Source organism: Quercus lobata, chromosome 8 (assembly GCF_001633185.2).
Source record: "Quercus lobata isolate SW786 chromosome 8, ValleyOak3.0 Primary Assembly, whole genome shotgun sequence".
Taxonomy (NCBI): Eukaryota; Viridiplantae; Streptophyta; class Magnoliopsida; order Fagales; family Fagaceae; genus Quercus; species Quercus lobata.
Genome location: NC_044911.1, coordinates 39579963 through 39637602, shown reverse-complemented (window position 1 = coordinate 39637602; position 57640 = coordinate 39579963). Strand labels below are relative to the sequence as shown.

Here is a 57640-nt window from a genome sequence, read left to right as displayed (position 1 = left end):
ATTGCAATAGTGTTTTAGATAGAGTTGGGCTTAGAAGCCATAATTGCACAAAGCCGTTAACCAAATTATTACAGTAGTGTTTTAGATAGACACAAAATCACAATTGTTTTTATCAACTTTTTCTATATATCTCTATCAATTTTTTAAATAAATACAAAACTTAGTTGTTGATATCTTTTATTTTTTCCTTCACATTTTTTGCTAACATTGCACATATATAAGACTTCCTCCTCTCAATTTTTCTTTGTAACTTTGAGTTTATGTGTTGTTATATATATATATATATATATATATATATATATATTTTTTTTTTTTCTTTTCTTTTCTTTTCGATGCTTCAATTATAATTGTTCCTCATTTACGTCATTTTTTATTTGGCCTTTATTATATTTGGGTTGGTTTAACCTTCCTGGGTAGTTAAGCAGTCTGGTTTAATCTTTCAATCTCTTTTTTCTTTATGTGAAAAACGGTATTGCTTTATATCTTTTTTTGGGGTAATAGGATTTGAACCCATGTTCCTAAGGCTGCACTTGTTCTAGATAGATTTGCTAGAGATGTACACGTATTGCTAGAAAATGAACTTATATAATAAAGTTTTATCTAAATTAATTTATTGTTAAACTTATCCTTAGTCAAGAGCTTTGTAGCTTAATATTTTAATAAAATATTAATTTAATAAGTTGCAACTTGAGGGAAAAAAAAGTGTGCGTTGTGTGGGATTTACATTTAGAAAATTTTTATAATAGACTTTTAGTTTGAATAGAATTTAAATTTGTTTTAAATTATTATTAAATCAGGCAACTTGAGGGAAAAAAACGTGGGTTGTATGGGATTTAAATTTATAAAATTTTGATAATATGCTTTTAGTTTGAATAAAATTTAAATTTGTTTTAAATTATTGTTAAATTTTATCCCTTAATTAAAACGTGAGTTGTTTTTATTTATTTATTATATATATGTATATAATTAATTTACTAATTAGTGAGAGTAACCACTTAACCCAACCACAATTTCTATACCCAACTAAAAAAATCAAAAAAGTGGGTTGTGTAGGATTTAAGTTTAGAAATTTTTGATAAATAGAATTTTAGTCTAAATAAAATTTAAATTTGTTTTAAATTATTGTTAAATCTTATCCCTTAGCTCTCATTTGAGAGGAGAGAATGGAATGAAATAGAAATGAATAAAAAGAATAATTTTAGAATATTATTTCCTTCCCTTACTTGGGAGCTTTAATAGAGGGAATGGAAAGTCCATTCCATTGTTTGGGAATTTAAGTGGGAGGGAATGGAATAGATAGGAGGAAACACTCATTCTTTTCTATTTCCTTAAAACCTCAAATTTTCATTCTCTCCGAAATTGGGAGAAATAGGAGGGAATAAAATTAGATTTAATGATTTTTTTACTAAAACTCTCAAAATACCCCTATATATTCAATCCTTTATTTTAAAATAGAGGTCTAATAGTAATATTGTCATAAAATAAGTCTATTTCATTCCCTCTATGTTACTCCCAAACAAGATTACTTACATTTCATTCATTTTTATTCATTTCCATTCCTTTATTTTAAAACACCCAATCAAAGATATTTAATTCCATTTCATTCATTTCCCTTGCTTAAACACATTCCATTCCATTTTTTTTTATTCCCTTATGATCATTCAATTTCATTCCCTTATGAACTTCCAAACGAATAAGCAAAACGTGGGTTTTTATTTTATTTTATATAAAATTAATTTACTAGTTAGTGAAAGTAGCCACTTAGCCCAATTACGGCTTCTAAACCCAACTTTTATTATACTTGAGGAATAAACAAAAACAAAAACAAAATCGTGGGTTGTATGGGATTTAGGTTTAGAAAATTTTGACAATAATAAAATTTTAGTTTGACTATAATTTAAAAAATTTAAATTATTGTTAAATCTTATCCCCAAGTCAAAATGTGGGGTTTTTTTTTTTTTTTTTTTTGCCTTCTATAAAATTAATTTATTAATTAGTGAGAGTAGTCACTTGGTGCAACCATAGCTTCTAAGCCCAAGTTTTATTATATAGTATATGATATCAAGATAAATTAAAGAGAAATTTTAGGGTACACACTTTTTTTTTTGTAGTTGCTAAGATTAGGGTACACACTTTAAACAAGTAAATTAGTAACTTTTTTTATTAGGTTAAGATAATTGTACATTATTTTTTATTATTATAAAACAATGTCAAAAATCGTATATAAGAATGAAAATATCTTATTCATAATATAAACATATTTACTATTATATATATATATATATATGTAAGGACGCGATTCGTAACGAACCGTAGCGGCGTGGGGTTCGCACGTAAAAAGGCCCAAAACAATATCATTTGTAGAGCGTGGGTTTAAAAGGTTAGGTCTTGATCGCCAGGCGGTGGGTTTTTCGTGGTATTCGTGCGTGTCTAGGTTATCTTCACCCATGGAGTCTTTCTCCTGGAGGTGGGCTGGGAGGCTCTGGTTTTTGACCATTTTTCCCAGCCCCTTCTTTAGGTTACTTATTTTTCCTTTTATCTTTGCCTGCGTTCATTGTCCTCCGTCCACGTATAGGGTCAATCTTTCCAAGATTGATACTTGTCCCATCAGCCCATATTCAAAGTCGTTGGGGGTGATTGTAAAAGCCAAAGAATGCGGCTCTGTCAGGTTCAGAGCATTGAATGGCAGTAAGGGCAGCTTTCCCTGGATATTTTAGATCTTTCTTCCAAGTTTCAGTCCTATACCGTTTTTACCCCTCTTTCAGGGGGGACTTTGGGTCTGCCGAGGACTGAACTACCCTCGGCGGTATCCAAAGGCTATCTTGTCGAGTTTGGGCCATAGCCCTCTTTGGCTTGGGCCTTTGGATTCTCCCCGGGTAGATGGGCCTGGCCCATAAATCGTTTGGGCCCCACAATAGCCCCTCAAAACCCAGCTGTCCAACCTCTTGGTTGGAAATGGGGGTTTTGGTAATGTCGAGCTTTTATGATGGCTTCTTTAATTCGGCCCTTCATTAATGCTGGCGGCTTTCCGTCTGTCCAAGAAATATACTGATCTACGAGGCGTTTTTTGATTTTACTCCTGACGCGTTCTCGTCGTTTGATTATTCAAAACACGCTTTTAATGACTTCCCTTTACGAGACTCATTTACATTCGACGGTTCGTCTGACGAGGCGGAGAAATGGAACGGACACACCCTCGTTTTCAGATTCTTTTGGAAACCTGAACGAATTCAATGCCTTCCGTTTTGCCCTTCCTATAAGAAGACAAGTAGGAGGCTATCACTTTCGTGCAGAGACCCTTTTATTTTTCTGAGATTTGAAACCCTTTGCCTCCCTAAGCGTTTTACTTAACCCAGTAGTTATACACTAAATCACAGTACATTCACCATAACAAATAATGAAGAAACCACACCCCTCCTCAAAGCGTCATGTTCTAGTAAAGCTCGAAATGGCTCGGTCAAGGTAAGGATGGCGGAGGCTTAAGATTCGTCTTACCTTCCTTTCAGCCAAAATCCGAAGCAGGGACTCGTCACGTCAAACTTTCGACGTGACTGAGTCGAGAACACCCATCATCAGTACCAACCGCGCTCTCATGAGCATACCTAATATGGCTCCAGTGTGTTGGGAGTCAGGATCGAGGCAGGGACCAAGTGCCCCTGCTTCTTCCTCTCTTCGTTCACTGGCGCCCCCTTTTGCCTCCCTTTCTTAGTCTTCCCAGCACCAGTCTCATCCTGGTGCTTTTCTTTCTCCCTCTTTTGCTCATTTTTCTTTCCTTTCATCTCTTCTCTCTTCTTCTCCTCCTTCTTTACTCATGTCCTCCATCTTCTTCATTCATCTCCTCCATCTTCTTCTTCCTTCTCCTTCAAATCTTCTTTCCTCCTTCATCTTTTTCCAAAGAAGGTTCTTCTTTCGATATGAGCAATTCTATGAATAACGGTAATTGCCCGAAACAATGCCGAGATTAGAACTGGATGCTCTATGCGGTGTAGGAAGTAATCGTTCGAAGACATATCGCCCGCAAAAATGAACAGCCCCCTTAGGCTACCGAATAGTGGAGTGCCCCACCATCATTCTAACACTTTTATTGGCCTTAACATTTTACAGTATCTGAGTCGGGGACTCTTCCCATCCGAGCAGTTATAAAACTCGTAATTTTTCTTTTTTGTACTTGGTTTCCCCATAGGCTTGGGTCCGAGGACCATGCAATGCCTTGGTTCTGTCCAAAACTTGTAATTTTTCTTTTTTGTACTTGGTTTCCCCATAGGCTTGGGTCCGAGGACCATGCAATGCCTTGGTTCTGTCCAAAATTTGTAATTTTTCTTTTTTGTACTTGGTTTCCCCATAGGCTTGGGTCCGAGGACCATGCAATGCCTTGGTTCTGTCCAAAACTTGTAATTTTTCTTTTTTGTACTTGGTTTCCCCATAGGCTTGGGTCCGAGGACCATGCAATGCCTTGGTTCTGTCCAAAACTTGTAATTTTTCTTTTTTGTACTTGGTTTCCCCATAGGCTTGGGTCCGAGGACCATGCAATGCCTTGATTTTGTCCAAAACTTGTAATTTTTCTTTTTTGTACTTGGTTTCCCCATAGGCTTGGGTCCGAGGACCATGCAATGCCTTGGTTCTGTCCAAAACTTGTAATTTTTCTTTTTTGTACTTGGTTTCCCCATAGGCTTGGGTCCGAGGACCATACAATGCCTTGGTTCTGTCCCTGGGCCCCCATGCAGAACGGGCCTGGGCCGCGAGTTTACTGGGCCCACAAACCAAGGGGTATTTCCGTAGTCTTTGGTCACGCGATATTTTTTGGCGTCCCAGTGTTCGAGGTGCGCCTTCACGAGACTCCTTTAATCTCATGGTTGCAGATGGCGTGGGAAATCGAGCCGGAGACATTTTGTCTGTAGCGTTCCTTGGGACGCTGCGTGAATTAAATGCCACCACCTGATCTTTTTAAATAAATAGAGAGAAAGTTGCCTTACCTGCGAGCAAATCCTTCAGTTTCTTCCCTTAGAGTATCATGTTTGAGGCGAGGGTTGGGGAAAAGGAACTCTATCCGCCACGGAGGCGCCGTGTCCTCCTTTTAGTCAAAATCCGAAGTAGGTTCTGTTCATGCCAGAATTTTGGTGTGTCAGAAGAAAGATTTTCCGCCATCAGCGCCTTTGCCTTGTTGCAGGCAAATTTTTGGTGAAGGCTCCTCAACTTCCGGCTCCCTGCACCTTTCCTTCAGCGGTGTGAGGCTCAAGTTGGGTTCTTTTGCTGCCTGAGTTACGGGCGTGCAAAAACATTGAGGAGGAATAAGGTCTCGAAGAAGTAGCCAACCTCTCCTCTGTGCTACCTCCTCGGCTTTATCTTCATTTTCTCGTATTTTTCTTTACTTACGTAGTTAGCTTTAATGTAAGCTTGTTTCAGCTTTTCATTGTACACTGTACTGTTCCTTTGTCTTAATAAAAGATGTGTTTATTTCTTTATACATACTTTTTCTTCTCTGCAACAACTATTTGGTGCATGAATATTAAATGTAAGCTTGCCCTTAATGATATTCCGAGCAGAAAAATGCCTTAACACAGATTCCTACTGGTTTAAACTCACAAATATTATCAAGTATAACAAAGGTAGTCCTCAATAAATTAAATTCTTGGAACTAACCGGGATAACCGTCGAGTGCTGCGCGATGCATGCCAGACCACTATCCGAGAGCGATAAACTCTAAATAATTCGTCCGAGAGGGTAGCCGGGTAGCGAGGGACTTTGATTGTGCTTTTGGGTAATATATTGCACCGTATCGTATCAATCCCTTTGGTACTGGGGATCCGAAGGTAAACCGGGGAATCCGTGCAATTAAGGGATTAACCCAACTGTTAACGAGGAGTTCTCTTCGGATGGATTTTGAGGTTTATGTGTCATGGTTTTTTTTTTTAAATAGTTGGTTTCCCCATAGGCTTGAGTCCGAGGACTATGCAATGCCTTGGTTCTGTCCAAAACTTAGTTTTCCTCATCCAGGTAGTTGGTTTTCCCATAGGCTTGAGTCCGAGGACTATGCAATGCCTTGGTTCTGTCCAAAACCTAGTTTTCCTCATCCAAGTAGTTGGTTTCCCCAGAGGTGGAGGCTGTGGGTTTCCCCATTGAGTCCGCTGCAATGCCTTGGTTCTGTCCAAAACCTAGTTTTCCTCATCCAGGTAGTTGGTTTCCCCAGAGGCTTGAGTCCGAGGACTATGCAATGCCTTGGTTCTGTCCAAAACCTAGTTTTCCTCATCCAGGTAGTTGGTTTCCCCATAGGCTTGAGTCCGAGGACTATGCAATGCCTTGGTTCTGTCCAAAACCTAGTTTTCCTCATCCAAGTAGTTGGTTTCCCCATAGGCTTGAGAGAGACTATGCAATGCCTTGGTTCTGTCCAAAAACCTAGTTTTCCATCCAGGTGTTGGTTTCCTCAGAGGCTTTGAGTCCGTGGACCATGCAATGCCTTGGTTCTATCCAAAACCTAGTTTTTCTCATCCAGGTAGTTGGTTTCCCCAGAGGCTTGAGTCCGAGGACTATGCAATGCCTTGGTTCTGTCCAAAACCTAGTTTTCCTCATCCAGGTAGTTGGTTTCCCCAGAGGCTTGAGTCCGTGGACCATGCAATGCCTTGGTTCTGTCCAAAACCTAGTTTTCCTCATCCAGGTAGTTGGTTTCCCCAGAGGCTTGAGTCCGTGGACCATGCAATGCCTTGGTTCTATCCAAAACCTAATTTTCCTCATCCAGGTAGTTGGTTTCCCCAGAGGCTTGAGTCCGAGGACTATGCAATGCCTTGGTTCTGTCCAAAACCTAGTTTTCTCTTCGTGTGGGATCTTGGCTTTAGGGGAGTTAGCTCCTCAGCCAAGCCTCTAGAGTTTATCCATACGATTAACGCTACCAAGTGCCTAGTTTGCTCTTTACGGGGGACCTTGGCTTTAAGGGAGTTAGCTCCTCAGCCAAGCTCCTAGTCAAGAAACGTAGACCCTAGCAGAACTTTATACTAGAACTCTATAACCAACGGTTAGAAATAACAAAGAAACTCTATCGACCCACCGCCTATGCCAACACACAAGCCTTCCCCACAGACGGCGCCAATTGTAAGGACGCGATTCGTAACGAACCGTAGTGATGTGGGGTTCGCACGTAAAAAGACCCAAAACAATATCATTTGTAGAGCGTGGGTTTAAAAGGCTAGGCCTTGATCGCCAGGCGGTGGGTTTTTCGTGGTATTCGTGCGTGTCTAGGTTATCTTCACCCATGGAGTCTTTCTCTTGGAGGTGGGCTGGGAGGCTCTGGTTTTTGGCCATTTTTCCCAGCCCCTTCTTTAGGTTACTTATTTTTCCTTTTATCTTTGCCTGCGTTCATTGTCCTCCGTCCACGTATAGGGTCAATCTTTCCAAGATTGATACTTGTCCCATCAGCCCATATTCAAAGTCGTTGGGGGTGATTGTAAAAGCCAAAGAATGCGGCTCTGTCAGGTTCAGAGCATTGAATGGCAGTAAGGGCAGCTTTCCCTGGATATTTTAGATCTTTCTTCCAAGTTTCAGTCCTATACCGTTTTTACCCCTCTTTCAGGGGGGACTTTGGGTCTGCCGAGGACTGAACTGCCCTCGGCGGTATCCAAAGGCTATCTTGTCGAGCTTGGGCCATAGCCCTCCTTGGCTTGGGCCTTCGGATTCTCCCCGGCAGTATCCATAGGCTATCTTGTCGAGCTTGGGCCATAGCCCTCCTTGGCTTGGGCCTTCGGATTCTCCCCGGCAGTATCCATAGGCTATCTTGTCGAGCTTGGGCCATAGCCCTCCTTGACTTGGGCTTTTGGATTCTCCCCGGGTAGATAGGCCTGGCCCATAAATCGTTTGGGCCCCACAATATAAAAAGTAACAACTTATTAAAAGAGTGCAATAAATATGTTTTTTTAGAATGCATAAGATGATTTAGTATCTTTTTTTCGTATTTTATTTTTTGCCAATATCATGAAACAAAGTGTGTAAGGTATGCTCTAAACTCACATGGATTTGAATTTGTCATTATTTTTGCAAATTTAGTATATGTTAGGTGACTGTTTATTGATAATAGTGGGCATGAATGCCTAAAAGTGTCGTACGTTTGATTCTATATTTAGAATAAGTTTTGATTAATTTACAATATATATTTCATACTTAATTAAGTTATATATGATTCTTAATTAAATTGTGCACGGGTATAATACTAGTTTCAAATAATTGAGTGATGTTAAATATGCTATAGTTTTTACCCCCACAATACTTGTATTATAAAATATATATATATATATATATATATATATATGTATATAAAACCTAAATTAAGCCACTTGAAGCAATATATATAGTATGTAATGTGAAAATTGTAATATATTAAAATAAAAAAATATTATATATTCTTAATTAACTAAATATTAATTTTTTAAAAATCTTATGGATTTTTTTTTTTTTTTTGCCATTACAATTTTAGTTGGAGTAGAATTTTAAATATCTTGAAACTTAGACAGATTTTTATATAAATTAAATCATCATAAAAATTAAGAAATAAAAAGATATATATAATTTTAGTTGGAGTAAAATTTTTAATTTCTTGAAGCTTAAGTAATAGAGTTTTTATTTTTTATTTTAATTATCATAAGAAATAAAGTTTTAACTTTAAGCTAAATTAAACTATCACGAGATGATTAAGAAGATAAATTAATTCAATAATTATGAGGGTGTAAAAATTTGTCATAGGGAGAAGATAATCACTAGGCACAATCATGATTTCTAAGACCCCAAATTTTATTATATAAAATATAATAAGAATATGATATATATATATATATATATATGTGTGTGTGTGTGTGTGTGTGTGTGTGTGTGTGTGTGTGTGTGTGTGTATTGAAAGCCATAAATTGTGCTAAACTATATTAGTTTAAATCTATTATAATGTATACAATTATTTTTTAATAAATAATTAAGCACTAAACAAATTTTGATAAACTAAAATTTGATATTTTATATAAAAAAGAGCAAATTTTAAGTAAGTGGTTAAATGTTAAATTCTTTTATAAAAAGTATGCAATTTGTCTTCTTCTTTTTTTAATCCAACTTTATATATTTAATTTCGAAATTGTGCCCGAGTCTTGATCAAAGCTTCCATAAACCCACCTTTCGAAATTGCGCAATATCTATTTCACATATCAATTATCTATTCACACAAATGCCACAGAGCAAAATAAATTATGGGAAATAGATATAAATAAAATTAGGCAATTCTTTGGTAGTCCTGGAATAGTATTTCAGGCTTTCAAATAAGGGGTGGATCTTATACGTAGGACTCACCATGGGGTCCACCTCCTATGTGAGAGCTTGGAGTACCACTCCGAGACTATTTAAGTTTTTCTCGGTGGAATTGGTAGGGAATAAGTGCATGCCAAATTGATGTGTGTGTACTTTGTGTGTATTAGTCATTATGGCGACGTCATTTTGCATTACATCAAGCTTAATTCAAACCCCCTCTTCTTGCGAAAATGGAAGACTCAACGAAGAAAGAGGGCCCTACATGTGTTGACCACCCTGACTTGATAATCACAAGAATTTAGATTCAACAAAATAAAAGTAATATTACATTCACAATATTTTCACAATAATTTCACAACAAATCCTAAGTGATAAGCTGTTACAAATTCTAATTAGACTTAATATTGATATTTCTTTTTAACCCACCAATAATGAATTGTCATATAAGATTTGTTGTAAAAATATTGTAAATGTAGCATCACTCCAAAAAAATATTTTGACCCCTCAAAAATAATCTTTAACCCCTTAAACAAAAAAGGGCTTAAATAATAATAATAAAAATTAGCTCAAATAACAACAAAAATAATCCAAACAAATACATGATTAGACCAAACAACAAGTGAATGAATTATTCAACAAAGAGAATATTAAAAAAAAAAAAAGTGCCTAATTATTCAAATTTGCAATTTGTTCAATCCATTACATAAAAATAATTTTTAATTTCATTTTTCCTTCAAACTGTACTAAGAGAAATATTGTAGTCATAAGTTCTTCTTGGCAATGCTGATAATTATGCTCTTTTTGGCTTTCCAGTTGCAATAATTTTGCTCTTCTTAACAATTTGGCTCGCAATTATAGCAAATATCATTTCTCTCTCTCTCTCTCTCTCACACACACACACACACACACACACACTCATTTTTCTTCTCTCTATTATCATTTCAACTCTCTCACAGTTTATGTAAGAAATAGAGACTTTACAGCAGAATATAAACAGAACCAGCCTCCATGCAGACCAGCTATTCAAGCACGTTCTAAATTCCAGTTTGTACAACCCACATGCAAAAACGTTTCTCTAATGATGTTGCACACTACTAGAGTGATGCAAATATAATCCACAACCTAAGAGCCTCACAACACTCTTTAAGCATTAAGAATGCAGAATTCACTCTCTATTCAATGAGTACCACTCTTGGTGTTTATATACACACCACTTCATTAATATTGAGTGGGATCATAGGCTTAGTGGGGTAGAGTAACGGTTCAAACCATTACTTCATAACTCCTGAATTTTACAATTATCCTAAGGTATATAGAGGGACATGCCCACTTTGGATGTCTTTCCATAGTCTTTTTAATTTCTAACATCTCCTACTCATCCACTGTGGGTATGGCGCTATTATCCATCTCTCAAAGTGTTTCTCAGTGTGTTCATACTGGCAAATAGGTTGTGTGACCACCGAGCATACTTGCAAAAATATTTAGGAGCACTATACTAAATCTTATACTGAGACCAGCATAGCAACATCCTTTAAGTGTCTTGTTATGCCCTAGACATATGTTAACACATCAAATCAAGCATCTCTAACCCCTCTTGAGTTTAATACTCAGACTTATGCTTGATCCATCATAACTATCTAGATGTAGTCACGATTATTTCGCTACCAAAAACGCTATAATCTGTCGACAATGAGTACAAATATAAGGATGTGTTACAAAATAGTCTTCCCTTTGCACTCATTTCCTTTTACTTTGGTCCAATTGCTTTCCCAACAATGTCCCTTTAGACTAAATCCATCATGGCCATAGGTAACATGCCAAAGTAGTAGACATCAAAACCTCAGCTTCATGACATAGTCAAAAGTAACAAAGGCATAAGTAGGATCTTAATGAAAGATCCATGGGACTCACACGGTGAAAAAGCAGAGATTTATTTTCTCACCTCAACTTTTGGTCAAGCAAGCACATGTACTATGAAATACAAGCTACGGTGGAGTTCTCTTAAGTAAGAGCGTATATCTTAACTCAATACATCATACAAATCTTAGTCTAGTCGCTACTCAAGTGCCTAACTCGAGTCCTTTATTAGCTTGCCACCTCAGGCATCAAATTAAGGTCTTGCATCTGGCTAACAACAGGCTACATGGATCATGGGCTATCCATGTACGGTCTAATTAAGATAAATATATCATAGACCTTATCTTAATTCCAACTAAGGCGACATCTATTTGTGTCAACCATCTATATATGCTACATAAGCATTAAATGACACAATATCTCATCTCTGCTCGATACTCAAGCGCCAGAGGCGATTGCTCATATGAGTGAGCCGACCTAAGCCTGTCGACATACCTTTCATACCACAGAACTCATCATATGGTATATGCATGTGTAAACGTACATATTATTAACTGAATAACATCATATGCATTAAAACAAATATCCCAAAAGAGTACAATAATTGGTAACTAAAAACAACATATCATCATATTCGATGTAGCCCTATACTCCTAACATGAGCTCGAAAGACATCCCTCCCAATAGGCTTTATTAGAGGATCGGCAATCATGCGGCTTGTAGAAATGTGTTTTAGAACCACTTCATTGTGAGTAATCATGTCTTGAATGTAGTGATATCATATATCAACGTATTTGGTTTTACCATGATACTTAGAGTCCATAGCATAAGCAAGTGCTGCCATGCTATCGCAATGTACCATAATGGGATCAGAGGCATCCTTGACGACCTCAAGATTCTGAAAGAAACTCCTCAACCAAACTACTTCTTGAACAGCTACTGAACATGCTACATACTCAACTTCCATAGTTGATAATGTTATATAGGGTTGTTTCTTGCTACTCCAAGTGATGGCGACATTATTTAGCAAGAAAGCATATCCAGATGTAGATTTGTGTCCATCTAGGTCACTACCCAATTAGCATCACTATAGCCAATCATACGTAAATTTGAACCCTACTAACAAAGGACATAGTCCGCTGTCCCTTTAAGATACCTTAATATTCTTTTGATAGCTTTCCAATGATCAAGTCCTGGATTAGACTAAAATCTGATAACCAATCCAACAAAATAACATATATCAGGCTAAGTACACATCATTGCATGCATTAAGCTTCCGACTACATTAGCATAGGGAACACGAGCTATCTTTTCTTTTTCATCTTGAGTCTTAGGACACATATCCAAGCTTAAGCTCTCATTTTTGGTGACTAAAGTATCTATGAGTTTGCAATTATGCATTTGGAAACACCCAAGAACTTTCTTAATGTAGGTTTGTTGTGATAAACCTAAATGTTTCTTTGAGCGACCCTTGGGGATTTTAACTCCCAGAATATAATTTGCCTCACCCATGTCCCTCATCTCAAAGTTAGAGGACAACCACCCTTTTGTGGTGATAATCATCTCCATGTCATTACCAGCCAATAATATGTCATCGACATACAATGACAAAATAATGAAACTTCCCTTGGATCATCTTATGTAGACATAGTGATCTTTTTTGATCATCATAAACCCATTTGATAGAATGGTTCGATGAATCTCAGATACCACTATCTAGATGATTGCTTTAAACCATATATGGATCGCTTGAGTTTGTCTTTTGTACTCTTGACCTTTGGTCACAAAGCCAATAGGTTGATCCATATAGATTTCCTCATCCAGTTCTCCATTGAGAAAAGTTGTCTTAACACCCATTTGGTATAATTCCAAATTCAAGTTTGCAACAATGGCCAAAATGAGTCGAACAGAGGCAAAACTTACAACTGGAGAAAAAGTTTCCTCGTAGTCAACACCCTACTTTTGAGTGTATCATTTTGCCACTAATCGAGCTTTATACCTTTCTATTGACCCATCCGCCTTGCATTTACTTTTAAGAACCCATTTGTTCCTAATTGCTTTTCGCCCTGATGGTAGGTTTACCAGATCCCAAACCTGATTAGTCCTCATAGACTTCATTTCGTCATTCATTGCTTTCATCCACTCATCACTAACAAAAGATGAGAGAGCCTTTTGCACAAGTCTTGGCTCATCATCATCTTGTGAAGCAATCATGAAAGTTTCCCCCTCAATCTCAAAACAATAACGAGGAACATTACCACGATTGCTTCTACGTGGCTGAGGTTGTTGTGGATCATCTTGTAGTGGTGTGCTCCCATTGTCTCTAGGATTTTTTGGAATTTTTTCCTTGTTCTCTACTAGTCTACTTGGGGTGCCTTCCTCTTGATCCATCATTTTGATAAAGAGTCGAGTTCTTTTCAACCTCACATTTGTTAGGGAATTCACTTTCAATAAAATCAACATCACATGACTCCAATTCAGTCACACTTCTATCAGGTTGTTCACCTATCAACATATAGCCTTTTGGAATGCTCAGAATATCTTATAAAGATACACTTCTTTCTTCTAGGCCGTAACTTCCCATATTTATGAGAAGTATTGTGAACATAATTTGTTGAACCCTATGGCCGCAAGGTATTCAAGTCAAGTTTCTTGCCGGTCCATAGTTCATAAGGTGTGGTAGATACTAATTTAGAGGGCACTTGGATAAGTTTATAGGTTGCAGTAAAAAATGCATCCCCCCAATACAAAATTAGTAGATTTACTTGCGCCATCATTGACCTAACTATCTCTAGTAGTGTTCGATTTCTCATTTCTGCCACACCATTTTGTTGCGGTGTATAAGGAATCGTTAACTGCCTTGTAATTCCCTTTTCATCACAAAGCTCCTTATATTGCTCAAATAGATATTCATGCCCACAATCAGTTTTGAAAGCCTTAATACTCTTGTCTAATTGATTCTCAACCAATCTTATGTATCATCTAAAGCAATCTAAAGCCTCAAACTTATGAGAAATCAAATAGACATAACCGTAACATGTATAGTCATTTATAAATGTGATGAAGTGAAAACCTCCATGCCTTGCCCTCACATTCATTGGACCACATATATCAAAGTGGATTAGTTGCAATGGAAAAGATGCCCTTGTAGCTTTTCCAAACAGCTTTCTTTTTTACTTTCCCACTAAACAATGTTCACAAGTAGATAAAGTGACCTTAGCGAGATTGCCTATAAGGCCTTCTCTAGCTAACCTAGTCATCCTCTCTTGCCCTTTATGGCCAAGCCGATTATGCCATAAAATTGAATTATCTGAAGTAAAAAAAAAAAATGAACTATCATTATTATAATATTCAATATCCAAAATTAAAAAAAAAAAAAAAAAACATTTGAAATAAAAACCATGGCCATAATAAATTGTTCCCAAATGCAATAAAACATAATTATTCTAAAAAATAAACCAAAAACTAAGTCTTAACAAAGTAACTACGGCAAGTAAGTTCCTCTGGATCTCTGAAGCATACAATATGTCGTGGAGTAACAGAGTGTGACCACCTCGTAACTCTAGCTTGTAGGTACCAATTCCAAGTACCTCCACACTAGCTCCGTTTCCTACCTTGATGTCTCTACTCTCAACAGGAATCCGATGGTACTCCACAAATCCTACTCTATCTCTCACTACATGTTTTGTTGCTACTGAGTCTATAGTCCACATAGGAGCAGAATTAGCAACAAAGACATGACTAGTTACAAAAACATGGTGAGATGTAGGAATAGGTGTTTCCAGTTGATTTGAGCTCTTGAATCATGGAGGACATCGCCCCAAGATGCTGCTTCATTGTATGTTCAGAACGCATCTTATATGAATCAAATTTCATTGTTAAGCTAGTCAATCTAATGCCTGATGTCCCTCCATATCTTAGCTTAAGAGCTTTCCACATGTCTTGCGTAGTTGTATACTACTCAAATTCACCAATCAGATCATTGTGCATGCTGCTCAACATTGTAAAGCGCACACACAGATTTTTCTTGCACCAACTTTCATAGGCAGCAAAATCACATTGGTGTTTCTCAGTACTTCCCTCATTTCATTACAAAATTTCACAAATGGGACATTACACATGCATTTAAAAAATTTTGATGTTCGATCTAAAATAAACTTACATAACCAACACACATCGCAAAATCAAAAAATTCACTAAACTTCTTAATCATCTCTTGCGCCACTAGTGTTTATTACTAAGCTTGATTTTAACATATCTATGCAAAATTATGTATGGGAGTTGATGCAACTCAACCATACTCCCACTATTCCATATTTCAATTCTAAACATATTTACAAAAAAAAAAAAATATGTTTTGAAAATAATTCACCAATATCATCAATTAACTAGTAAGTCAAACATGCTATCACAGTTTAAACTCATGAGTACAAATCATATAGGCATGTCATTATTTCATTAAGAAATATTTATTGGTTTGTTACATTAAATATAATATTTAACGTTGTGTAAATATTTTTTTAATACCATACTAAGAAATAATAACGGAATTAAATAATTTAAAATAATTAAAATAATTCCATATCATTGAAGCATATACCTTTTAGGTTTCATGAGAAATAAAAGCTAGGCTTGTATAGTACGTTTCACCTAAAGAACTCATTTATCAATAGGCTTAATATGTATAAAATAGAAAAATCTCACAGCAGACAAGGATCCTAAACGTGGCACATGGACCCACTATACAGTGCATGCTAATAGTAGCAGAGTAAATACAAACAATATTTAGGAAATAAACTATTGTGGGACCCCATTTTTGTTTTTTATTTGCTATCACTCTAGCCCTTTTGGTGAGTGAAAGACATGTGATGTGCCTATGAGAGTGGTGTTTGCTAAAAGATTAAAACAGGTTGTCTTCAACCTTCTTCCTTTTGACTTCTTTTAGCAAAAACGAGTTTTAGACTGAAACTTTAAAGGTTTATATCTTTTTCATTTCAAATCTGTTTTTGATGTACCATATACCGATTTAAAGCTTATAACATATAGATTCATAATATGTAATCATATTTTGAAAGTATAAATCATATAAGAGCAGTTTCGTCTTTAAAGTTTCGGTGTTCTAATTTTTGTCGAACTATTTCTCATGGCACACTTATAGATTTGCTATGAAACTTAAGGCAGATATTAATACATGTAATATAAATATATATATATATATATATATATATATATATATTAATTTCAAGGCACAAAATGCTCAGAATAAAAAATTGCCATAAAAGATCATGTGAGGTGCATAAAATTTCATAGCATATTACAAAAGCATAAAACGCATTCGAAACTAATCATATATGCCTATGACATCAAGAACAACCTATAAACGCTCTAATACCAATGTAAGAAATAGAGACTTTGTAGTGGAATATAAACAATCGATTTTTTTATATACCTCTCTTGGCCTAAACCGAAGATTTACACAGGAGTTTTGAGATTGTTCTACATTGTCTAGAATTAGCCTTCACACAGACTAGCTATTCAAGCACGTTCTAAATTCCAGTTTGTATAACCCATGTGTAAAAGCGTTTCTCCGACAGTATTGCACACTACCAGAGTGATGCAAATATAACCCACAACCTAAAAGCCTCACAACACTATTTAAACACTATGAAAAATGCAAAATTCATTCACTGTTCAATGGGTACCACTCTTGGTGTTTATATACACACCACTTCATTAATATTGAATGGGAGAATGGGCTTAGTGGGGTAGAGTAACGGTTCAAACCATTACTCCATAACTCTTGAATGTTACAATTATCCTGAGGTATATAGAGGGATATGCCCACTTTGAATATCCTTCCATATTCTTTTCAGTTTCTAATAGTTTATTACTCTCATCTCAACATTTTCAATTCCTATTTTGTCTTTTTTTTTTGCTCTTTGCTAGTGGAAAGAAATTGTAATACTTCATGTATTTGCATTTTTTTTGTGCGTTGATATATTTAACGCTTTATTAAATTTTGAATAATTTAAGTTTCTTAATGATCACCCTAAAAGAAATTCCTAAAGCCGCCATTGGAAGAAAGGGATGGGGATGGTGACTTCACTTGCGATGTTATTCCTAGTAGAGGACGCCTAGAAGGCTATGAAGCGGTTATAGGAAAAGCTTGTGAAGAAGCATAGCAAGCTTGACCATAGTAGAATTGTGTGAAATAATGCACACATAATGCGATGTTGTCAATGATGAAACCTCAAACTTCTCGAATATTTGTCAGTGTGTACATTTTCTGAAAAATGTGTACATTGATTGTATAGAATTGTATGCATTATTTCACAATTTGTGTACATTGAATACACAAAATTATGTAGAATTATGTGCATTCTTTAAAAAACTGTGTGCATTGAATGTATATAATTGTGTACAATATTTGAAATTTTGTGTACTTTGAATGTACAAAATTATGTACATTGAATATATATAATTGTACATATTCTTAGAAAAATGTTTACATCGATTGTACAGAATTGGTGCATTATTTCACAATTTGTGTTGTTAAATACACAAAATTGTGTACATTCTTTGAAAAATTGAACATTGTATAGAATTGTGTACATTATTTGAAAATTTGTGTATGTTGAATACAAATTTGTGTACATTTTTCTAAAAACTACGTATGTAGAATATAAATAATTGTGTACATTATTTGAATTTTTTTTTTAATTTTTATGTTAAATGTACATAAATGAGTACAATACTTGAAAATTTGTGTACTTTGAATTTATATAATTAGGTACATTATTTGAGAAATTGTATATATTGAATATACAAAATTGAGTGCATTCTTTGAAAAATTGCGTATGTTGAATATACATAATTAATGTGTACATTCTTTGAAAAATTATGTACATTGAATGTATAGAAATAAATACATTCCTTGAAAAAATGCATGTGTTGAATGTACAAAATTATGTATATTCTTTAAAAAATTGTCGTATATTGAATATATAGAATTGTGTATATTTTTTTAAAATTTGTGTACGTTAAATGTACAAAATTTTCTACATACATTAAATATACAAAATTGTATTCATTATTTGAAAAATTTTGTATGTTGAATATGCAAAATTGTGAACAATATTTAAAAAAAAAATATATATGTTAAATATACAAAATTGTAATTGTAAGGACTCAATTTGTAACGATCCCAAAATGGTATTGTGTTCGTACATTAAAGGCCCAAATAATAAAATTTGTAGAGCGTGGGCTGAAAGGCTAGACCTTGGTCACCAGACAGTGGTCGGTCATGGTGTTCATGGTGGACGCACAGAGGTGAACCAAGTTTGTCCATGGACCTTGTCCATTGAACTTAATGTTCTTATTATTCTTTTCACTTTTTGGGCACCATCTTCTTTTTGGCGCATGAATCCTTACATTATATAGCCCTTCTTAGTTGATCCTGACCTTCCATCTGTCAATCAGGCAGGTAACTACTCGAGTGCCTGTCCCATCAATCGCCTCCCTCCACTTTCTGTTAGTTGTAATAACCGAAACCACACTATTCAGGGGGTCTTTTCCCATCAATGTGGTTAGGACGTTTGTTGGCGCATTCAATGCGGAGGTGACGTCTTTTCCTTGAACCACTCCCACACTGTACCCCCGTGCGAGTCCCATTCTACTCGCCTTTTCTTCTGGGAGCGCTTTGGATACTGCCTTTTGATGACGTGTCGTTCTTCCCCTTTTAGGCCTCGGGACGCCGAGGATAGGGTCATCCTCGGCTACACCTCTAGGCCATTTAGACTTTCGCTACTTGTCCTCGGCAACTACTCTCCTCGGCACGGGCCTTGAGCCCTAATGGAAAGTGGGCCGGGACCACAAATTCTCTGGCCCCACAGAAAACAATCTTTGAAAAATTGTGTATGTTGAATATAAAGAATTTACTTTTTTTGAACAAATTTTGTACCTAGGTATATTTTGAAAGGCATAAAATTGTGCCTTTTTTTAAGAGAGTTTCAATCCATGGCTAACTAGAACCACGCATAAAATTATGCTAAACTATATTAGTTTAAACCTATTATAATATATATATATATATATATATAAATATATATCTGACTTTTGGTTGACCTTTCCATAATTTTCTATATTAGCATTTTTTATTTATATTTTTTAATTTGATTTAATTCAAAAAAAGAAGAAGAAAGACTCATGTAAAAAATAAAAAATAAAAAAAACTTTAAGATTAAGAAAAAGAGAGAGAGAGAGAGAGACTCCTGTTAGGACTCTCTCTTATATATATATAAAGCAATGCGGCTTTGCCTTAGATGAGAGATCTCTTGGTAGTGCGATGACTTTTTGTTTTTGGTTTGTGTGTGTTGCAAATACGTTTGGTAGTCTTCTCTTTGATTTATGCTCTATGGAAATTTGTATTTGGTTTTGGTTTGTTAGTTTGAGTCACAAATAAATATGTCTTTGAAGGTATTGATTAGCAATGTAAATTTCTTTTTGTTTTAGGTGCAACCCTTAATCTTTGAATTTGTGAGGGAGAGCTATTTTGGTTTGGGTACTTTTTAGGTTTGGGATTTTTTTTTTTTTTTTTCCTGTATAGTCTCTTGCATTGATTTTGATTTTTGGAGTGCCTTCAAAACAAAAGGTATGTAACGTTTTCTTATTAGGTTTAAAATTAACATATATGAGAGATATTTTGGTCAATTATAAAAAGTTTGAGGAAACATAAAAGGAAAAAGAACTAAAGAACGGACAATCTGATAAAAAAAATAGTGATTGTATTAGGCAAAGGCTTTTGGTTATTGCTGTTTTTATTTTTGGAATTCTTTACGTTCATATGTGTGTATGTATTGGGTTTAATAGAATTGGAATTATCTTTGAAACTTTGGTTTTGATTTAATAATGAAAGAAGAAGTATGTTCCAATATTTGAAGTCTTCTGTATATGTGTTGTTGTAGTTTAAACTTGGTATTTGAATTGTTAAATTGTTAATTCACAGTTTCATCATTCATCTATTAATCATGAATAATAATATTGTTATTTGCAACCATCATGATATGGTATCAATGATGTGATCATTTCGAATGCTTTCCTTTAGAGTTTAGATAGAGTCTATTTTATGATTAAAAAAAAATTACAATTAAAAGACTTTTGAAATTAATTTTTTTTTTTTAAATTATTGGATAGGTTGGATCTTAAATTACTTCTATTAAACTCCATCCTTTATAGCATCATTAAAAAGAAAACTCATATAGATATGTATTAGGATATTATTTGGAACTATCATATTGGACTAACATATTACACATGGTACGAAACTAATTGTAACATCCTATGCTATAAAATAAAAATTGGGCCTATGGTTATCTTCACTTTTAGGTAAAATAAAAACTCTATTAACTAAGTTTTAAGAAATTTAAAATTCTATTTCAAAAAATTTCCATAACATTAGATTTTATTTTAATTATTTTAATCATCTATCATAATAATTTTATATTGTAAAATAATAAAATTTATACATTACATACAATCATTATTTCAGTTACCTTCTAAATGATGGAGGATATGATAATGCAATTTGTAGATCTATTATCAATATAACATAAATTAGATTGGTGGTGGACAGTAGATTTAATTGTAGTTGAGTATTGTGTGAAGTCATCACTATAGAATAATAATAAAAAGAATTTTTCTAAGTCATTATATTGAATAATAAATTACTTTTTTTACTCAAAAAATTACTTATTTTCATTCATTTTCAAGTTATAAATTTTTTATAAGTAAAGTTATAGGCCTTTAAGTAAAATAAATATTTTTAATTTTTATTTAACTATCTCGTTTATCGTGTCAGTTAGCTACTAGTGTACAATATTTTTTAATAATAAAATAATTAAGCACTAAAAAAAAATTGATAAATTTTTTTTGATATTTTATAAACAAAAAATACAAATTTTAATTAAACTAGTTAAATATAAAATTCTTTTATACAAATTATGTAATTTGACTTTTTTTTTTTTTTGGTGGTAAAATCCAGCTTTATATATGTAATTCCGAAACTGTGCCTGAGTCCTGAGCAATCAAACCCACCTTTACTGTGACATTGTTTTGCGCTACATCAAGCTTCAATTCACACAAAAAAGCTAGCGAAAATGGAAGAGTTTGCGAAGAAAGGGACGGGGACAGTGACTTCACTAGCGGAGATGTTCCCAGCAGAGGATGCCCAGAAGGCCGTGAAGCGCGTGCAGGAAAAGCTCGTGGAGATACAAAACGAACTCCACCGCGTACGACGTTTCATCTCCGACAACTCTAATCTCATCAGCCTCGTCCAGAAACTCCCCGAACAACTCCACCACAACATCATCGTAAACACACTCCTTTTACCTTTTCTTCTTTTTTTATCACCAATGGTTAATATTTTTGAAACTTTGTCCGTATTTATGTATTTGCATAGGTTCCGTTTGGAAAAGCTGCGTTTTTTCCGGGGCGTTTGATACACACGAATGAAATTATGGTGCTTTTAGGAGAAGGGTACTATGCAGAGAGAACATCGAAACAGACTGTGGAGATTTTGAAAAGGAGAGGAAAGGTTTTGGAGTCCCAAGTTGGGTCCCTTAAGGCAATCATGCGGGACCTTAAAGCCGAGACTTCCTTTTTCGATTCTACGGCTTCCGAAGCTGCGGTACGCCTCTCTGTCTCTCTCACTGTTTATAAGTTATTGGAAATATGAATGATTTTTATGAGGCATGAAAATTGAATTCATTTTGAGTAGTCAGTGAGTGTGTAGTGTGAGCTTTCGTTGTTTTAGTGGATTGAATTAGTTTACAAGATAGGACCTTGCAATGTTTTGTAAGATTTTTTATAAGTTTAGAGTGCTCAAAATATGTATTGATTTTGCTTATCATGATGCAAATTGTGAAAGTGTAAGTTGCCGTCAAGGATATATAATAATGTGGATGTTAGACATATGGGGATAGTGAATGCAATTGTTTTCAAATTCAGCATATAGTAAGATACAAATAGCAAAAAAGTCAATTTTTTTAGATCGATAAAGCCCTGGCTTATGTGCTTTCTTGATATCCAAGGCGATCACTAGGTTTCAAGTCCTTTCAATCAACCAAAAAAGTTGTAGGAAGACTGAAGTTGGGTAACTTGGGTTGTTCCTTAGAGAGTGTGTTTTAACTTCCAATATACTCAACTTCCCTAAATGGAAGTTTTGTAGGGTAATTTAAAGGTATGAAAGGGCTGAGACAGGGAGACCCCCTGTCTCCATATCTCTTTTTTATCACAATGGAAATATACTATAGGTTGTTGCAAAGAGCTTCTGTGGAGAGCAAGGAGTTCAAGTTTCATCCAAGATGTCCATATATCCACCCTACTCACTTGTTTTTTGCTGATGATCTTATGATTTTTTTGAAACTATCAGTCAGGACTTATCTGGGTTGTCTGCTAACTCTAGTATGAGTGAAGTGTTCTTTGCTGGAACTGCTGAGTTTATTACAGATCAGACCTTGTCTATTCTTAGCTTCAAGGAAGGAAGGCTTCTGGGTAGATATTTTAGGTTGCCACAGATTTCTGGGTGGTTGAACGCTAGAGACTGTCAGCCTTTGATGGAGAGAATTACTGCCATAATTTAATCTTTGACATCTTAGAAGCTATCATTTGTAGGGAGTTTTGGGACCTAAAAGGATTTATGATTGGAATAGGACTGCTGTTTTAATACATGTATGAAATTTGTTTGCCCAAATTGGATACATTATCTGCTGAGGGGTAGGAGCTTATGGTCAATTAAATTACAGCAGGGGAGTTCATGGGGTCGGAGAATGATGATGAAGCTAAGGGATCATACTTGACCCTTGATAAAACATGGAGTAGGAAAGCGAGAAATTTTTTTTCTGTGGGGGGACAATTGGCATCCAGATGTGGTGTTGCTGCTGAAATATGGTCGTAGAGTAGTTTGTGATGCTGGGAGTTCATTGTGGCAAGGGTTTCTGATGTCTGGAAAGATGGTCAATGGAATTTGACACCTTCAAGGTCTGGAGACCTGGTTGCCATTCTAGCTGGCCTGTTTCAAGTCAGATTGCAGTAAGAAGGTTCTGTCAGGTGTTTACTTTCACTTTCAGAACAGTTTACTTGCAACTCCACTTGGAATGCAATTAGGGACAAGCAGCAGGAAGTGGATTGGTACAAGTTGGAGTGGTTTCTGCTACAATTCCAAACATTACTCAATATATTATGTTTAACAATTAACGAAGACTCTCCACTCATGAGAGATTAGTGAAGTGAGATTATAAGAATGATATAACATGAGTATACTGTAGAGGTTCCTTGGAGAGTAGAGACCCCTTGTTTTTTAAGTGTCCTTCCACCAAAAGAATTGGCAGCAGATTCTCAATCTATGTCTGGTAGGCAAGCAGATTTGTTCATGGTCCAATATCAGGTTTCCAATATCTGAGGGGCAGTAGCATAATAGTCCAGCAAAATTATGTTGCATCACATTTGATGGAGATGATAAGGTGATAGACGACAATGGATGGAAGTACCAACTTGATAGAAATGCTAAAGTTTAAGTACTAAAATGATAAAAGACTTTGGGGACAAGAATGACAATTCACCAAAACTTAAAAGGTTGGAATTTGGTTTTTGGCCTCTTTTATGACACTTTGTGATTGAATGTTAATAAATAAATTATGCCTTGTCTCTGACAATATAGAGACTTAAGCTGTTATGTTTGCTTCCTTTAAAGAACGTTTTCTATCATTTCCTGATGTGATATTTGTATTTATAATCTTTTATTTGGCTCTACATACACATTTACCTGTTTGTATTCTCATTCATACTTACAACAGGAAGGTCTTCTAGAGATAACAGAAGATTATATGGAGGAAAATTCTACTGAAAGGGAATCTGAATCAGGCAGGTTCTTGCCTCTTGTTGTCTTCTGTCAGTAGCTTGGTTCTGAAACTTGAAATGTAGTTGAGTTATAATTATAGAAGTACTGGATGGTTTAATTACAATTTTGGTAATTTCAAATTTATTGTTTTTTTTTTTCTCGTTTCTGTGTGTGTGTGTGTGTGTGTCTGGCAATCAATTTGTATCAATATTCATCAAAGCACTAATATTAGTTTGTATGAGTAGAAGAGGTGGCATATGCTACTAAGGGAAACAGAACTAAGCCATTTCTCCTTCTCATATGAGTAAAAATAATTATATTTAACAATTAACAAACTTCTTTTCTAGAAAATTGCTGAATGTCACAGTTAATCTTTTCCAGGCCCTCCAGAGATCTTAGTTGCCATTTGCCAACGATTATAAATGCATGTAATATTGTATATGCTCTAGAATTTAGCTTTTTCATTGAATTTATATTAGTTACATCAGCTAGTATAGAATTGAGCCAGTCCATAATTTTCTGGCCCAACCCTGTTTATAATTTTATTGGAATGATTACCATCCTGATGCCTATCAGTGCTTAAGACATGAATGTTATTTTCAGGTCCACCAAAGGAAGATGCTCCTAGCTCTTCTGAAGCAGACAAAGCAAAAGTTTCAGTTGAAGATGAAGAATATGCTCGCATTATGTCAAGGTTGGATGAACTTGAGAAAGAAGAACTTGAAGCTGAATGTGGCAATGAGACTGCTGAAGAAAATGAACAAGTTGCAGTTGATGATGAAGAATATGCTCGTTTGATGTCCAGGTTGGATGAACTTGAAGAAGAAGAACTTGAAGCTGAAGATGAGAAAATTAAAGATGATTTTAATAAGTTATCAGATCAGAAATCTCTTGATACCAATCTCAGACATTCAGAGGTAATGCTTTGGATTACATTGTAAGATTTTGGCTAGAAATATTGAAAAATGATTTCCAATAAAATTGGATTTTGTAATAAACAATTAGTTGCAATCACTTTTCAAATAGGGGTATCAGTCAAGAGAACTGTTGGAGCAGACGAAAGATAAAAAGTCTGCCTCTGAAGAGTTTCTAAGTAAGTGTGATCCTCAAAAAGATTTGACCGATCAGCTAAATGTGAGTAGCATCTTCATACTCTTCTTTCTTGGTGTTATTGTTTATTAACTTATATCGGCTACTGAAATTATATTTTTTTGAGTCACTGATTTTTTAACAATTAATGCAGTGTATGGGTTTGGCAGTGCAATCTGTACCCGAAGGTTAGTCTTTAACCATTTCTTTTGTATGGTTTCTTTTCTTTTCTTAAATATTATATTAGTTTCTACATCTTTGATACACTACTAATCATCCCTTACAACTTCAGCTCGGTTTTATATGCCAGAGACCGATGATCCACCTTCACTACCCACCCCCACTCCCACCCCCTTTTGTTCTTATGTTATCATAATTTGACAGGAGAGTTCTGACTAATTGTGATAACAAGTCTCTATTATACCCTTCATAGTCATAACACACTGTACAGTGTCAAGTAAAATTTATGAGCTGGTCACTTTGGCCAATTGCTGTAATTTCATATTCACAATTTCTGCTGAGATTGATTTTTGTATCATATCTATTCAGATGAAAAATCACATGGTAAAAGTTTGCCACACAATGTGATAAAATCCAGTCCTCCTGAGAAGGCCTTGATGCTCCCTGAAGTGAAGGAGAATGTTCAACCAGCGCCTTTATCAAGAAGTGAGGTATCTATAGCTTCTAAACTCTGCTGCACTCTTGCTGCTTCCTTCTCTGGTGTTGTTGCCTTATTTGATTATCTTTCCAAACAACATGCAAGTAAAGATTATATTTGGAGAATGTAAAACATGTGGATTGCCGTCGTAGGAGACTTAGGGTCTATTTGGGATCAGCTTATTTAGCTGAAACTGAAATTTTTTTGCTGAAAGCGTAAAAAATAAGGTTAAAAGCTAATTGAGTAGTTCAATGAGACCCATGAATAGTACAAAAAAAATGCAATGGGATCCATAAATAGTACAAAAAAAAAGCTAAAAAATCAAATAAGCTGAAGCTTGTAGCTCATCCCAAACGGGCTCTTAATGGTAGAATGAGGAGGTTTAAGTAGCAGTTAGTTTAAAAAGAGAGTTATACAAGCCTACCTAGATGTAAAGACAATGCCACTTATGAAAATTATCAAGTGGTGAATAGGGAAGCAAAAAGGTCTGTTTAAGAGGCTAAATTTAAGGGGATGAAGGAGGGAGAAAAGAATATTTATAAACTTGCTAGGACAAGAGAAATGAAAACAAGAGAGGTACCAAACAGATTACAAGACAAGAGAAATGAAAAAAAAAAAAAAAAATTATAAAGTTGCTAAAATTTCTGAATGTTGCTTTAAACTCTAATTTTTTTTTTTTTTTAGTTAAAGTTATTTATCACAAAAGCTGTAAACTAATGCTCTACAGCTAAAGCTTAACTTTTTCTGTCAATAACAAATGGACACATACTTTTACCGGATGAAACTAGACATGGAGTCTATGTCAAGTTGGAATCATGGAGGGAGGCTTTAGAATCTAAAGGCTTTAGGTTAAGTAGGTCTAAAACACAGTTGAAATCATGGAGGGAGGCTTTAGAATCTAAAGGCTTTAGGTTAAGAAGGTCTAAAACACAGTAATGGAATGTAAGTTTAGTAACAGGAGAAATAAAGATAGAGTTGAATAACTTGATGGTTAAGAGAGATCAAAGAGTGAGTGCTTTTGATATCTTGGATCAATAATTCTTAAGGATGGTAAAATGGAAGAGAAATTATAAGAGAAGAGTTAGGTGGTTAAAGTGGAGAAGCACATTAGGAGTATTGTGTGATTGTAGAATATCTATAATGTTAAAGGGAAAGTTTTCCAAGATTGTTATAAGGCCAACTATGTTATATAGTACTTTGAATGGTGAGTTCTTAAGAAATAGCATGTTCATAAAATGAGTGAAGCTGAAATGAGAATATTAAAATGGATAAGTGGAAATACCAGGTAAGATATGATACAAAATCCAGGTTTCTTTTTTGTTACGAATGACAATTATTTTTAGCTTGATATTCACTACTAAGAAACCTGATTGAAAATTAATATCTTTTGGAATTAATGTTAGTTTGTATGGATAAACCTGAAAAAAGTATACGTTATTATGTAAAATATTTTAATGAATTCCTATTGGATACACTCAAGCCAATAGATGTGGAATGATGTCAATTTTAGTACATAAATACTAATTTTTAATAATTATTCTTAAAAGGAACCAGTTGCAGTTCTTTTGGTTTCTTTGTTTTTTTTTTTTTTTTTTTTTTTTTTTTTTTTTTTTTTTTTTAATTAAAAAAAAAATTCTTCCCATGTTGCAGCTGTGAAAAAGAAATAAAACTGGTGCTAGAATTTGAGTTTTGAAACCATAATTATGGATTTTTGCTCTGTAATTTTAGTCACTTCTTTTTGGAGAAAAGCTTCTTTTTCCAATCTCAAATACCACAACTAGTTGGGCAGTGGCATTTGTGAAAGTCATGAGATGTACTGATTGTTTACAATTCTTATCGAAATCATTTAAGCAGCCTTTGTTTTACAGGTTCCAGCCCAGTCTTCAAAACCAGGATTCGATGCTCAGAAGGTATGTCTCTTGTCAATTGGGTGAAATGAACATTAGCTACCAACTATGTCATCCTTTACCAATTATTAAGTAGTATATATTGTTCACAGGCTTTTACAGGCTCCATTATAGAGCACACTCACAATACACACATTAATTCCAGTCAAGAATCTGCAACTTCATCACAGGTATACTTGTTATTTGCAGTAGATTTTATGTACCGTGGGGCTTAGTAACTTGTCCATTGATGTCAAATTTGATGGTTTGGGTTCTGCAGTCTCCCAGTTCCCAACCTTCAAAGCCAGTTTCCAGGTTCAAGATGCAGAGAAGATAGCTGCCAGTATTGTCAGAATATCAGGAAACACTGTTGGTAGATTAGGTAATTTATGAATCTGTTGGAGGCAGGTACAAAAATTCTCTAAATACGTGCTGTGACTGCTGTCTCCACCAGCATCTTGTATATGCTGAGGTCAAACATTGCCTTCCAATTCCCCTGAAGTAGAGGGAACCATCACTTTATCCTTCAGTTCTTTCAGTGGAAACGAAAGGAAGAAGAAAAGAAGTATGAGCCTATCTGTCGGCAGTAGGGAAGAGATTATTAATCCTCCACCCCATATGATGAATCATCCTCTTCCTCTTGTATACCTTTTTTCTTTTTTCAAGTTGAAGGGAGTTTAATAGCGGGAGTTTATGATAATTACCTTCTCTCTGAATCTTTTCCTGCATTTAGGTTAGCTCTCTACTTGTCACACACTGAAAGGGATAAATTCCTTGTTTCTATGGAGGGCTAAATTTTTTGTTTTAAAACCATCGGAACAACTTACCAAGAAAAAAAAAAAGCCTCGTTAAAAATATTGGTTTTAATGTCAATATGTACTATCGGTTTGAAGTTTTGATTGAAGAGATTATATTGCCAATATGTACATGAGTGCATGATATTACCCTATCTGACACATGTATTTGTTATAATGAGAAACTAAGAAAAGGCATGCTTGCAATAACATCTGCCATTAGGTGAATCAGGGTACGCATAACAGGCCATTTAGGCATGCATTGTTTAATAGTTGTTTAGATGTTTTATAGTTGTTCCCAAATCAAGCAACATGGTCACCTAAGCTTCAAGCCTTCAACTGAGTAGCTGCATTCCTCTCCTTCAGTCAGTCTTTTCAAAAGCATAAAATCACTTTTGACAGAGGAGATAAGGTAAATTGCATGTACAACATCGTTTAAGGGGAGTGTGCCTGTGCAAGTCTATATTATGTGTCACTAGATTTTTGGTAATCAAAGATGATACATGATATTATTTCTCCTTCTAATTCCAATTTTTCCCCTCTCCTAATATGTAAGTCAGGAATACGAGAATCATTTAGGCATTTAAAGAAGCTTAAGATCCGCCAAAATACCCAAACTAACCCCAAAAATGATCTAGACTACCCTCAACATAATGGAATCGGTATGTAGTGTGGCTAATCTCCTCAGGCTTCACCAAATGGTAACCATCTCGCAGCTTTTATAGCCTATAAACCCCTTGACACTTTTAAGACGGCAGACAAGGTGTAGTAATTCTCTCGGCAAAGTGGTTGGCTTTGCATGAATATGCTTTCCACTAAAGGCTCACCAAACTCTTGTACAATAAGTGAAGCAAGCTATGGCGTGCTTTCAGGATTTTAACTGAGCTAGAGGATTTTGCATTCACTCGCAATTGCAATCCATTCCACTTTTAAACTCACTGGTTCATGAGCAACTACCCCTCATGTGTCATGCATCTTAGTGCAATCAAATGGATCGATGTGTAAAGAGCAATCCTAAAATCACAACTATTTTTGCCACAACTTGTCACATGACAAGTTGTGAGTAATGGAAACATGAACTCACATGGACCCATCACTTTTTCTTCACAACTCATAACTCGCCATGTGGCGAGTTGTAACAAAAGTTGTGCAATAAGTTGTGTCCTTAACATTTCTCTCATGTGTCATGCATCTTAGTGCAATCAAATGGATTGATGTGTAAAGAGCAATCCTAAAATCACAACTTGCACAATTTTTGTCACAACTTGTCACATGGCAAGTTGTGAGTAATGGAAATATGAACTCACATGGACCCATCACTTTTTCTTCACAACTCATAACTCGCCATGTGACGAGTTATAACAAAAGTTGTGCAATAAGTTGTGTCCTTAACATTTCTCATGTGTCAAATCTTTTTTACACAAAATTGACGCTACTGACAAGTCAGCTTAAATGTAACTGCTTTCATTTCCTGATGGATTGCTCTCTATGCTTGCAACCAACACTGGACAACTTCACTGCTTAGATGTGACACGAATTAAATAAGACAACTATTTTAATTTAAGTAAAAAGTTGTTGAGATAGTAGAAGCTTTGATACCAATTCATTGCGACTGTAGTTAATTATGGTATATTTATGTGAAATAATAATAGAAAAATCAAACGTAACATGAAAGACAAAGATTTACATGATTCACCCTTGTTATGTCCAGTAGAGGCACCGAGAAGAAAATTTTACTAAAAATAAAGAATCTACAAAGGTAGCACAAAGAACTCACAAAACACAAATCTCAAGTACACCTGAAAAATAATCACTTGCAGCTAACACAAATTCTCTAAACAAAGCGTGCAAAACCCAAAAGAAGTGTAAAAACTAAATACTGATCAAACTCGGCAAGAAGGAATTGACTTCACTGGAGTATCCCATGTGCACTAGGTGCAGTTTATTCAAGCCAACAATAAACAAAAGTAATCAGGATTTTGGACAGCCAGTTTGCTCTGGCCACTGTTGCAAAGGAACGCTGGTATGAAATAATTGAACAGTGTCTCTACTCCGTAATGTACAAAAGTCAGAGTCTGGATAAATCAGTATTGTCAAGTTCAACGCAATTTTCAGAAAAGTTGAATAACTGGAAAACAGCTAAATGAGTGTAGTTACTAATCTATCTGAGGTATTACATTCAAATATTACAAGCATGGAATGCTATACAAAAATTAAAAAAAGAAAAGAAAAAGAAAATAGATCTTTATGATACAACAATGTACATTAAACAGTTACAGCTATTTGTTATACATCTGATGGGGAAAAAAAATGTTTCTGCACTAGGAAGTGCTTCAACCATTAGGTAACTTCTCCTTCCTCTTTTTGTAGTCTCGAAGCACTTTCTCCCTCTCCAAAGGAGTTGCAGAAAGTAACCACTTGCTAAATTCAAATTCTCCCATACCTGCGAACCGAGCAATGAGACTGTATTGGCTACTCTTCCGGTCTTTGATTGAAGGAACATTTTCTTTCTCACTTACACCATCTGGTTTGCTCCTCCTTGCTGCAGGGATATGGCTATCATTCTGAGGGATGCTTATATCCAACTTCCCTTGAATCCCAGGTCCAGCATTGACAATGTCTTCATTACGATGAGCATATACAATGCCTAAACACAAAAACATCGATTGATTTAATAAGTATGTGAAATCCTTTTAAAAAACCCTACCTACTGGCTATTGTAATCCCTATCAATGCAAAATCCTTAGGTCAATGGCCTATAGATCCAATATTTTCCACTAGTATCCCAAGTTCCCAACTATCTGGGATAGGCTAGAGTTTTTCTAAACAATAACCAACACTTAGATCTATCTCAACCCCATTGCCACTAAGGGAAAATTCAAATAAAAGGCTAAAATCTTTCTGAAGTTCGAAGCCAATAATTCTATTTGTACAGCAATGGCCCAAGGTCTTTTTGACTTGCCTCTTCTCATAGTAGCACCTGCACAACTACCCAAGCAGTTCTCATCTTAACAGGTGCCATCTGTATTTTTCATGTATTCAATGAGGCAAAAAATACTGCAGAGCAGGTAATGTCTGCCTATGGGGATCCTAAAAGGTGAGAAACAAGATGTCATCAACACAACTAACTTCCTAAATCTATTGTTTATAATGTTCACTAGTGCTTCTTGTTTAAATAGATGGACAATGAATATCTTCCTCAAAATGCTGGGGAGGAGAGAGGGGGGGGGGGGGTATAAAAAGGGAATGTGAATGCAGAGTAATAGTAACAGAAGAAATTGAATTATAAAGAACAAGATAAGCCTACCCATGTCTTCAAGCACTGGTTTACTTCTTTTTACCCTCTCAGAGTCACTAGGCACTCTGGTTTCAGACTCAGATGAAAATGTAACGCCCACTTCCTTGGATGAAACAAAATTGTTTCCAAGTTCAGTTAATCCTTTTTTCGTACTAAGGTGATCCCCATGTTTGTGTCCCTGATTTTCATGTAATTCGATGATTTCGCTGGTAAAGAGCTTATCAGATAGATCACGAAATAAATTGCAGATTCCAAAAAGCTCGCCTTGAAATTCTTTGCAATCCTGATATGGAGCTAATAAAGTGAAACACAAGAAATCTAATATTTGAAAACAAACATAAAAATCAAGAACACCGCCACCCACAAAAAGTGAATGTACCTGAACACCTTCAAAGTACCGTTTTTCTAATTTTCCAGAAACGGCTATATTTGATAGCTGCTGTTTATACACTTGACGGGAATAAACAAGTTCCTCAAGGGAACCAGCTGCAAGAAGGCGAAAAACCACAACATGCCGCTTCTGTCCAAATCGAAAGGACCTGTCCTGGGCCTGTAAGTCTTGGGCGGGATTCCAGTTTGGATCGAATATTACAACGCGATTTGCACTGACAAGATTTAATCCAAGCCCACCAGCTCGGGTTGATATGAGAAACACCTGAAACAAGAATTTAGAGCCCATTAGCAATTTGGATCACAAACTGAACATTTAATTTTGAGTTTGAAAATTTACTAGTTTGCTTGGACTTGAATTGAAGTCATCAACTAGAGACTGGCGTAAGTTGGTTGGGGTGGAACCATCAAGCCTTGAGAAGCAGTATCCTTTGCGTATAAGAAATTTTTCCAGTATGTCCAGCATCCTAAGAAAGTAGATCAATTTCATGAGCAGGTAACGTCACACCCAACAAAAGAAGGCAAATGGAGAGAATTCATTGACACCCAACAAAAGAAGGCAAATGGAGAGAATTCATTGACAAAGAACATTAGTCATCTCAAATGTCAAATATATAACCATCAGAAATAATAAAAAAGCCAAACACAAAAAAATCCTCAAAAATATTTTTCCTAAAGAACATATTTGCTTATCTTCACATCTATAGAGCAAAAGATCTGTAAACCAAAATGGCTCCTACCCTGCGAGTCGAGAAGAATGAGAGATTGGACAGGAACCCAACATTTTTACAACTTCATTAAATATGAATCGCCAACTACCCTATAGTAGTTTTTCTAGCGTTCACCTTCCTCATCCATTTTTTGCTTCCCTTTACATTCTAAAAGCCCTTTAGCTACAAGTAGCCTCATCAATAATTGAAGGTAACGGAAGATACTTAGCTCCTGGCCCTTGCATTCTCGGAACATATAGTAAATTAGCAGCTTTTACACAGAGGTGAACATCAAATGACTGCAGCTTCGGACTCTCTCTCTCTCTCTCATGCCTAATTCTCATGGAACTAGCACAACTTTTTGTTTCTTGCTAACACTCACAGAAGAATCTTTCCTTTTCTAGCTGTTTTTGATCTTTACAAAGTGAACAATTTGACCCCAATAAAGCTTGATGAGAAAGCAAACCACGTTGTCAGGATGGAAGACCAGGAAAGGTAAACGGTGGACCAGTTAGTGGCGGCCTAGCTCTGCACCTATGTGCCTATGACTTTGTTTCTTAGAAATTCATTAATGTGGAGTTTAGTAGAGGTTTAAGAATTTCATAATTTTCCAAACTTGATAAACATTGTTGATTAAATATAAGGAATGGCCGTAATGGTTAATTTGTTATCCAAATTAGTCAATGAGCTACTCTACTTTATTCTTATTTAAAATTCTTTTATACTGAGTTTAGAATGACCAGACAGAAAACAGAAAAACCAGATAATAGAATGATATATTGAAACTGGAAAACCATGTTGTCAGACCTTAGCAGAGCGAATATTATTAAAATACCTTACAAATAGAAAATAAAAGAACCTTGAACTAAGGGCCCTACATTGTAAAATAATGGCACATTACCTGACAGAGTAACTGAACAAAAGAACTTTATCGCCATGCGAAACCCATGAAAGCATTAGCTTTTCCAGTGCTCGCATTTTGCCACAATGTTTGACATCACTTAGGCCCATGAAACTCTCACTTTGGGTGTTCCCTCCCGCCAAATCAATATCAGGGCCAAAGACAGCGGAGGCAAACTCTGCATCTTTTCTTTGTTTATCTGGATCATCCTTATGGTTAGGCTTAATCAGCTCCAGGTGATTGCTTATCTGTTTCCAAAAGGTAAATATGCACAAAGCCAAACATAATTTTTTGAAGCAAATATAATGATATGAAACAGGATCTAGAAGATAGGAAAGAAGAAACAAGATCACAATAGTATATATAATTATTTGAAACAGCTGGGAACACCATTTAGTTCAAGCATTGAAATAACCATCCTAAATCGAACTGTTGGCTGAAGCATCTCTGCATTATGATAAAAAGGGTAATCTGGGCATCAATTGGCTAAGCAATTGGGTTACATTTTTTTATTTTTTATTTTTATAAAAGTAATGAGGTTGCCCTTTATAAGCAAGGGAGAGTTATATGAAAAGTTCTACTTATAATAAGAAGGTATAAATCACAATTCACTGCCTCAACATAACTTATTAAATGTTGACTATGAACATCATTTTCAGAGGATTGAAGTTTTGGAGCTTCCTCGTAAGGCAGCCTTCAAGCACTGATGCACATGTTAATGGAAGCATATGTACTAAAATGCAAGGCACTTGAGCAACACAAGCTTGGTGTCTCAAGATTTTCTATTAAAAATTTATATGCCTCTTATGTAAACCAAACATACCAGGATCTTATCATCAATAAGAGAGAAAAACGAAAACAAGTTTCACATCCTCTTCTTTTTCAGTACAGTTTAACTTTATTTTGACTCACACTTTAGATTGATTATGGCTTAACAGAAGCCTAAAAAGTTCTTGATGACTTAGGATCAATACAAATAAATCAATTGTGATGACTGTTGAATAAGACTGGATGAATTTCAAAGTCTCAAAATGCAATTGTAATTATTTTGTAAACTCTCAATGGTCCACAAGTTTTCTTTAATTTTCATGGTAGGTAATACCATTCTACTATGTTTAAATTCCATTTTTTTAATTACAATTTTCATTTCATCTATTGTAGATTAATCTTGAAAAGATTTTGAAAATTTTAAAGCACTTATACTTCAATCTCAAAGTCAAGCTTTAGCTAATGTGAAGACACACACAACAAGCTTCAGCCTTGTTGCCCAAGTGGTACCCGGTTCCTCAAGTGACTGCTAGCTCGGGGGTTTGATTCCCTGAATAAACAATTACCCAGCAAAAAAAAAAAAAAATGCTCTAGCTCTCACTTCTGGATTTGTTAAAAATAATATAAATGCAAAGGTTTGCCTGGTCTAGGAAACTGCAGCAACAAGTCCTTCAGAAAATATAATAAAAAATAAAGTTGCGATAGACTCCTTATATTATGACTTAATGCCTCTTTATTTTTCAGCAATGATTGTAATAATAAGAAAACAGTGCAACAATTTTCAAGAGCTTGCTAACCTGTTGCAACTTAACAAGGCAGGGAAGGACAAGGCAAAAGGGGCATGAATCACAACCATCAGGATTGTCCCTGTGAAGATAAGGCCAAATTACTCCATTTGGTACAGTCCTTTTGCAACATTCAACTTGAGTAAGAGGGCTTCCGCAGCTACATGGCAGGTCCTTATTTATAAGGCACTGGATGTCTGGTAGTTGTAACATTCTACTATAAATCCGTTTTTGCAATTCACTCATGGCACAGAACACAACATTATCTTCCTTTCCCATCATAAGATGGCCAATAGTCTCCTCCTTTGTCCTTCTCAACATATATTTCTGAAGAACTGCCACTAGGTGCTGTTTTCGCTTGTCAGCAACCCGAACAAATCTCTCAGGAGCAGTTGACCTCTGACCATGCTTGAGGGGCTCATCATAAAACTCCCGGAAATGTTCCCTTGTTCCCAAGGATCCTGGTGCGACCCAGTCGAAGAGATTAAATAATTCCATTATTTTATTCTGCATTACAGTTCCTGTCAGACCAAAACGTTTTGGGGTTTTAATTTCTAAACATGCTCCATAAAGCTTTGACTTTTCATTCTTAAGCCGGTGTGCCTCATCAACAATTACAATCTCCCACTTAACCTCAGACAAGATGCTGCCATAAATTCTGTATGTGTCAAAACTGGTAATAAGTATCTCAACTGCGTGTGCTTCTAACTTGTCGTATATTAGATCGCGGTTTGCACCATGGTAAATAGAAACACTAAAGGTTGCCCACTTAGAGAACTCATCCTCCCAATTATGGATAACAGAAGTGGGGCAAATTATTAGTACGGGGCCCTTTTTGCCTACCTGATCCATTATTGTTGAATCAACACCTTCTCTGTCTTTACCATATACAGCAGCCAGGAAGGCAATTGTTTGAATGGTCTTGCCAAGTCCCCTGTTCAAATTTAAAATAGGGAGAAGAACTTGATTACCCACAAGAAAGTTTAATGCAGTAATCAGAAGCAGCAAAGCCACATACATATGCCCATGTTCACATACAAGCAGAGATGCACGCATACACCCCTACCATCTAACATATCCAAAATTTACAGTGCACACAATATCAGAAGGATCATTACATAGTGCTGATCCCACTGAAGTGTGGTCCTGGGAGGTATGGCTTGGATAATGTCATACCCTTCAGCATTTTTGCCATAAAGTTGCCACTCTCAAAGCTTGAACCTGCACACATAGTTGGTAAAAAATATGCATACTATGCCATGTATTAAACGTATGTATGTAGTTTTTGGGGAAAAAAAAATTCTCTTGTTTATTGTAGGAAACAAAAATACTCCAAAAATACATGTGTTCTATAATTAAAAGTATAAAAACACATCTGTGAAACATGGATATGGACACATCACTTCTTCAAAAATTAGGAAATGACACTATGAGGATTTGACATTTAATTAATTGATCAATTAATATCTTAAGGTATATTTTATTTATTTTTAGGCATATTTTATGTTTATTTTCAAAAATAGATAACAACTATCAAAATATTTAAAAACATATCTTAAATTAAAGGAATCTTTTAAATAGTTTTTATTCCTCTTAACACACTAAGGACCCGAATGCAGGAGTGTCCCCAGCATGTCTGTGTCCAACATGTGTCTGACATGGATATGCCAAGGATTTTGGAATGTTCATGCTTCTCAGTAACATGTATTAAATATCTCCCGCATTATACATGTACAAAAATACTTCATCTTGACTGAAATTTTATACTTTTATCAGCAATATAATTATTTTCCTTGCTAAGGTGTGTCATTATATATGAAAACAAAATTATCAGTCATTTTTTTAGTTCCATGTTTTACTATTTATATTAAACATCAAAACTTTCATATTTGTATTATAATCTTGAATTTTTTTGATCAATTGAGATTTTTCTATAATTTGAATTATTAAATCTTATTAAAATATATAATAAGATCTAATTATTGTGGGTTGGACAGTACCCAACAGCATTTTCTTCTTTAATTTCAGGGAAACCCATTTTCTGAAATGACTCATCCAGAAACAAAACATGAACTATATGGGCAACTCAAAAAATCCTGTGTACTTACATGTCATCTCCAAGAATGCCTCCATGGTTGTTCTTGTATAAACTATATAAAAACTTCACGCCTACTCTCTGATGTTCAAGCAACCTACAGTTGATAGCCGCGGGAACCTGAAAAGCATTGATTCCTATGAACAGAATTCCAAAAACATCTAGAGCTTCACCATGGAAAAAAAAAATTTGACACTGTAGGGTCTTCATTGTTATAATGAACAAGATATCTGCTAAGAAGAGCAATTTACACTAATGGTGAAAATTTCATGGAGATGACTATCATTAGTTTGTGCTTTCCCCACAGTAGAGAATTTTTTTTCACTCATTTTTCAGTTCCCCTCCATCCAAACTGGCCATAATTGATGAGAAGTGGGCAGGAAAGAGAAAAGAAAAGAAAACTAAAAACTAAAAAACCTTTAACAACCACTGTAACATTAGCCTATTATAAAATTTCAACTTTCCAGTTCTTCTCATATATCTTTTGGGAATATAAAATGTATAAGTTCAGTGTTCTCTCTAACATGATTCAGTATCCAAAACAGTCTGGTAGACCCATACTCACTAATTAATGCTTTCCCTGTGGAGTAATATTATGATACATATCATGTGACAATTTGGCTGCCACATTAGTTTGCAAAATTAATTATGTAAAACTCTTTGTATGTTTAGTATTTCCCAAAATCATATATGTAATATCTACTATTTATGGAAAGCACTCCTATGATCCATTTAAACAAACAAGAAGCGCTACATCCACAACATTTTCACAATAAATCATAGGTGGTTAGTTATTATTGGTTTAAATTTGAACCTAACACTGAGGTTACTTTTTTTGCCCTAATAATAACAACCAGTAATAACCTACCACTTAAGATTTGTTGTGAAAATGTTATGAACATATCATTACTCTAAACAAAATCAATATTTCAATATGCATTTAAGCACATATCCAATTGAATTTGAAAACTGAGAGTTAAACCCTCTCTCTCTCTCTCTCTCTCTCACAGTTCACAATTCACTATCCAAAGGGAAATTCATGAATAGCCAAATTAATCAATCTTTCCCAATTCGTTTCTCTCTAATCCCAAGGAATTATACAGAACAAGCAAATAGCAAGTATTGAAAATATTTCAAAAGAAAACTATGCACAAAGCAAGACCAAAAATTTAAATCCAGCAAATTCATTTACACAATATATACACAAATCACAAATGGGTTCTTAAAGACAGAAACTTGCTAAGCATAAAATCACCTGTACAACTGGAATTTCACCCTGTGAGGACAGAACCAATGGCTCAAAGGGTCCTGTATGCTCAAACTGAAACTGACCCAATTTGGTGGGTCTCCCAAATCTATCTGGTTCTTCTGCCTCTTCCTTTTCTTCTTCATCACTATGACCTTGAGGTTGTTGGTTAGGTAAGCAATGTGGTTTTTGGGGTTGGGGCAGATCCTCTGGGTCTTGGAGGCGCAGAAGCTGTTGAGAGAGAGTGGACTTTGGGGGTTTTCTAGGGATTATGGGGTCAAAGCTTTGGGTTATGGATGTGGAATTCAACGACGAAGATGGGTTTTTGGTGCAGGGCTTGAGGGTTTCTTTGAAGATGTGCAGTGACATATGGAAAAAGGTGAGGAATTTCTGGTAACAGTTTTCAAAGAAAAGTGTTTTTTGGGACTTGTGATTTTGTGTTGTGGGGACTGGGGAGGTTGTGTTTTTGTTGTTCCCGAAAACAAAAAACAGACTTAACCGCCCAAGGGCAAGAGGGTTTGATTTTTGAGTTTTGTTGAGTTCTGATTCAGCCACCTCTGTTGATGGGGGAAGGGTTCACCAAGCCCTCTCGTGAGGCCACCTGGCATGACTGAAATATATGACAGTATTTTTTTTTTAAGGCGAAAATACCATTTTGATCTTTTTATTTTGGGTTCACAATCAATTTAGTCTCTACATTTTGGTAACAATTAATTTAGATCATGTTATTTTCAATCTATAGCCAATTTGGTCAATACCATTAACATACTAACGAAAAATGTCTATATGACAAATGGATTATATAATTGGCACATTAAAGCTTATGTGGCCAATAAAATATTAATAAAATTTTTTTTAATTAACATTTAAAAATGCCATGTATGCATTTGAATGATAAAAAACTCCACGTCAATAAAAACCCAAAAAAACACCAAATTTTTTTTTAAAAAAATTCATCAAACACTTTAAAAAATAAAAAACATAAAGTTAAAATTAACCCAACATCTAGGCCTGTTTAGTAGGGCATTTCAAACAACCATTTTCAATTTTTAAACAATATTACACATATTTCCATACACCTTTTCACTTACATGTATTTCAAAAAACTATAAATAATATTACTCAAACTTCTCTACCAAACATGCTCTTAGTTTCTCAAGTTTAGGGTTTATTTGAGATCTGCTTATTTTGCTAAAACTGAAAACTTTTTGCTAAAAGTACTGTAGATAAAGGTAAAAGTTAGATGAAATAGTATAGTAGGACTTATAAATAGTACCAAAAAGTGCAATGAGGCTTATAAATAGTAGTAAAAATAAGTTAAATAGTAAAATAAAATAAGTTAATCAGTAGCCAAACGTACACTTTTAGCGTGCGTAGCTTTGTAGGTAAATCCCAAATCCTAGCACTGCTGAAAACCACTCCACCATGAGTCAACCGAGCTACAAGTAAACCCTTTAACCACAGTTCTTGACCCAGCCAGCAATGCCTAGATCAGTCAACTCAAGATCCAAACAGCTGTGTCGTTGCCATCCACGTCGTAGCCAACCTCCTCTGTCATGGCCGAGATCGCCAATCTGCCATGGACAACTCCAAGCTCCATCTCCTCCACCTAGATCTGGGTTATCCTTTCCCTTTCACCTATTGCAATTTTCCAAATTTGCTGAGAATTCTAAGATGAATGTTTAAGGAATCAGGGCAGTAAGATGTGGGTTATCGCAAATGTTGGTTTTTTTTTTTAATTTTTTTAATTTGGGTTTTGGCTATACAAGTTTGAATATGTATTTAGTTGAATCGTATTTTTGTGAAAGAGAAATTTTTGGTTTAACTTATGATGTTGATTTTATTTTTGGAATAATTTGTATAGACATTCTGTATTGAGATAGCAAATGTTGTTGAAAGGGTTCAAGATTACAAATTTTGTTCTTCCTATTTGATTTTTTTTTTAAATATATATTTCGTGTTCTTCTTGTTTGAAGATTAAAGATTAAGTTGATTCATTTTAATTTTAAGGTTTTTTTTTTGGCCTTTTGACTCTGATGATTTTTTTATTATTTAATTTTTGTGTTTTTTGTGTTTTTTTTTTTTTTTCTTTTTTCTAACGTGGAATTTTTGATTGTTCAAATGTTTACATGGTATTTTTAAATGTTAATTTAAAAAGTTTCTATTAATATTTTATTGGCCATGTTAGCTTTAATATACCAACTATGCAATCCATTTTCTACGTAGATATTTTTCATTAGTAAGTTAACGGTAGGGACCAAATTGACTACAAATTGGAAAAGCGTAAATGCACTTTTAGTCCTTATATTTTGACTTTTTTCCATTTTAATCCCTACATTTTATTTTTTCCACTTTTAGTCCTTAAATCAATTTACGCGTTTCCATTTAAGTCCTTGAAGCTACTTTCCGTCACTAATCTAACGGGCAAACTAACAGATGAATAAAATAATAATAAAAAATTTACTGTAGCATGCCACGTTAGATTATAATTTAAAATATTTATTTTTCAATTTTAACAAAATAAAAAATATGAGTTGCCCAGATTTAGGTTCATCTTCATCAAGAACACCAAAGAACACAAACCCATATTTTAAACATAACAACACATGCCCAGATTTTCTTGCATTTTCTTGCCCTTTCTTGTCAACCAAACACAAACACGAATCAATCTCCAGCAAGAACACAAACACAAACCTAGCAGCAGATCTTCTCAGATTTTCTCAAACCACAAAACCCAGATATACAAAATCTCAACTCAAACCCAGATTTTCTCATCTTTCAATCAACAACGAAATCTCCAGCAAATAAATTTCATAAACGCAGAAACCAAATTCATAAACCCAGAAAATTTAGCATAAAAACACCATTAAAAAAAAAAATCATAAATTCCGAAGCCCCCCATCCTCAAACCCTCAAACCTAAGCAAAATCATTTCTCAGTTCTTTTTCATTCATTGTTTGGTTGCCAAGAAAATGAAAGAATAAAAATTTGGACAGCACCATCAAAGTCCATTCCGTCTCCATAGTCTCTCCAGAAAAAGAAAAAAAAAAGAAAAAAAACACCTAAACTACAAAAAAAAATCTCACAATGGAAAAACCCACAACAAGCTCAACGTGTCAACGGGTCGACTCGTCGCGATCGGAGATCTCCACGGCGATTTGGAGAAGTCGAAGCAAGAGTTACTACATAAACGACTCCGGCGACTGGACTGGCGGGTCAATGACCGTGGTTTAAGTCGGCGATGTACTCGATCGCGGCGGCGATGAGATTAAAATACTCTATTTTCTCGAGAGACTTCAATGGCAAGCGGTGAAAGCCAGCGGCAAAGTCATCACCATGAACGATAACCGCGAGACCTTGAACGTGGAAAGAGACTTCCTGTACATGTCGGAATCGGGTTGTGAAGAGTTTAGGGTTTGGGCACACAACAACATGATGCGCCGAGAGCCATTGAAATCCTCCGTCGACATCCAACCCAAATGGAACATGCTTGACCAGACCAGATCCCCTTTTCCACCTTCTGTTCTTGTTGTTATGTTTCTGGTGTGTTCTTCTTCTTCTTTTTATTTATTTTATTTATTTATTTTTTAATTCTTAACTCATATTTTTTCTTTTGTTAAAATTTAAAAATAAATATTTTAAATTATAATCTGACGTGGCATGCTACATTAAAGTTTTTATTATTATTTTATTCATCTGTTAGTTTGCCTGTTAGATTAGTGACGGAAAGTAGCTTCAAGGACTTAAATGGAAACGCGTAAATTGATTTAAGGACTAAAAGTGGAAAAAATAAAATGTAGGGACTAAAATGAAAAAAAGTCAAAATGTAAGGACTAAAAGTGCATTTACGCCAATTGGAAATAATAAGAACCAAATTGATTGTTATCAAAATGTGGGAACGAAATTGACTGTAATCTCAAAATGTAAGGACCAAAATAGTGTTTTTACCATTTGAAAAAAAAAATGGATGACAAGATTGGTAAGATCAACATTTTATAATTTCTTTTGTCTAATTACAATTTTAGTCTATAAATATGATTCAATTTCGTTTCTAAATTCAATTTTGTTTCTAAATTAACATGTTGAGTAAGACTTGGATTTAATGCTCTTGTGCACTAAACCTAACATAATGCAATCATGTGACAAGTGTTAAATATGTCTTGGTTAGTTTGGTTTCAATGCAAAAGAACGCTAGTTTCAACTCTCGAGTCATGTCTTTAACTCATCAATTTAATTCATAAAGTTTTTGAAAATAATTTCACATACCAGGTGTATTTTTCAAGCATCACTGGGGAAAAATAGGGTATAAACATGCAACTTAACATAGTGGACTTTGAGGGAGAAAAAAAGAAGACGAGAGGGAGATAATGTGTATATAAACTATAAAGAGAAAAGGAAATTGTCACACATGACTTTTAGATAGATTTTTGGGTAATATACTATTTACATTCCTAAACTTTACTAAATTAAAAAAAAAAAAAAAAAAAAAAAAAAAAAAAAAAAAATCCCTAAATTTTAGGGATAAAATAAACTTTTTGGGATAAAATAAACTTTTTGTAAAGTTTAAGAGCATAAGTAAAACATTTTCAATAATTTAGGTATGAAAGATGAACTTTTCAATAGTTTAGGAACGAAAAATGAATTTTTTAAGATTTAGGGACGAAAAACAAATTTTTGGTAAAGTTTAGGGACCAAAATAATATTTTACCCTAGATTTTTTTATTTTTTTGAGAAACATAAATTTTCTATTTTAATAACTTAAAAGTGTAATTTGTGTTGGGACAAATTAGTGCCCGGTTGCACCAATTAACTAATTTTAAGCCAAGTTTAATTTATTATCTAATTATGCTCAAGGTTTAACGCTATGTCAAAACATACACACCATATCACAATAATCAAAGTAGAAGAAAATAACATAAGCAATAATGCAATACGGTGATGGAAAGAAAACCCGAATCAAGAAAAATTCTCTAACAACTTAACCATGAACCCTACAAGCAAAATAAATCCATTATAAAGAATGGAAGTTTTATAGCAGTTTTAACCCTAAATCTATTAAGGGTTAGTTTGGTTTAGCTTTATGTTTCTATGCATTTTAAAATTTTGGAGGAAAATACACTTTACTACCCTAAATTATATTCCAAATTACAAATTGCATCATAAACTTTTAGAATGCATGGTTAACAGCCTAAATTATAACCTATGTTACACTTTACACCCTGCTGTCAATTCTATCATTATCTTGGAAGTAATAAACAATTAGTGAAATCATTCGTACATGAGAAATTAATTTGGACAATTTAATAATCAAAGCTCCACATATTTTAAGCTCTTGGGTAGTTAATTGGTTAATCCTCCTTGAGGTAAAAGACTTTGTGAGTAAGATTTGGCTTCTTCTTTGGTTTTGCACCACACATCGCTTAACCTAATAATTTTTTTTTTTTTTAATTTTTTTTAAAAGGGTGGAATTACACTTTTCGTCAAACTATCACCCTAATTACACTTCAACCCTAAACTATGGAAACACAAGATCAACCCCTCAACTTCAAAAGTAGGTTACACTTAATCCCTTACCATCTATGTTGTTGTTAACTGTGGGAGGACTTTCGTCTCAACCCCCAATCATGTATTGTTTGCTTTGGGATGGGCAAGGATCGACCTACGTCCCACCCGCACGAATTTGCTCAATCCCACATCGAGGAGAGATGCCTCCCACCTTTGCCTTATAAGCCTTTGGCCTAAGGAAGGGTGGGACGTAGGTCGATCATTATCCATCCCAAAGCGAACAATACTTGATTGAGAGCCGAGACGAAAGTTCTCCCATAGTTAACAACAACATAATTTGGTATTAAAAAACAATTTAGTTTTGTATTTTTTCTGGAAGGGTAAATTGGTCTTTTAATGTTAAGTACATTAGATTTAGTGGCAGTGCTACATGCAAGATGCAAGTATGAACACCTAGACTTGCAACTATAACCCATTTTGTCTACCTTACAAAAAGTTTTTGAATATTTTAACTTGAAGATCTTCAAGAATTTAGGTTCAACAAAAATAAAATAATACTATATCCACAATAATTTTATATCAACAAGTTATAGGTTTACAAAAGTACCCAATACATACCACCTTGAGTTGGTTATAGCCTTTTCGTTTTGTCCGCCACCCCCACGTGATTTTAATGAGTTATAAGTTAGAAAGTAACTTTTCAAACCTTAGTCTTATCCCCCACCTATCCATCTGGCCACTTGACCATGTCTTAACCATACTTTATTTTATTTTTCAAGGAAAGCATTCAATATCCTTTTTTTATTAAGTTTTTTTTTAACATGGACAATGCAATTTTTTATTTTTAATTAAAAAATAGAAACAATGCATTTAATCTGTAGTGTATATATATATATATATATATATATATATATATATTTATGTATATATTTTATCTTTCTTCTTCTAAAAAAAATATCTATAGCATTTGTTATATATATTTTCTTCTATAGTATTTGGTAATTTATTTGGTTAGCCTTATACTCGTAAAATAAATATAAGTTATGTCAAAAGATATTCTTTTTTTTTATAGCAAAATATGTCAAAAGATATTAAATATATTATATAATTAATAATTAATTAATTTTCATATCCCAAATGTGTCGTATTCTAGTTTTTCATTCATTCACCTTCATGCAAGTGTGTCTGACCCAATTTCTACTTCATTGCATTTAAGCCCAATAAATCATCACTCATATAAATAAATAAAGAGTCTCTTTCCTTATTAATGTGGAATTCCAAATTTGATATTACATTAACTCCTCATCTACCACATTAACTCACTTATCTTTACATTAAATTTGCCAACTTATTATGCATTAAAATATTAAATTCAATATTTAATTAATATTAAAATGCTACAAGAAACACCAAAATAAACAAAAGGGGAGACATTGAAGTTTGAAATAAAATTATAACTTTGAGGGTTAATAATGTATTTTGATAGATAAGGGGATTAAGTATAATTAGGGTGAAATATTTTGTTGGAAAAGTATAATTTTTGCCCTAATATATCATTTGGCACTAAGATTAATGAGCCATTCATCCCAATTTCCACGTCAAAGTTTACAGATTCTTTTACTTACTTGAACTGTGAGGATGTTTGGCTATTGCTGATCTTTCATCAGCTACATACTTTGAGATATGGCTGCTGAATAATTGTGAGAACAACGAGTGGGCTAAAGAATATAGAAATTATAATATGGTTAAAAAAAATGGTGCATGTAAATTATGTGATAGGTTTATTGAAAATGGTGCGAGAAGAGTTCCATAACTTAAGAACAAAACTAAAATAGTAACTGCTCTAAATTTCTTCGGAGGAATTCTATAAATTAATATTCAAGACAAGGCCCTTGGGAGGGAGGAGCTCTCATTCTTCAGAAAAATTATCTATGATGTATCATAGCACAAGAATTTAAGAGTACATTTAATTTATGATTGTGGTGGGCCTTTTTTGAGATTGTGGCTTGAGCTGCCTCCTGTCACACTACGGCCCAAAGGTTCTGGGTAGGAGAGTCAGGACTGGTCCAATTACAACTCACCTTGAATTGGCTTGTGTGCAAACTAAAACCCATTTGTTGAAACTTTGGTCATATGCCTATGGCAGATGAAACTGTTACAAAAGAGTTACGGTAGAAAAATATAATATAGCACAATAAAGGATAAGTGCTTACTGTTAGTCAAAACAAGCAAAGAATTCCAAATATGATAAAAAAAAATAAAAGAATAGCACAACAATAGAAACACACTATGAATAAAATGGCAAGGATAAAAGAGAAATAACACTGAAACTTAATCAATAAAATCAAAGGAGAAATGGTTAGTCTGCCGTGCTTAGTTGCATTACGGAACCAAGACCAAAGAGGGAACTACTTCCTCAATGTGGATAACCTCACAAGAAGGTCCTGCTGTAGAAATTACCCATTTTGAGAAATTGGGCCTAAATGACTTATGCTCCAAGAAATCCTTAATCCTTAATAGAAGGTAGACTTTTAGAGAGAGAGAAGGGATTAGCCTATTGGTGCATGTCTGCCATCACACTCTTACCCACTCTTTGTTTTTCTTTCTCCCTATTTCGTTACTCTGCTTTTTCCCACTCTTTTCTTTTTTAATTGTTGCTTGTGTGATGTTGTTTTCCCGATGTTGTTGTGATGTGATTGTTGTAATGTTGTGACTTTCTCGTTATGATTGTTGTTGTGATGATAATCCTCCTGTGCACAGTGGAGGCTCCTTATATACCGCCTACCATGATTGGTTTTTTACCATTTCACCCTTTAACCACTTTTGTCTGGGTGTGGGTGTCCTTCCAGACCATCCATTGGTTTGTCAACTGCCACCACCACTTATTTGTGCAGGCCGTGCCACGTCCCATTACTAGACAAAGAATCCTATTTTGTTTGCTTGTTTACCGTGGCATTTCCATCCAGAACAAGGTGGACATTCTCTCTCATTATCCCTCATGGCATGCATCTAGTGATTCCAACTCATCTTTCCCTCTTTTGGGTGGTATGTCATTCCAGCAAGATATTTCCCCCAAAAGAGTTTGAACGGGAACCCCAGAATAGGCTCCCCCTTCTCTCCACTGCCATACCACACCCTCTTTTACCTCTGGCTCATGGCCCACCATTCCTGTATTGGCTGGGTACAGGTTGGTGGTGTTTGAACCTTGTGCATACTCCATTTCCGTGTGTGTCGAAAGTTTGTCTGTTACTTATGCGTTTGCCACGACCTAGAGGCTCGTTTGTGTGTTCTATTGCTCATTCTTGACCTATTGTGGCGTGAACTGGTTTTTTGATCCTTCATTCTTTATGGCTTGCTTCCTTCAAGGGCCGGCCTTGCTTGATTGTGGGTTTTTCTCTACTTAATCCACCATTTTCTCCTTCTGTAAACTTGCTTGCATTCTTGCCATGCCACTCTGTTATTTCTACTGTGGTGTTATTTGATTTGTGCTTGCTGGGCCTCTTTTGGGCCTCCTGTATGCTTTTCTTTTACTTAATTACAGTGACCCAATATTGTCATTGGGCTTATATTCATTCGGGTCTTCTTGACCCATTCCATTACTTACGGGCTTCCTTGGCCCATTTCTTTCTCCTTAGGCATCCTCAACCCATTTTCTTTCCTTGGGCATTCTTGGCCCATTCCAATTCTGCATTCCCATGGATTTTTGCTAACTCTTTTGGGCTTCCCTGGCCCAATTATCATATCTTTTACCTTTGGGGTTCATGGGCTTTCCATAAACCCTTTACTCACTTACTTCATCACTTTGGGTCTACGTTGGCCCATTTTTGCTTTCATACTGTCCATGGGTTTACTACTTCTTTCTCTGGGCTCCTTTAAGCCAGCTTGCTTCCTTTGAGGCTCATTTATTATTTTCTAGGCATATGATCCATTATTCCTGCCATTCGGGCTTAATGGTTTTTCTCTTAATTTACTAACTCTTTTCTGCCCATATTGTTGGCCTTCTTCCTACTATTGGGTTTTTTTTGCTAAAATGAGCATCAATAATGATATTGTTTATTAGAAGCAACTAGTGTTAGTTTTAGAGTGAGGACATTTATGGATTTATATAATATTGATAATTCCTATTAAATATAAGTAAAATCTTATCTTTATTATGGGCTCTAGTTAATTCAACTAGAGAAGTCTCTTGTTCGAATAAGAGATCTAGAGTTTAAATCTCATTCTACACTAAAACTGATGGTATATTGGTATGATGATAATAAAAAATAATAATCATAAAGTGGATGACATAAGTTGAAATTTTATTGTATCTATAAAAAAAAAGTAGTTGTCTTTATTGTTTGAGATTTTTACTTATTCTTATTATTTAAGTTTGAGATTTTGAGTGAAGTTGTGGTGTGCCTTTGTGTTAGAATCTCTTTTCCTCTTCCTTGTGTGTGCGTTTGTTTCTCCAAAAAAAAAAAGTTTGATTATTTAATTTCAGGTTCAAGATAACTTATAGGTAGGGATGGAGCTAGAAGTTTAAGTTGGGGGAGGCGAAGTTTAAATTAAAAAAAGGCACATAACAACACTAGACACGTAGCATAACACTACAATCAACAAACTTTATTAAATATTAACAACAAACCATTAAAATTTCAAATCATCTCAACTAAAAAAAAAAAAAAAAAACACTAAAAGTCAAGCACCACCATTAATTATTTGTTGCTCCTTTATTCATTGATATTGTTGCTCCTTTATTCATACGGGCATATGTTATAAAAAAACAAAATCACCCATTCAGCATATGGGTAGTTCATAAAAAAAATATAAAAATAAAAAACACCCAATGGGTCAAACTCCAAACAGTAAAAGAGTTAAAGTATTGACGGTGATTCTTCATTTAGTAACAAAACAGAAAAAAATTAAGAGAGTTCTCCATCTTCCATTGAAAAAGAGAGAAGAGAGTAAAACAGAGCACAAGCTACAGAACAGAGCACAACCTTCAGCTCTAGCTGTTATGAATGAAAGGTTTAGTTTGTTTTCAAAAAAGAAAAAGAAAAAGAGAGAAGAGAGTTAGAGAGAGAGAGACTGAGAGAAAAGAGGTTCTGCCTCTGCTCAGCTAAGATGAGAGAGGGAAATACCGTGCTGGTGCTTTCATGGTCTCTTTCAGAAGTAGATTTGCTACCAACGTGCCATGCCATGCTACTGCATTTTTGGTCTCAGTCTTCATTCCCTTGGCCTCACGTCTCAGTACTAGTGTCTCTCTCTGGGTTAGGGTTTTTTATTTATTTATTTATTTAAATTTTAGGGCAATTTGATGGAATGATTTGATGTCAGATTGGGTTTATTTCAATTTTTTTAAGGACTGGGCTAATGTTTTTGGTAAATTGTCTGATTGTACTCAATTTTCTTTAGCCTTTCCATTTTGGTGATTTTGTTATAGGCCTAATTTTTGGGGTTTACCCATTTGTTTTTCTTGTGATTTTAGATCTGTAAATTTTAGTGGGCTTTTTCTTTTTGTTTAAAAGATTTTGCTTAGGGGGGCAAGTGTAATTGTTTTGGGCAAAGTGTAATTGTTTTGGGCAAAATTGCTCAAATCTGTAATATATATATATATATATATACTCCTTGATTTTTTTCCAAATTTTTGGGGGGTGGGGGGTGCATGGCCCCCCTAAGTCAAAGAATGGCTTCGTCCCTGCTTATAGGTAATGATATTCTTTTTAGTGTACTATGTCTCTAATTTGAACTATATCACACCCTCTTGCACTATCTATGTATCTAAAAAAAATGAATTTAAGTCTTCTTAAACAAAAAATATAAAACAAAAATAGTATTTCAAATTCATTGTTGAACACTATGTACACATAACCACCATAATTTAATGCGTAATGTATAAAATTTTTGTTGATGTTCACATTTAAAATGTGAAATAGGTGATATATAAGAAGTAAACTAACGAGTGTGAAAAAATCAATACCCTAAACTTGATGTTTTATGCGTGGAAAATTAAGCAATTTTTGAATTAATTAATAATGGCTCAAAAAAAGTGTTAGTGCTATTAGCAAACCAAATTTAAACAACCTACTACTTGGCTAAAATCATTTGTAAATCACTAAATTGTACTCTTATCCTCGTTCCAGAAATAACAAAAAAGTACAAATTATTTTTTGGACTCTCTAATTCATCCGAGGTAATAGTCATAAGTCTCACCCCAAACCACCTAATAATAAATTTTTAAGGTCAAATTAAATTATCATCTACCAAATAATTACAATTGATACATGTCACCACATTAATTTCATATTCAATTCAGCATCCACAGACGACGGAATTTAATGTAATAATTAAAGTTATTTTAGCCGTTATTAAGCAACCAAAAGAAAAAAATTACATGTTCTATTTAATTTGAACGATTTCTGCAACCATAAAATAATGAAAAATAAAAATGAAAATGAACTTATTTTTCGTAAAAGGAAAATATACCTTTTTTTTTTTTCCAGTTTGAGAGTACTGCAAGTAGCAACCGGAATCTTATAGAAAGCAATTAATTTAATTTTTCATTTTGGTCGGTGGCCAATGAAAGATTTCCAACCTATAAAGCTCATGAAATACCACAATCACAGCCTTAAACCCTTATCTTATTCTGTCGCATAAAACAAAATTAGCAGAACAAAACCTCAAATTCCAAAGCCTTTCATGACCGTTAAGTCTCTCACATGGCGCGACGTGTGAAAAAAAACCCTTCAGTCCCTCACTGTCATTAGCTGAAATGAAACGCCTACCAAAATTTATTACACGTACCCAAATGCCAGCAAAGATTGCCATAATATTTTTCACCACCGCTGTGAATTTTGCATGCTCTACAACGGTCATTTTCTCACCAATCCCTCTATATATTCCTCACTGGCCAGGCTCACATTTCTCATCACTCTCTCTATCTAAGACTTCCTAGCAAACATAGGTGTCTGACATACACTTTGGAGTACTACTACTTCTACTACTCTTGTTTGTGCAATGGGGTCTCTCTCATTTCTTGGCTTTCTATTTGGGGTATTAGTTATGGGGTCTCTTAGCTCATCCCATGCTCACAAATTCTTGGTTGGTGGAAAAGATGGTTGGGGATCAAACCCTTCTGAGAATTACAATCACTGGGCTGGAAGAAATAGATTTCAAGTCAATGATACTCTCCGTAAGATATAAGCCTCTCTCTCTCTCTCTCTCTCTCTCTCTCTCTCTCTCAATTTATGATACACACAATCAACGTTTTTTGTTTGTTTCTGACGATGATTTTTAAGTTGTTTGAGTTCTGGGTATATTAAATGTTTCTTCATATTAATTGGTGCAGTTTTCAAATACAAGAAAGGATCAGATTCAGTGTTGGTGGTAACAAAGGACCAGTACAATTCATGCAACACCACAAGTCCCAAACAGTCCTTGACAGACGGAGAGTCAGTCTTCAAGTTCGATCGTTCAGGTCCATTTTACTTCATCAGTGGCACTGGTGATAACTGCAAAAAGGGACAGAAGCTCATCGTAATTGTCTTGGCCGTGCGAAACAAAACTCGCCACGCTCCTCCGCCTTCTACTGCTCCGGTGCCCAAGCCACCGGTGTCGCCATCCCCGACTGCTGAAACCCCGGCATCACCTCCTACAACGCAGCCTCCAGTAGCCAAGAGCCCGAAAGGAGAGTCACCTCAGCCTGCAGGCGTGAGCCCATCGGATATGGAACCTCCGGCTCCAGCTCCAGCTCCAGCTCCAGCTAAATCAAGTGCACCAGGTTTTACTGGTTCAGTTGGGTTGGCTTTGGGTATTAGTATTGGAGTGAGTGTGGTTTTAGGCAGCTTTGTTGGGATGGTTTAGAATTTAGAGCCTTGGTGAGGGATCGGGGATGGTATAAGACCAGATTGTTGTTTGCCAGTATAATGGAAATAGGGGTTGAAATTTTACAAATTCTTTGTTTGGAAATTTAATGTGTTATATAAATTTCAATGTTCTTTTTACCAAATGTCATTATTTTTTAGCATTTAGAAACAATGTCTATTTAAATTGATGAATTCTCTTCCTGCTTATCACATATCATGAACAGCACGGTAATTGCCAGATTGGCACAAGGCTTCTTTGAAATCACGTTATAGAGTTTACTGTCCGTTTGAGTATTTCGTAATTTCTAGTAGTTTATTTGTACATATCAAAATATATAATTGTTGGTAGATTTTATCCTAAATGTGTCCTAACAAATTAAAAGCTAACTCATTTAAAAAAAAAAAGTTAAAACTTAGTTTATTCTCAAAAACGTTGAGACAAAAAGCAAAAACCAAAAAGCATTACCAAACGCAATCTTAGCTCTTTCTCCAAAAAAAAAAAAACAAAACCAACGCATTCTTAGCACATTTGAGAATTTTTTTAAAAAGTATTATTTTTTTGCTTTTTGCCTTAGGTTTTTTTTTTTTTTTTTTTTTTGGTGTAAATAATAAAATTTTATTTTTTAGCTTTTTAAAACATATTTTATATAAAAATTTACCCAAAAATATCTTTTTATAGGCAGATAAATTACTATAGATAAACAATTCCTAAATAGATATAATATTTGCAAAAAACAATTAAAGACAAAAAGCAAAAACGCTTTTCCCATACACTCCTAGAGTCTTTAGAGTTAGACCCTCATCATTTCTTTCTACAAAAGTAAGAGAGAGAGAAGGAAAAAGAGGCCTCAAATTTTTAAAGTTGTATTTATTTATATACATCATTTATATACGTCATGATTCTTTGTATAAGAGCATTCACATATGAAAACGCAATAAAAAAAGAAAAAAAAGAGGCATTTTGCATCACCAAATTAAAAAGCCACATTATTTATTTTTTAGCATTATTCACATCCGAAAATACATGCATTTTGGCATCACCAAAAAATATTTTATTTATTTTACATTTTCACTTTAAACACATACCCTACATCACATTTTTTATTTTACCATTCATCCCTTTAAAATATTCTATTAAACTCACAGTAACAACACAATGGCAACTAAACCTAAAACCAATACTAGTAGCCAATGCTACCATTGCTACCCAAATGCACACTGACGACTCACCTTAGCCATGACAACCACCAAAACCACAACGAGAACAACAACATGATCTGACAGCAGTGATCCACAACAACATACATCCCACTCTTAGAGAGTACAGACATATCAAACTAAAAGATCAGGTGAAAATGGCCAAATACCACAATTTTCAGAAATTTGTAGCAAAAAAGCACTGTTTCAGAACTTATTAGGAAAATACCACTTTTTATGGTACTTGAGTTTAAGAAACTCGAGTTCCTAGAAGTTTTGCCATCGTGGCACTACTGAGGTGGAAATTAGGCAATTAAAAAAAATTATATGGTACTCGAGCTTGGTAAACTCGAGTACCATGCAACACAATACTGGAGTATACCAGGTTCGAGTACCATTTTATAATACAATGTTGTTTCTTCTTTATTTCTACGGTACTCGAGTTCACCAAGCTCGAGTACCTTGTAAACTTTTTTTTTTTTTTTGGGGGATTATCGACATAAACACAAACATAAAATGTTGTTTATTTTATTTCTACAGTACTCGAGTACACCAAGCTCGAGTACCTGGTAACTTTTTTTTTTTGGGATTATCAACAAATAAACATAAACATAAAAATAAGTAGCTTTTTTACATTTTTATTTATTTAAATAGAAACATTGTAAAATATAGAGATTTTTTTTTAGTCCTTTGAACCCACTCAATTTTTTTTTTTTTTTTTTTGGGAATTACACTTTACCCACCTATGATTTGTCTCAAATTTAACTTACCCACCCATGATTTCATTTTGACACTTAACCCACTTGTGTTTCACTCCGTTACTATTCCATAACCCACCTCCCTATCAAAATTTTAAAACTTATATACATTCACCAATAGTCTTGCCATAGAATCTCTCTTGCACCCCACATTTTTGCTTATTGTTTTTTTTTAGTTACAACTTACGCATATGCAAGTAACAATAATATGCAAGTATTATAAAAGATTTAATTGCTAGAGTTAAAATCATCTCCTTCATTAATAAATAAGGAGTTATAAAAAAAAAATTAGAAAGGTTTTTATTGATAATCTTAATTACAGATATTATATATAAGGACAAATATACAAAATTATGCATGTTATATTATAATAATCATTCACACTTTAAGGGTATCATTTGATTCATTTCTTTCAATTTAAATTTTGAACAAATCCTTCTATTACATTCCTTCCAAAATGGCAAAATGATAGATAGTTTGATAGCCATCCAAACGCATCACAAAACAAATATCTTTTTTATTTTTATGAAAAACAAAAATCTTTTAAATATCATAGGACATTTCACTTTTGTTATGTTTTTAGTTGATACCACTTCTATTTCTTGCAAAGTGACATTGTCTCCAAGTTCTTGTTCCACGTGTAATAGACAGTTTATTTAATTCAGTGTTAACCGTAGCTATGTATCTTGTTAGACTTTGTTTCATAAAATTGCTAAAGAAACATGACTTTTTCTATACCTCTTGTTTCAAATTTAATTGACTTTCCTCTACTAATGGTTACGTTCTAATGTCAACTCGTACTTTTGATTGGAAGATTACTGCATAAATTAAGCCTATGTGAGTGGATTCTAATTGGACCAGATATTGTGTATTGTTCCCCATTCAGCAATCAGCTAGAAAATCTTTAGGTTTCTAAAGCATGGAAGCAATAGGCAGTAGAAATCTAAAAGAGACATTTAGCACTTGTGTTGCATTAAATTTTGTAGAAATACAATGTAGCTTAGTATGAAAATAATACACATGAAAAATACTTTAAAAAAATTATGAGAATGGCATAATAATGTAATTAAGAATGTGCAATTCCTAGTGTTTGTACAATGCAGTTGTGCAATACTAATGATTAGGTACCCAGGCCATGAGTATGAAAGAAGTGGCAGCACAATCTGCAAGCTGGCCAGCTTTAAAAGACTACAATGGGAGGTGTATGCATCCCTATAAAAGTAGATTTGTTACTTACAAAGCTTGAAGGTAGGCAAATAGACGGACACAATCATTCAGCTACTTGATGCTCTAGAAAGGTACACTATATGGCTAAAAGTAGATTTTATCAATGCAGAAAAACAAATTCAATTATTGTGAAATTTAAACATGAAAAAGCATTCAGATTTGGCATTTAAATTTAGAAAACATGATTTCATTAGGTGTTTTATGAGAAAACAGGGAACAATTTTTTAAATAGTGAACAGAAAATAATTTACGCAGAAAAGAGAGTGAACAATTTTTTAAATAATGCTGAACAAAAAATAATTTTATGCAGAATGCTAGAAATAGTTTATGCAGAAAATAGTGAACAATTTTTAAGAGAAAACAGTGAACAATTTTACTTAATGCAAAAAACAGATTTTATGAATGCAGTAAGCAGATTCGACTATACAGTAAACATGATGTGCAGAGAGCAAATTTTATTAATGTAGAAATAGATTTTATCAATGCAGAAAAATAAATTTGATTATTGTGAAATTTAAACATGAAAAAGCATTTAGATTTGGCTTTTAAAATTAGAAAACATGATTTCACTAGGTATTTTATGAGAAAACAGGGAACAATTTTTTAAATAGTGAACAAAAAAAATTTATGCAGAAAAGAGAGTGAACAATTTTGTAAATAATGCTGAACAGAAAATAATTTTATGCAAAATGCTAGAAATAGTTTATGCAGAAAACAATGAACAATTTTTATGAGAAAACAGTGAACAGTTTTACTTAATGCAAAAAAACAAATTTTATGAACACAGTAAGCAGATTCGAATATACAATAAACATGATGTGCAGAGAGCAAATTTTATTAATGTAGAAATAGATTTTATCAATGTAGAAAAACAAATTCGTTCATTTTGAAATTTAAACATGAAAAAGCATTCAGATTTGGCTTTTAAAATTAGAAAACAAGATTTCACTAGGTGTTTTATGAGAAAACAGAGAACAATTTTTTAAATAGTGAATAAAAAATAATTTACGCAAAAAAGAGAGTGAACAATTTTTTAAAAAATGTTGAACAATAAATAATTTTATGTAGAATACAGAAATAGTTTATACAGAAAATAGTGAAAGATTTTTATGAGAAAACAGTGAACAGTTTTACTTAATGCAAAAAACAGATTTTATGAATGCAGTAAGCAGATTCGAACATACAATGAACATGATGGGCAGAGTGCAAATTTTACTAATGTAGAAACAGATTTTATCAATGCAAAAAAATAGATTCGATTATTGTGAAATTCAAACATGTAAAAGCATTCAGATTTGGCGTTTCGATTTAGAAAACACGATTTCACTAGGTGTTTTATGAGAAAACAGTGAACAATTTTTTAAATAGTGAATATAAAATAATTTACGCAGAAAAGAGAGTGAACAATTTTTTAAATAATGTTAAACAAAAAATAATTTTATGCAAAATGCTAGAAATAGTTTATGCAGAAAACAGTGAACAATTTTTATGAGAAAACAGTGAACAGTTTTACTTAATGTAGAAATTAAATTCTTATTTTGAAATTAAAATCTCTATATTTTACAATGCTTCTATTTAAATAAATAAAAATGTAAAAAAGCTACATATTTTTATGTTTATATTTATGTTTATTTGTCGATAATCCCCAAAAAAAAAAAAAAAGAGTTTACAAGGTACTCAAGCTTGGTGAGCTCGAGTACCGTAGGAAAAAAAAAAAAAAAAAAACAGCATTTTATTATAAAATGGTACTCAAGCTTGGTATACTCGAGTATTGTGTTGCATGGTACTCGAGTTTACCATGCTCGAGTACTACATAATTTTTTTTAATTGCCTAATTTCCACCTCAGCAGTGCCACGATGGCAAAACTTCTAGGAACTTGAGTACCATAAAAGGTGGTATTTCCCTAATAAGTTCCGAAACAATGCTTTTTTGCTACAAATTTCTGAAATGGTGGTATATAGCCATTTTGGCCTAAAGATCAACTTAAAACCATTGTTGCTCAATAGTGAGCTAGTTACAAGAGAGCATATGCTCAGCACATGCAACACATCATTCAAAATAAGTTCCTTACTTGAAGTCATCTTCTCTTTCCTTCAAGCTTAGAGGCTGAAAAGTTACCCACCAATATGCACTTAAAACCTACCCAAATTTACTCAAAGCACAAACTACAATAGACTCGTACAATAGTAAAATAGTTTCCACTAATATAAACTTAATTATATGATGCTGTTGTTGCTAATATCTTATCGCAACTTCCCCGCATGAAAAAAAAAGTCTCTCATCATATGAATGACTATTCATAATTTCAACGCTAATATTAATTTGTTTTGTGTATATCAGAGATGGCACAGGTTGTCATTAATATAAGAATCACAAATATTATATTTCTTTTGACAACATATTAGCCTTGACAATATTGGTTGTTGTCGCTAATACTAAACAAAAATATTAATATTAATA

General features: G+C 34.3%; 3 protein-coding genes across 5 annotated transcripts; 2 read left to right on the top strand and 1 right to left on the bottom strand.

Moving 5' to 3' along the window:
* The first annotated feature begins 21164 nt into the window (after positions 1 to 21164).
* On the top strand, positions 21165 to 28580 carry LOC115954456 (RNA polymerase II subunit 5-mediating protein homolog). Of its 2 annotated transcripts, none has more exons than XM_031072311.1 (10): positions 21165 to 21497; positions 21587 to 21814; positions 23982 to 24048; positions 24629 to 24942; positions 25052 to 25159; positions 25269 to 25302; positions 25664 to 25785; positions 27641 to 27682; positions 27772 to 27849; positions 27939 to 28580. In XM_031072311.1, exons 1-10 carry the CDS (start codon positions 21285 to 21287, stop codon positions 27993 to 27995), a joined length of 1263 nt encoding a protein of 420 aa, XP_030928171.1. In that variant the 5' UTR covers positions 21165 to 21284; the 3' UTR covers positions 27996 to 28580. The 2 variants fall into 2 exon arrangements, with proteins under 2 accessions (XP_030928171.1, XP_030928172.1); XM_031072312.1 differs by having other exon boundaries at positions 21191 to 21497; positions 25061 to 25159.
* A 1898-nt stretch (positions 28581 to 30478) lies between these two features.
* LOC115954455 (switch 2) lies at positions 30479 to 39194 on the bottom strand. 2 transcript variants are annotated; one of them, XM_031072309.1, is made up of 8 exons: positions 38655 to 39194; positions 37413 to 37519; positions 35317 to 36238; positions 33752 to 33999; positions 32481 to 32607; positions 32130 to 32405; positions 31760 to 32033; positions 30479 to 31099 (listed from the first exon to the last, which is right to left on the bottom strand). In XM_031072309.1, the coding sequence occupies exons 1-8, from the start codon at positions 39012 to 39014 to the stop codon at positions 30786 to 30788; spliced, it is 2628 nt and encodes an 875-aa protein (XP_030928169.1). In that variant the 5' UTR covers positions 39015 to 39194; the 3' UTR covers positions 30479 to 30785. The 2 variants fall into 2 exon arrangements, with proteins under 2 accessions (XP_030928169.1, XP_030928170.1); XM_031072310.1 differs by lacking the exon at positions 38655 to 39194 and adding an exon at positions 36423 to 36525 and having other exon boundaries at positions 30689 to 31099; positions 37413 to 37516.
* An 11825-nt stretch (positions 39195 to 51019) lies between these two features.
* Positions 51020 to 52178, top strand: LOC115957939 (early nodulin-like protein 2). Its single transcript, XM_031076290.1, has 2 exons — positions 51020 to 51324; positions 51481 to 52178. Exons 1-2 carry the CDS (start codon positions 51150 to 51152, stop codon positions 51993 to 51995), a joined length of 690 nt encoding a protein of 229 aa, XP_030932150.1. The 5' UTR covers positions 51020 to 51149; the 3' UTR covers positions 51996 to 52178.
* Positions 52179 to 57640: the final 5462 nt, after the last annotated feature.

What these genes read in the sequence shown, in the direction of transcription:
- LOC115954456 (XM_031072311.1), top strand. Translation starts at nt 21,285, where the DNA reads ATGGAAGAGTTTGCGAAGAAAGGGACGGGGACAGTGACTTCACTAGCG. An exon ending in CAGGATTCGATGCTCAGAAG is followed by an intron (nt 27,683 to 27,771) that starts GTATGTCTCTTG and finishes TATTGTTCACAG; the next exon opens with GCTTTTACAGGCTCCATTAT. An exon ending in AATCTGCAACTTCATCACAG is followed by an intron (nt 27,850 to 27,938) that starts GTATACTTGTTA and finishes TGGGTTCTGCAG; the next exon opens with TCTCCCAGTTCCCAACCTTC.
- LOC115954455 (XM_031072309.1), bottom strand. Translation starts at nt 39,014, where the DNA reads ATGTCACTGCACATCTTCAAAGAAACCCTCAAGCCCTGCACCAAAAAC. An exon ending in GGTACTTTGAAGGTGTTCAG is followed by an intron (nt 32,034 to 32,129) that starts GTACATTCACTT and finishes GCTCCATATCAG; the next exon opens with GATTGCAAAGAATTTCAAGG. An exon ending in ACCAGTGCTTGAAGACATGG is followed by an intron (nt 31,100 to 31,759) that starts GTAGGCTTATCT and finishes TTTTGTGTTTAG; the next exon opens with GCATTGTATATGCTCATCGT.
- LOC115957939 (XM_031076290.1), top strand. Translation starts at nt 51,150, where the DNA reads ATGGGGTCTCTCTCATTTCTTGGCTTTCTATTTGGGGTATTAGTTATG. An exon ending in TCAAGTCAATGATACTCTCC is followed by an intron (nt 51,325 to 51,480) that starts GTAAGATATAAG and finishes TAATTGGTGCAG; the next exon opens with TTTTCAAATACAAGAAAGGA.